Source organism: Lytechinus pictus, chromosome 2, assembly GCF_037042905.1.
Source record: "Lytechinus pictus isolate F3 Inbred chromosome 2, Lp3.0, whole genome shotgun sequence".
Taxonomy (NCBI): Eukaryota; Metazoa; Echinodermata; class Echinoidea; order Temnopleuroida; family Toxopneustidae; genus Lytechinus; species Lytechinus pictus.
Window position 1 is genome coordinate 47,251,115 of NC_087246.1, and position 72,089 is coordinate 47,323,203.

The following is a 72,089-nucleotide window of genomic DNA, read 5'->3' on the forward strand; positions in this document are numbered from 1 at the left end:
ACTATCTGAGAAGTAGCTCAGGGCCCCGTCTCACAAAGAGTTACAATAAAATATCAATGGTAACTCTATGGAAATCCATCCATACCATAATTCTCTACAGGAAATTTGCACGATCTCCTTAGTAAATTACAAAGAGATTCATATTGAATCTTTAAGAGAATGATAAATGTATGAATAAACATCATAATCTAGAAAATATTTTGAAAAAAATTAAATTTTAGATATTGACGTTGCTGGCCGTCCATAGTTGTGATTGATCAGATCAATTGCAACTCTTTTTTGTAAGACGGGGCCCAGCTGTTTTAAGACCCAGTGAATATAAGAAGCAATTCTTCAAAAGTACTACCCCGTCGTAAATGTATATTTTGATCATGATACATAAGAATTTAACGATTCATTCAAAGATACGACAATCAACTATTTTACACTGTGCGCGCTGACGTCACAATGGATGACTAGGTGATTAATCAGCTGTAGGTATGAGCTGATTTTCCTCAATATCTGCACTCTCACTGCAAATTCGATGGGTTATTGTTATAAAGCTAATAAACTAAAATTATTCCATGGACCATTTTCAAAAATACCAATACAATTCAAAACTACTTTACTCAGCAGTGCTGCAAAGATGACGAATTTGACCCCGAGTTTGAATAATTGGTATATTGGTTTCGAATTTTTCCTCATATAGATGTAAAGCATTTGGCGCGATTGTGGTGTTTTACAAAGCACATTTGCTCTAATAAAAGTGCAGATAGTTTAAAAACAAGCACATGAACCCCTATTTTTTATATTTGCAACTCTTAGGTATACCTTCTTCTACAACTTTGCAAAGTTTGGGTTTTGAATAAAGTGCAGCATTTATTGTACTTTTCAAGTTTGTTATTGAAATTTCACATTTTTTAGATTGGGTTTTTGTTATTTTTTACACCATTTGTAAAAAACTTACAGTGCTTGACTTTATTTTATTTCATTTATTTCTGCATTCACATCAGTATCAGAATGACAAAATACATATATACAATATGCAAAGGTAATACATATAACAAAATGATAATAGTCGTATAGTGTAAATAAATATCAACAAGATGTAATTTACATTTTCAAAACAAGATTATTTAAAGGAATGCAGGAGACCGCCATCGTGAGCGATTAGGCTTGATGATGATGGAGGCCTCGTAAAAGGTACATATGTAGTTCTTCATTGATCAAGTTGGTGCGGTGCAGGTGTAGGTGCAGGTGCGGTAGAGAGCAGTTGAGATATTAACTTGAAGAGGGGGCTGCATAAGATGTAATAATGTTACGTTTAATATTAGCTTTCAGGGTAAATTGTTGAACATGATTTAATTTTATCTGGAAGATTGTTCCAAATATCGAGACAATAATGTCGAATTGATTTGTGGGTTATTACTAATATGGGGTTAATGAGGTGGAGGTTTCCAGATATGCGGGTTGGGTAGGAATGGACAGACCTGTTGAACCTAGACATATTATTAAAAGACTGAGGAAGTTGATTATTAAAATACTTAAACATAAGTATTGCAACTTGAATCATATTTATATCAAAGATTTTCAATGTTTTGAGTTTGTGAAACAATGGGTCAGTATGAGCCAAGTAATGTGAGCCTGTACACATACGGATAGCTCTTTTTTGTAGTTTAAATATAGAGTTTAGTTTAAAAAAGCCACAGTTTGCCCAAACGACATTGCAGTATGATATATATGGAAGAAATAACGAATTGTATAATAAGAATAAAGTTTTATGAGGAAAAAGGAATTTTAACTTTGAAATGATTCCAATACTTTTTTAAACGCACATTGTAACATGATGTACGTGTTCGTTCCAAGACAAAAATTCATCCATAATTACACCCAAAAATTTAGAATTGTTTTTCTGTTCTAAAGGCGTACCGTCAATATTAATGTAAATCGGTGTGTTGATATTATGGGATTGATGTCTGAAATACATAAAATGTGTCTTTTTTGTATTTAAGGAAAGTCTGTTGGCCTTAAACCAGTTAGATACCTTGTAAATTTCACGATTTAGTACGTTGTTTAAAGAATTAAGGTCTTTATGAGAATAAAATATATTTGTATCGTCAGCAAATAAGACAAATGACAAAATAGAGGAGGTTTTTATAATATCATTAATATAGAGTAAAAATAAAAGAGGACCTAAAATCGAACCCTTGGGAACACCACATCGAACTAAAAGAGAATCAGAGTCATAATTATTAAAAGTGACATATTGCCTTCGATTATTCAAGTAATCTTTAAACCATAAGAGAGATTGGCCTCGTATTCCATAATGATTGAGTTTGGAGAGTAAAATATCGTGGTTAAGAGTAACAAATGCCTTTACTTAGATCACAAAAAATACCAATTACGTGTTCTTTATTTGCTATGGTATTTGTTATTTTGTCATAAATTTGAAGTAAAGCTGAGTCTGTTGAATATTTTTTTCTAAAACCTTATTGATTAGAATTTAGAATATTGTGTTTGTTGATAAATTTGTAAAGTCTTGTGTATACTATTTTTTCTAGAATTTTTGATATTGTTAGAAGTAAAGAGATAGGACGGTAATTACTTATTTCATGGGGATTGTCTTTCTTAAAAATTGGATTGACTTTTGCTATCTTAAATAAATCCGGGAAAACGCCTTAAATATGTGGGCCAAGGGGCTAGCAAGAGGGTGAATTATTTGCTTAAGTAAAAACATACTGATGCCATCAGAACCAGAAGATCTAGAATTGTGAAGGGTACGGGCAATATCAATAATTTCAGAAGGGTTTGTTGGTGTTAAAAAAAGAGATTCCTGATTTAGATCTGAGAGATAATCTGTGAAATTTGAATCGGGTGTATTTATTTTATTTGCTAATTCGGGTCCGATATTCGTAAAAAAAGAATTGAATGAGTTTGCATAAAGACTGGGATAAAGTATTTTAGATCCATTATGAGTTATATTATCATTAAGTGGGGGTGGATTTTTGTACCCAAGATTTCTTTAATAATTTTCCAAGTTATATTTGTATTTCCACTGGCATTATTTATTTTGTTAGTATAGTGCAATTTTCGGGATATTCGAATCAATTTTGTTAGTTATTACGATATATCTTATATGTTTTTAAGGAATTATCAGTTGGATTGCGCAAATGGGACTTATAGACCCGATTACGTGTATGTATTGACTTCAGTAAACCTTTTGTTATCCAAGGATTTTGGGGTTTATTACGTTGGGTTTTAACTTTACCCAAAGGGATATTTTTTCATAATAATATTTTAATTTATTATTAAAGTGATTGTATGCAATATTGGGATTTACTTCATCAGAAACGTCTTCCCAATCTTTAAAAATAAATCTTGCTTTAATAGTTCTATATTTTGTTTAGATTCTTCACGATAGGAATATTCTTTTTTGGATTTAGGGTAAGAGAGTTTACCTTCACAAGTTAAAAATATAGGTAAATGCACGGTCCGGAACTTCAGAACAGAGGATCCCTCCGATGACTTTGCTATTATGGACGTTCGAAAAAATGTTATCAATCTGAGTTGATGAATTTGAATTAATTCTGGTGGGTTTATTAATAATAGAAAGAAAGCCAAATGAGTACATCAATTTCATGAAATTAGTTGCATTATTATTATCGGTTGAGGGCAAGACGTTAATATTAAAATCACCGAGTAGAAAAATATGTTTGTTTTCATCCCCTATTTTATAAAGAAACTGCTCAAGTTCATCATGAAAGAGATCTGTATTTGAATTAGGGGGTCTATAAACTAATCCTATGATAATGTTTTTGGAACTAGAGTTTTCGACCTCTATGAACAAAGACTCTGCATGAGATAATTTTGCATCAGAACGAACTGTGAATTTAAGATTTTGTGAAATATAAAAGGAAACACCACCACCTCTTCTTTCTTTACGGTCTGACCTTATCAAATTATAATTAGGTAGATTTAAATTATCTGGAGAATTTTCGTGTAGCCATGTTTCGGTAAAGCCGATTACGGAAAACGGAAAGTTGTTTAATGAATGTAAGAGGTTAACTAAATATTCAAAGTTCTTATACATACTTCGTATGTTTGCAAGAAAAAGGGAAATATTATCTGGAGTATTATCAAATATGTTAATAAATTCTTGGGGAGTGTAATATTTGCTATCTTGTGAATTCTCAATGATATAATGTCCGGGGTAAAAGTATGCGACTCAGACAGGGGGGCGTGAAAATGTAAACTACCGGAGGTTTGGAGAGAGGTCAACTGCAGGTGTGCAAGTGGTGCAGGTGAGTGTATGTGTGCGTGAAGGTGTGTTCATGTTTGAAAGTGGTGCTCGTGTATCAGAAATTGGAACATAATATACAAGTACAAAATGAATAAGATGCATTTTATTCATAACAAAATGAATAAAATGCTGTTAGACTTAAAAGAGAAAACAAATAGGAATATAAATAGATTTTCTATATTAAGGACACAATTATAAACTATATATATATTGAGAAATTTTATGAAATTTCCATGGATTTTGACTGAGTAATAGAGGTTTAAACTCATTGTAGTGATCTCGTGACGTCTAAAAATGCCAAATTCTTTTGAATGCGCAATTCTTTAGAACATCCATTTGGGTGAACTTTGAAGCTCTATAGCAAAAAAATCAAGCACATGGACCCATGTGAATTTTTGCATATTTGGAATATTCAGATGCTAAAGTATCTATGTGCAAAGTTTTGTAAAAATGATACGGATTTCACTTTCAAGGGGAATCCAGCCCTGGTCATAATATGTTGTGTTTGAAAGGGGAAAAAATGAATAAAACAAAATGGTGAAAGTTTGAAAGAAATCGGACAAGCAATAAGAAAGTTATGGCTATTCTAAAATTGAGATCTCTAAGACTATGTAAATTTCAAATTGGCTACTGGGTAAGTAAATTATGACAAAGGCAAGGACAACTTTCCCATAGGCCATGTACTTTATTATCAGTGATTTGTGGTTTTCTCCCAAGTACCCATTCCATTGGGGCTGAAATCTAAATATAGCCTAGGCAGTATGTTGTTATATGTCCTCATTAAAGAAAAATATAATTTGAAGTAAAACATTTAAAAAAAAATTAAATTTTAGTCATTTTATGTATTGGAGTACATGGAAGAGTAGTCCTTGCCTTGCATCACTTTGATATCACATTTGTTGCCAATTTGAAATCTCCATTGGTATAGTGATTACCAATATTCACAACTTTTAAGAATTCATAACTTTCTTATTGTTTGTCCAATATTGTTCAAACTTTCACCTATCAACTTGTCTGATTTTCCTTTTTCCTCTAAAAGCAAGTTTTTATTTGGGTTGGAATCTCCTTAAACTACTTACTACCGGACACAGTATACAGCAAAGTCCTTTCCGATGGGGTAATAAACTAGACACCCACAGTTTCCACTTTAGCAATATCTCAACTTATACAATGCCCAACCCTCTTTTTCGAATTCATGTCAAGAGCGTCATTCATCAAGAACATTAAAGGGTATAGACCTTCTTCTATGAACCTAACATGTACATATTTACATTCTTCATGACAAATTATTGATTTTTGTATGAATTTATGTTTACGAAAAAAAGTAGAAATTTGTGAAATAGAAGAAACCTCTGTCATAAAGAACTGATATATACGAACACAGTACGAACGATTTTAGACCATTTCGTAAGATCTTCTCAAGAAGGCCGTAAGATGCCAGCGTTCGCAGCCATCAAACATCGTAAGAAATATGCAGTATTTTGTAGGGTCTAAAAACAATTGTAGAAGCCTTCAATTCTTTCGATGAACGTGAGAACGCCTCAAGATGTTCATAGAGTGTTCTTACGGCGGTAGGCCTAATATACGAGCGGACGTTCGTACGGTTCTCTCACGAACGGCTGTATAAGCTGTTATTTTTGCGGATTGCCGATCGGCCACGAATTTAACAACACGCGAAAATATTCACACATTTATTAGTCAGTGCCACTATCCCCGACAGCAAAGCTTTGCTATTGAAAACATCAAGTGTAGACGAGTGAAACAAAAAGAGATATGCACTTTAAGTACAAAAAATAAAGCGTAGAATGTACAGTTAGTGATTCAAAAGTTAGCTAGAATTTCACTTTTTTATTTCTCAAACAAAATCAGAGCCTAAACTATTTCCTTACCTAATTTATCAATATTTATTCACCCACTGTAATATTACAATGTATTTTCCATTAAATAATTTGATTTTATTGTCATCTGATTGACTATATACACGTTGGCAGCTATTTGCATACTCATTAAAGGACAAGTCCACCCCAACAAAAAGTTGATCTGAATAAAAAGAGAAAAATCCAACAAGCATAACACTGAAAATTTCATCAAAATCGGATGTAAAATAAGAAAGTTATGACATTTTAAAGTTTCGCTTAATTTCACAAAACAGTTATATGCACATCCTGACTGATATGCAAATGAGGAGACTATGACGTCATCCACTCACTATTTCTTTTGTATTTTATTATATGAAATATGAAATCTTCTAATTTTCTCCTCATTGTCAAGTGATACAACAATTAATTCCTCCCTGAACATGTGGAATTAGTATTGTTTAATACTATATGGTTCAGGCAAGTTGGTCCTTAATTGTCAAATCTATAAAAAATGAAATATTGTATAATTCAAACAATAAAATACAAAAGAAATAGTGAGTGATGGACATCATTAACTGACTCACCTAGTTGTGCATATCACTGTTTTGTGAAAAATAAGCGAAACTTTAAAATGTCATAACTTTCTTATTTTACATCCGATTTTGATGAAATTTTCAGCACTATGCAAGTTTGATTTTTCTCTATTTATTCAAGTCAGCATTTTCCTGGGGTGTACTTGACCTTTTTAATATTCATAAGTCACATGACCAGAGCTTTTACAAGTGTAAGATTCTGTTCACAAAATTCAAAATTGTTGCACTTTTACCAACTTTTTGAAAAATGAATCTAACAAAACACAAATTCCAAAGATTGCTTAATTCTATGGAATACAATTTAAACTGTGACATGATGAATTTTCAGATCTATAAAGGTTTAAAAAAAGTGAATTTCAAGCCACTTTTTCCCCACACTTTGTAACTGTTTTTACAGGGACATTTATGTACGAAAGACACATCAGCATGGAGATTTTGTGGAGCATACTGTTTTGCACATGATTTGCACTAGTTTTGCTTCCTCCTCTTTTAATGCTGTGGAAGCGAAGTGTTACGTACATCATCCGATCGCGAATTTAACAACCCGCGAAAATGTCGGGACCCCGTGATTCGCGAAAAATTCTGTAAGCGAAAATAACAGCTAGTCTACTCCGCACTATATACTACTATCCTGAAAGTATCAAACTTTCAACAGTTACAGAATGTTCGACAGGACACGGCAGTTCTTTTTAAATCCGAAAAATATACACATGCGGGTTCGTAAGATCTTCGCACGAATGACATGGGAGTGCCGTGAGTTGCACGTGCGACCATCTTTCAGCAGAAATCGTGAGGTGTTTATGAGTCTACCATTTACCATCTACTCTTTAATGGAAAGAGGCAAATCGATAGTGCTGTTGTTATTGATTTAGGCCGCTGTTTCTGACCTGTCATTTTTTAAACCCATTCCATGATATTTGTATTTCAGATGGTAATAACCCACCGGTGAAACCGACTCGAGACCAACTAACCGATCGGCTAACCGGGTTTCGTTGGTGTGATTGTAGTATTGCATGGACATTGTACCTGTTTGTTTGGGTTAGTCGGTCAGTGTCACTATCTTCCTATTGTGTTTTTTAACACGCCTAGCCTACATCCTGTGCCACCTTTTTCACACGATAGGGCCGTTTTCGCAAATGCTCTACGCAAACGCTTTCTATAACGCAGAGAATCTTCTGTCAAAAGCCCTTTCATGACAAAACTAGCCTTTGTCGAAAGTCGGTGAATCAGTTCAGGGATTACTGAACAGCAGTGGCGTCCAGGACTCTCGACAAACCACATACTTATTTACAATTTTTCGTTCGGTCCGAATCTTCGGACTATCTGTTGTCCCGCGTGGTCCACCAACTTTCGACAAAAACCTCTCGGCTGTCCACGGTGATTTGACTTGCACTTTCAAAGGGATTGCTGCGTTGTAGAAAGCGTCTGCGGAGTAATTGCGATTTTTTTGTTTACTTCATTGTTCCAGTCACACCAACGCAAACAACGTGATAACTTCGGTCGGTCAGGGTGTTTGTTTACTTTGTCAGATCTGTCACATCTTTATCACTTTCTAATGATAAATCTCCTTTCTTGCGAAGTGTAGGCCTACAGTGGCCAGGTTGATTGTAAAGACTCTTCCGGAGCGTCATTAAAAAATCACAGGCATTGTCTTCCTTTGATTGTCGATTGTTTCGAAAGTGTTTACGACAAAAACGACACTCAATTCGATAACAGCCGTGTGATATATGTAACGATTATATAATTTTATTTGTCTCCCACGAATGGTGCTATATAGTGCAGTCATGTCAACGAAACTGACTAAAAAATACTGATGGTTTGTCATTGGTAACTTTGCAGGAGGAACGTAGTCTGCACGTACAGACTCATATTTGACACTTTAACCAATTATACCATGTCTAGGGGGAAGACTAGACTCCAAACCCTCTGTCTGCTAGCAGTCTGATAGAGTGGTATGTGCAGAGCCAGCCACAGAACAAAGTGAATCTAGTCTCACTACTTCAGACTCTGCATTGATGAGCACTATGCAAAGAGCGAAAACCAAGGGTCTGTGCATGCAGACTAGGAGGGACGGGTAGTAGAATTATGGCTTCTCATATAAAATAATGATTATTATCAGCAGGGGTGGATCAGTGGCGTAACAGGCGGGGGGGGGGCTGGGGGGGCAAGCTGCCCCCCCCCCCCCTGGCGGAGCTCACCGGGAAAATAAAAAAAAAGGAAAAATAAAAAAAAAGGGGGGAAGAAAGGGAAAGGGAAAGGAAAGAAAAAAGGGAAAGGGGAAAGGGAAAGGAAAAGGGAAAAGAAAACTAAGAAGAAACATAAAAAAGGGAAAACGGAAAGATAACGGGAAAAGGATGGAAAAAAGAACAAGTGAGAAAGAACAGTTCGCCCCGATATACAAATACATTAGCATGATTAGTAATACAGGGAAATAAATTAAAGATGACAAAAAGGCAAACAAAAGCGGGAAATAAAGGCAGAATGGAATTAGCCAAAATCTAAATTGGAAAATAAAGAATAGGGACAAGATAACGTACACTACCGGGCTGCCGAGAATTGAGATAACGAGCGGGAAGAAAAATGGATGGTATATAGCATAATGTCGTATGAAAGTCTATCATAAACTTGCTAAATCTCCAAAGGCTCTGTCCAAGAGTCAAGACCCCGTGCAGTGGGGGCTCTTCATCTGTAACCTTTAATGGGTTCTATAACGGGCCCCTATATGGACCCTGCCTGCATTAAGCTTTACGTTGAAGCACTGGCGTACCGGGGGTGGTTCCACAGCCAAATGAGGGGAAATAAAAAAGAAAATAAAGGAGGAAGCGAAATAAGATGAAGGAAAAAATATATATGACATGATATTTGCTATAATGATGTAAAAATCTATCACATAATTAGAATATCATTTTAACAGGCCATTTTTTTCTGGCTCGCTTCGCTCGCTGGCGACTTTTTACAAAGTGCCCCCTCGAGCATACAGAGCTTCGCCCTGATGCTCACAATCATAACAAAAATCCTGTTCACCGTGGCGTACAAAAAAAGAGAGAAAAAAGGAAAGAGAGGAGGGTGAAATATGATATAATCTTTTTAACATTATGTCAAAATCTATCACAGAATTGGATTTTTGCAATAACAATGTCAAAAATGTTTGCTCGCTCGCTTCGCTCGCTCGCTTATATATATATACGCCATATCGCCCCCTCAAAATTTTTGCCTTATGACGCCATTGCCTGTTCCATGATATGACCGGGAAATGTTTGGCTCTTGCCCCCCCTGGCCACCGACCCCTGTTACGCCGCTGGGGTGGATCCAGCTATCGTCAATGGGGGGGGGGGGAGGAGTGGAAAAATATTTAAACCCACTTTTTCCCCTATCGGCTACTAAAAGCTAAAAGCTGAAATATTTGATTGTAATGTATTCAGACCCCCAAAATGAACTTTCTAAGTAGATTTTGTTATCAAGTTCAAGATGCGTATCTAACTTCACGGTCAATGCGAGCGCGATGTGCGAGCTGAAATTGTTGATATTCCGACCTGAAATCTTGGCATTCTAAACATAAATTGATGCCATGAACAGGCTCAATATCTAACTAAACAATAATGATGTGAGCGCGAAGCCTTGGCTGATTTTTTAAATCCAAGCTGAACACTGGACAGTTTAAGCTCTCTTTGAATAAAGAATGAAGAAAACTAGCGCGAAGCACGAGCCAAAACTATTTAGGCGATTTAAATCTAAAATAGGGTCATTCTAAGCACATTTTGCAATCCTGAACATAGCTGTTCTTGCAATATGAACGATTTTTTGTTACCAGGGAGTGCTGGCTGAATTTATATCGAATGATTTTTTAATGATAAACCGACCTGAAAAAATAAATAGTTTAAGCGTGTTTTAAATTAAAGAAAATATGTATCTCAATAACAATCATTGCGAAAGGGAAGCGCTCTTTTATGATAAATAATTTTGTATGGATTATATTGAAAAATAATATTCTGTAAAAATGGAAGAAAATAAATGTTTATTTTTAGCTGACTTTTTAAAAGATTTATAACCGAAAGCGGACATTCTATTAACTTTTTGTAATCCTGAAAAGAATGAGTATTCCTTTATTAACGAATGATGAGAGCGCGAAGCGCGAGCTGAAAATCTTTCATATTCCGATTTTAAACTGGACAGTTTTAGCATATTTTAAGATACACAACAAGGATCTTATGTTACTATATAAAAATTATGTTACCAAAAAAAAATCAACGATTTGTTTAAAATACAAACAAACGGAAATGCATATGGCGAGTGAGGATATTTGTGTGTGGGGGTGGATATAATTATGTTTGCGCAAGTGATGGGGTATGCGTGTGAGGGTGTGTAATGCGGGTAATATGAAATATTAACCGGCAAGCAGTGCAAGATTGAGCACATATTGGACCAAATATTATCAATAGCAGCAAATAGTTTTATGCCTTTTTAGCCGAAAACAGTGAATTTCTGCTTTTATATTTTACCGTATATAAAGCAAAAATCACTGGGCTCCCGATCATGAATTCAATCTTTCTCCTATTTTTTTTACTAGGATTGACAATAAATTTAGACAGAGAAATAATTTATTATTCCAATAATCTGAACGAAGTCAGCAATTTTGAAAATAGGAGAGATGACCTTTCAACACACCACAGGGATAAAGTGATCACCCCCTCTACGACAATCGCGCGTGGATTGAAATTTTGTTGATCTGTTATTGGTTGTGTTTTCGTGCTCCTTTCAATTGTAAATCAGTTTATTTCATGTATTTCATTTGTCTTCTTCGTTTCAATTTTCTCCAGGTCTTTTACTAAGAGAACTACTACTACTACTACTACTACTACTACTACTACTACTACTACTACTACTACTACTACTACTACTACTACTACTACTACATCTACTACTACTATTACTCCTACTACTACTCATACTACTACTACTACTACTACTACTACCACTACTACTACTACTATACTACAACAACTAATACAACAGCAACTACTACCACCACCACCACCACCACTAACACTACTACCCTAGTCAGTTTTTTTTTTTGCTATAAAGCCGTGTCATTCTTTTGACGAGATTGTAGTTATTTATGACAAAAATCTAATAATTTTTCAGGGGCGGATCCACTTCCGCTAATAGGGTGGGGAGGGGGGTGCCATAATTGTTTGTTCACCCATATTTTCCCTGATCTACCGCTAAAAGTTGATTTTTGTTTGTTTCTTTGAAGGGGTAGTCCTAACAGTAACTCCTTAGCTTTATTCCTATAAAACAACATAAATATGTATATATAATAAGCTTTTAAATAGTGCGTGCGCGAAGCTCAAGCTAAAATTTTTTGAGATTCAGACCTAAAAAATTGACATTCTAAGCACTTTTTGTAATCATGAACAGGATAATTATGTAACTAAATAATGTGAGTGCGAAGCGCGAGCGAAAACAAGAGAGATTTAGACCTAAAAACGGGACACTGTATTAATGTTTTGTAAATCATAAAGATGGGTAATTGTTAATTATGTTAATAATGCGAGCTGATAGACCTAAGTCTCGACAATCACATCTGAAAAGGGATAAAAGACAATAAGAACTTGGCAAATCAAATAATGCGACCGCGCAGCGTGAGCTGAAAATGTTGATATTTAGCCCATACATTTTACAGAGCACTTTAAAAAATCAATTTGTAAATACAAAAAATAATGAAAGCTCGATGTCCGAGTTGAAATATGTTTTGTATATTGAATTAAAAACTTGATACTTTAAGCTCCATATCAGCCTATTGAGCAAATTATGAATCTCATTGAACAGGCAATGCGAGTGCGAAGCGCGAGCGAAAATTTTTTGTAATGACATGAAAGGTTTTTCTTTGCAAGTCTTCCCCTCAACTTATTTTATTCACTCGTCTTCCTCCTCTTATTTTCCTCTTTTTTCTTCCATTTTCCCCCTTTTTCTTTTTTCATTCTTTCATAAAAATTGCAGCTATTGAAAAAAAAAAATCGCTGTTATTCTTGATTATAATCGGTTGATTAGCCCTAGTTACCATGGTAGTTGCCATGACAATGTTACCATACTTGTAACTCTTTATGAAACGGGCCCCAGTTTATCATGTTCAATATGAGGTTTTCTGTCCCCTCATTCTCCATCATTATTTTTTTTACTCTGTTCTTCCATGTATTCAATTTCCTACTCAAGTTCTTTTGTGCCACCTTTCTTCAATATATCTTTTCCCTCTTGTTTTTCCCACTTGTTATCTGTCTCCCGCTTTCCATAAATCTCGTCCGATTTCTCTTTCACCCCTTTGTTCCTACATGCCTCCATTCTAGCTCTCTCACCCCCTTCCCTTTCTTAAATATCTCTTCGTATTTGTCCCTCTGTTTCTTTCTCATCCATTTTCAATCCCCTTCTCACCCCCCCCCCCTCTCCATCTCATTCTGAATTTTGCTAATACCAGGGGGGCATCAACAGCCATTCAATACTCTTACCAAATCCCTTTCATTTTAGCTCTGTTTCTGTTTGTTTGTTTCTGTTTGTGGTAACTCCCGTAGGAACTCGGCAGAACAGCATTTTTGCTGGTAAACGCCAAGCTGGTATATAACCAATTACCTTGGAAACATTTTACGTCTAGGTTAATCAGTCATAGTGGCTGACGTAATAGACGACAGATATCACTCTTGGGCCTTTTTATCAAAGTGGAGACAATGGCAGAGTTGGGATTCGAACTCACAACCTTGCGATTATGAGTCCAATGCTCTAACCACTGGACCACACTCTAACCACTGGACCACACGACGACACTGGACGACACTGGACCACACGACCACACGACCTCTGTCGGTACAGTATCATTTTCAATACAAATAAAAGCAAGACATGGAAGCATTCTCTGGTAAGTGGTGAATGTTATTTTGTCAGAAAAATATCACAATATCAGAAAAGTTTGCTTTACTTTTTTTCTTAAGTGTTTGTAAATACTTTAAAGCGGAAGAAAATACATTTTGTATGATTAAAGCATCTCTTTTCTAGACCGTTTTTAATGAAAATTAGTTAAATAAATTTCATTCGACATTCTAATGTAAAGTTTAATCAACAAGAAATTTCATACGTCAGGAATTTGGGGGTTGCGATAATAATTTTGTTTGAAAAAATTGAAAGACCCTTTTCCATTTTCATCTCAAACTAAAGTTAGACTCTTCAATCTTAAATTGTTGGAGTTCTTGAATGAAAACGTCTGGTACACCAGTTCTGCAGATTGAAAAAAAAATATAGAAAGAAAATCAAAGAAGTTTAATCCAAATCGTCATGGCTTACATAAATGTTCTAAGAAAATTAGACCATACATAGGCCTACATATATATAAATATTTCTGCAACACATAACATGAGAAATCTTACAACGGTACTAATAATAATAAACTTGTACCTCTATACAACATAATCAATTAAACCTGTTCTATGCAGTTTACATACCGCTCTCCAATATAACTACATTTATCCTATAACAAAAATGTCTTGTGATTTCTCGTAAATATGAATATATGAATTATTAGAATTATTGAATATATGAATTACATGTGATAGACAGAATTAAAGTTAATTTGTTTTCATTTGCAAAATATTTTGAAATGCAAAAACGAAAAAAAAATGATACTTATAATTCAAATAAAAACACAATTGAAATGGGTTTTTCAAAGGCATGTCTATTGTTACCACAAAATATCCATCATTGTCATCGCCTTCACAGAAAAATGTAAAACTGCATCATCCTATATAGGAAAAATACAACTTCATTACAACAACAAAAAATCAGAAATCTACAAATACGAAACAACGCTAAGAGAATGAATAAATTAATTTTATAAAATGATATGAAAGCATGAAAAATAAACATTGCTTTGTATACAAATATGAATTTGGGAAGGTACTAGATAATTGATAACACGAAGACCATTTAAATAGATCAAGGACATGACCTTACTTTATCAATTTGCCTAAGGTATACATAATTTTTGGCATTGGTTCTATTTTAGACTCTAGTCTCTAGAGCCTGGATATATTAAAAGTGTATATCCTTTCTCTTGGTGGTTCAGGTTCTTTTTATTTAACGTAAAAATTCATACAATCATCTGTAATTTTTATGAATTTTATACTAGAATCTGCACACTATGATCATACACATGTTGATATCATCATCGGTAGGCCTACTGTTTTTCTTGTTCTTTAAACCCATTGCAACTTGTTTGTGAAAGAAAATAAAGAACAAATTATTATAAGAAGTGATCTCTTTCATGGCCGTACGGAGGGAGAGGGGGAAGGGCAGGAGCTGAAATGTGAAAACCTACATTTTTTCCTAACTTTCAGAACCAGGCCAATAACACCTTGACTACAATGGGGCTAATTATGTATTCATGAGGTCATATGTACTTGCGTGTATATCGCATACGGGGATGTGCCGCCCCAGTGGGTCGTTTCTTTTTACAAAAGTTGCTTTTGCAACCTTTTTAATGACTAAAAATTGAACTTCAGTTTGGATCTAGTTTTTGGTTCTTTTTCTTGTGATAGTGATCAGTGACTTTGTTTAAAATTCAAGAAAATGGGCCAAAATTTCGAAGTGATATTCTACAAAGACCTGTGTGGATATTCTATAGATGTTGTTGTAAATCATATTAAACCCCCTCAACTATGGTTTAATGGCGTACAGATGGGGGAAGGGCTTGGGGGTTCTTCCCCCCCCCCCAAATAATTTTCACGACCAAGAAAAAAGAGACAGTAAAGGGGAGAAAAGGAAAGAGAAAAGGGTGAAATATATTATTGTCTGAATATTACCATCAATGTCAAAATCTATCACAAACTAAAAACATTGAACTATTTGCTCGAAAGCTTCGCTTCCTAGCAACTATATTTATAGATTTTACGCGATACGCAAAAATTATCTAACCCCCTCAAAATCTTTGGCTCATTACACTACTGCTGTGGTTATTCCTCTAATCTTTGGTGCAGGATAATTGGAGCAATTGGTACGGTAATATTTCTTATTTCAAAATATTTTACTTTTTTTAATTGTTTTTATATCACAGATTGCCCAAGACTTCACATTTCTATTTTAAAACTCTGCACATGCCCTCAGAGTCTGTGACAAATTGCCAAATACGTCAGTGAGAGTGCCTATATAGAAGAAAAGCAGGTGGCAGTGGAAAATCTTCAATGTTCAAGAACCACACTGAGGTATAATTATTTGTTTTTACCTTCAATATGGCGTTTCACTGACTTATATAACAATTCATCCTCAATGATCCAGTTACACCAGGAACGGCGCCCTTTGAGAGAAATGACAGCATATAATATTGAAATAATGAAATAAGACATCTTTTTGTAGTAAATATATATGTATATCTATATATGAATGAGGAAGATGATAAAGTTGCCACTACCCCCTTTTTTTTTAACAAACCTTTTCAAATACGTACAAATTAGCATATGATTGTGATGTTTTGCATGGCTAGTCGCCCCCCACACCACTTTCAAATCCGTTCCGCAGCTCCTGATATATATAATTTGATTTGATCCCAATAATGGGATATCAAATCATATACATTATATATAAGAAAGAGGTTCATTACTATGTGTGTGTTTGATTGTAAATATATTTTGTTTGTAGAAGATGAAAGTAAAATTAACTAAAAGAGAAAATTGTCCATTGTGTGATGGCTTTCCAAGCCTCATAGGGAATTGGGTGTAGAATTTGCCACTAGTCACGTCAGGCCTAAAAAGACTGGGCTATTTTGAAGCCTAATAACACGTTGGGTGCTGAAGCACCCCCGCCTCCATCCCGTCTTATTATGGTTAACAGAAATGGCGGGACAGATGAAGACCGAATAAGTGAGGTCAGATTGTATGCAGATTTAGGTGATTCAACTGGTCCCTCTTTAGTAAATGAAATTGGCATATACATGTTGACCATGACATGGTCTTCGAAAGTTTTTAAGAGTGAGTTCTATGATCAGAGGCGTCAATCCGGGGGGGGGGGGGGGCAAGGGGGCGATCGCCCCACCAATGAAAATATTGGGGTGGCAAGCATATCGTTTTGCCCCCCCCCCAATAATTCCGTAAGTGCACAAATAAAATAAAATTGTAATGTTACACAGAAATCAGCAAATTAACCAAACACAATATATAATACAGTTTTTACATCTGTAGTACAGTACAAAATCATGATTTCTCAGCGCGCTATCATTGCCCTACATTTACGCAGGAATCTCATCACATAGGCATAGAATTCTTTTCTGCCAATGAATAAACAAGAAAATGGCAAACCCCCTCTTCCATAGGCGGATCCAGGTGAGTTATGTATATCTCTAAATAAATTCTAACAAACTACCTAATAAAAAAAACCGTTCCGTGACAGTTGATCAAAAATTTCGGCTCGAGATTTGCGCTCGCATCGATTGTTAAAAATATGTTAACCCATGCATCCTATTCATAGTTATAAAAGTACTTAAAATGTCTAGTTGTGAGGCCTTAATTAAATTTCGCGCTCTCATCAGGCTTATTAGATTAATAAATAGGATGATAATATATCCACAAATTCCTAATAATCAAATTGTCCCTTTTTTCAGATTGGAATCTCGACAAAGTTCATCTCGAGCTTAGGAAGAGGAATAGGAAGATGGTCATCATTTATATATATATATATATTTTTTTTTTTGCAGGAGTTTCTGCATTTTATTCATAAATCAATGATAAATTAACATGTTAACATAATTGAATGATTACAATTTAAATGTGACAATTAAAGAGATACATTGTAAATAATACAGAAAAGACTGATAATTAAATCATACCTAAGCATGTGATATAGTTCGGTAAAATACAGGGGCCAGCTATTATAAGCACAGAGGTGCTTGAAGCAATAGCAGCCAGGAGAGGGGGCTACATGAAAACCATCATAAATCATATTTGATAAATTGATCGTCACGAAGATACCCAATTATATGATGATACTAGTAATATATCTGCTCGCACCATTTATTCATTGCGATCCATATCCATATCAGAATATCATTTGTTTTCATAATAAAAGAAATGTATTTAAAATGCATTATTAATGTAGGAAGATACCCAATTACCCATCCTTTTAATGATTTCCAAAAAATTAATAGTGTCCCATTTTCAGGTCTAACTGTCATTTTTCCCGCTCACGCTTCGTGCTCGCATCAATTGTTTTATTAAATACCTATCTTGTTCGTGATTACAAAAAAGTACCTAGATTTTTCCATGACAGATCAACTGTCACGGAAAGGTTTTTTTTCCAGTGACAAAGATTTTCTGCTCGCAGTAATTATTTAGTTACATACGCATCTTGTTCAGGATCACAAACATTGCTCAGAATGATCAGTGCTTACACACACACACACACCCTCACATATGTACATATACACATATACAAATATATACATATAAATATATATGTAACTTAATGTCTAGTAATTTTACCTGGGTCTTTGGGGTTTTACGGGCTGACTCGGAGGTGTGCAGTGTCGTGTGTTCGGTTTCTGGGGTGATATTGAATTTGCGTGACTTAAGTTCATTCAAGTGAAACGGAAAAGGTATATGGTCGAAGTGGATTATACACCAGAAACCGAACACACGACACTGCACACCTCCGAGTCAGCCTGAAAGACCCCAAAGACCCAGGTAAAATTACTCCACATTAAGTTACATATATATTTATAGGTGCCGGGTAAAAATGGCAGAGGTATAAATGGCAGAGGTAAAAATGGCAGAGGTATAAATGGCAGAGGTAAAAATGGCAGAGGTAAAAATGGCAGAGGTAAAAATGGCAGAGGTAAAAATTGCAGAGGTAAAAATGGCAGAGGTATAAATGGTAGAGGTAAAAATGGCAGAGGTAAAAATGGCAGAGATAAAAATGGCAGAGGTAAAAATGGCAGAGGTAAAAATGGCAGAGGTAAAAATGGCAGAGGTAAAAATGGCAGAGGTAAAAATGGCAAAGGTAAAAATGGCAAAGGTAAAAATGGCAAAAGTAAAAATGGCAAGGGTAAGAAAGGCAGAGGCAAAATGACAGAGGTAAAGATCATTACATGATATATCAATAATATCAGTCATAATTATTGACCTTGAATGGACTCCTATCGATGAAATGAGTATTATGAACTGATTAGATATTATTTAGATATTTATTTCATCATTTTAGGTCTATACTTTATCGTTGATATGATTAAACTCAAACATGTTCATGCCAAAATGATTTCCATTAGTGAGTGATCTTGATGAAAGGATTTTTCTTGGCCAGTTAGTATAGTAGACCAGCACTTCATTACATACATACCAAACGAATTCAATGTAAAAACCAATATGCGCTACCATTAACACATTGAAATAGACAAGTTCGGGATTTCTTTGAACTACTTGCATAACTTGGATAACAGAAAAATAACAAAACGTTCTGTAATAAAAGTAAATTTTCATATTCAACATCATAATGGATCCGAATAGATATTGATATGATACGTATATAGTTTAATGTAAATGATATAATAATAGCAACTAGTGTTCAGTTTTTCAGAGCAATACCTCATTACAGCTAGTCCAAGTTGATGTCAGGTTCCTAAACTAGTTTTTATGGTAACGGTTACCGCGTGAATTTTTAAATGTGTAGCGAATCAGGGATTTAAAGTTATAGGTGTTTCTTAGATACCATTCTATCGACCTGTTTTGAAGGAGAAATTCACCCTGACAAATGGTTTACTGTAAAATTAGCAAAAAACTATATTAGTGGTTTGCGGAAAACCCATCGAAGAATAAGAGAGTTATTAGAAGTTTAAGTTTTTGATCTGTGACGTCATATGCTAGCAGCTGCCCCGTATTTTATGCACCAAAATGTATACTTTCAATTTTTAATCAGTGGTTCATGATTGCTAAAAAAATCTTCCAGGAGCGGATGTGAAATGATTCGTAAGTTGATATACATAAGGTACAATAAAAACCATTTTCATTTTTTTTTTTAGAAAATGACATTTCATTGATATTTTTTATTACACCATATATGGGGAAAACTGCTCGCAAATGACGTCACCATTAAAATATAAAATTCTAATAGCTTTATAAGTCTTTGATGGACTCCCTAAAACCCTCACCAATATCATTTTAATTATTTTCTGTTATTTCTATAATAAACTTTATGTCAGTGTGAATTTCCCCTGTAATGAATTAATTACAATACTTGGGATCCAAAGTGTGGTTCCAATTTGAATATTAGAAGAGCGATTTGACATGAGAATGCTGTGCATGTAAGTTTGGGGAAAAAAAGAAATACCAACTCAAGTGTTATCAATTTGGTACAGAAGATCTACAGTATCATTTAAAAATGTTACCGTTTCCATCAGGCCAACATTATAATTCAAATTTTCTTCTGAGAACCTTTCTTATTTAATATACTGTACATGATGGAGGGGCTTTTGATTTTTTGGCATGGGGCTTAAGACTGGCCATTTATACCTCTTTCATTTTTACCTCAGCCATTTTAACCTCTGCCATTATTACCTCTGTCATTATTACCGCTGCCATTTTTACCTCAGCCATTTTAACCTCTGCCATGATTACCTCTGCCATTATTACCGCTGCCATTTATACCTCTGCCATTTTTACCTTTGCCATATATATATATATATATAAATGTATACAGGCATCTACTCCTTAACATGACTACTGTGTCTTGTACCAAATACTTAAGCGAAAAAATGAGAAGACGATTTGACGTTGCTGATAGACCACAATTTAATCCGAGCTTTCGGCCTTAGGCCTTCTTCATGTGTTCTATGTTAACAAAAACGAACGAAACATATCAATAGTATAGAGGGAGCAACATATGGACATATGGGCATATACATGTATAGATATAATAACTGATATAATAACATATGTAACAACAACGTCGTATATAATATATGCACATACATCTACATACATATACAAATACATACATACATACATATGTACATATGCACATACATACACATATACAAATATATACATATAAATAGGATCGGTGTAAAAATGGCAGAGGTAAAAATGGCAGAAGTAAAAATGGCAGAGGTAAAAATGGCAGAGGTAAAAATGGCAGAGGTAAAAATGGCAGAGGTAAAAAGGACAGACTCTGTTTTGTGCGATCGGGCGCCTTTGTAATGTTGATTTATGACTCGTGATTTTGCCCCCCATCTGAAAAATGGATCGACGCCCCTGGTTATGATATACATGTGTATCCATATTTGTAAGGTGGTTTTAAATCAATTGTCATGTGGTATTGAACTGATGCAAATTGTGCTACTTGATTACAACTTTGGTTTTCCTTTTATATACCTGTATAGGTTGGAACTTCAAACAATGCTCTTATTGGTGGAATTAGTAAGGCTGATCTGGGTTGACTGCAGAGAGTACAGAATGCTTGATCTAAATTTGTGCTCCATGTTCGTCTACGCTGTCATGCCATGAACTATTATTATTATTATTAGTGTTATTATTATTATTATTGTTACTATTATTATTATTATTATCATAATTATTATTATTATTATTATTATTAACATCCCTGAAATCCTTGACAACCGACACGCTTTATCCTTGGGAGAGAATCGCCAGTGAGGATGCCCTAAAAATAGTAATTTTAATTTTGTATTAGCGAAACGTGAAGGTCATATAGGGAACACTTTTAATTTCAATGGCATCCAATTTTGGAATGTTCTTCCTAATCAAGTTAAAGCTGTTAAAAAAATTCCTCACTTTACGAGTGCATTAAAGAGGCACCTAAAACTGGAATCTACTCGAGAACAGTATTACCAGTAAAAAGCACACATTTTGTACAGTTGGTTTCTAGAATATTAATATATTAAAATATATTCTTGTTTCATGTAAGGTATAGATTATTGCTTGTTTCAGGTTTTTTGAAAATTATTTGATAAATGGATATGTCTTTTTACTATGTTCCAGTACTTCCAATACATTTTGTTGTTACAATATTGTTTTATACTATCAATAGTACCACATTGGAAATATGCCTTTCGGCTTTCATGGGCTATCCTGTCAATGTATTTTTAGATTCATTGTATTTCATATCGCCTGTGATGTTCTTGACAAATAAAATCAATCAATCAATCAATCTTGCCATTGTGCAAAGGAATTGTATTATATTTAAGGTAATGGAAGTGACGGGTACTTATTTAAGAATTTAGAGAGAAACAAATTTTCGGAACGAATTTATGTGAATTTCTGGTCCCAGGCAAGAGTGACACAATTTCCGTTTAATTTAACAATTTTTCAATTTTCAGTTGTTGTACAATATGTATTTTTTTATTTCAATGTTCATCAAGTTCTTGCAACTGTACGAATATAACTTTTCAGTAATTGAATAAATCTTTTCAAGGTGAATTTTTTCTATTTCCCTGTCTGCTGTCTGTTTCTCTTGATGTAATAATGAAGGTGGCACGTGCAGGTAGCTTGTGACCTGATTTTGCTGCTTGAAAAAGGGAGCACACAGTTGTCAGGCGACATAAATATACACGGTCATATTGCGAATTTGTGATAGAACTTATTAAAAGTTTTAGTAAGATCCTGTTAATACACTTTTTTAAATCTCTATTTGGAATTAATTACGATGATGTGCAATAAAATGTTGTAATAAAAATTACATTTTGACTAGAATGACCATGTCAAAAAAAAAACTAGTGCTATTGTCAGATCACATTCTACTAGCGAACTTGACCAGTTTCTTGTGAAAATTGGCTAAATATTTCTAGCCATTTTTTTACAAGTCTCTCTAGTCAATGTAGTGAAATGACAAGATTTTAGTAAGAGCCTATTTTTACCCCAATATGTAGTCAAATTTGACGAGTGTCTAGTTAAAAGTGACTAGAGTTTTTTAAGAGTGTACTGTACTTCATATTCTCCTTATCATTCTCCTTTCGCCTTTTCTCCTCTTCCTCCTCTTCATATAACGCATACAACGTGCATAATCATGACAATTCTTGAATTCTCTCATCTCTTGATTTTATATAGCTTCCTCTAATTCCTTAACTAATTCATTTTGACGCCATACCACTCAGCTTCATTTAATTTTTTTCCATCGTCCCTACGAGTCTCATGCCGGTCTCATGTACATGTTGCACCTTGATAATGTATATACGCACTAAGTCTACAAACTCATATTAAACCACCGCGAACATGGTGTATGAATAATGTCGGACCTCTTGATCAGTGCTTTAACCTTTAGTATTTTGTTTTTATAGACCGACTAATGAGCTGAGTAGTCATTCTCGCTGATAACACTAGACACCAAGCATGGCCAGTAAATCTGATCGTATTCTTGTAAATAATTTGATTAGACATGTTAGATCACTGTGAAGACGAGAAGGAGATGTAATGATTAGATGGTCACAAGGGCTGCTTGTGATTAGTCAGATGACAGCAATAGGAGGTATATTGTCTTAATTAGAAAGTAATTCTGATAGTGCATTGTGATCTCGACGGACATTACGGGTAAATTGGAGCAGGGATACTGCATTCATCGAACTCTCAGAGGATTAAATCAGCTGCTCTCTCACAGAATCCGGTATTGTTCAATGTAAGCATGATAGAGAGCGGGAGATTTTTTTTTTGCTGTTTTTCTGCGAAGATGCTCACTTCAGATTGTTATTTACCTGATGGCAATCGTCAGACGCTTCGCGGAACAGCAGACTGAGCAGGTCGACGGGGATGCATAACCTAGGCAGTACTATGTTTAACACTTAAAAGTAGATGCCACCTGGATTTTTATTTTTTTGGTCATGTTGTCTATATTCAATTCGATACTATGTACATGTTATGGGTGTCGGTTGCATTGGTGTTTGGTTCACGGTTACCCATCGTCTTTCCATTGGAGAACATCGTGTCGTCCGAGGTGGATCCGGTCACCAAGGCGCTAGAGTATGTTGAAGAGATAGCGAGGCAGAAAGATAACTGCTCGTTCGGACCGTCTCTCGATCTCCAGTACAACCAAGACCGTTGGACTATGCAAGCCAATGTGGCAGTCAATACTGCAAATCTCTTGACGACCTTCTCAAGGACAGGCGACCACATCCGGGGTATCCATCCCGAAGACGAGGATCTTCTTTACTCACTGGTCCTTGCAAACGTCCAGAACCATGAAGATGTCTTCGGATCAGCTATCGCGTTCAAAACGAGTTTTTATCGCGACTTTGCCCTTTTCTGCCCATATGCATTCCGGGCTCCCGATCCATGTGATGCAATTACTGCAAAGGATCTCTCAATCGGATATAACTACACCATGGAAGAAACCGATTGGTTCCACATCCCTTTTACGTCCTTCAGAAATTACACCTTTAGCCTGTCGTCTGCAGTAACAACTAGCTCAACTTTTCAGGATAATGATTATGTTTTTAGCTCGCCCGAGTCAGACATTCTATGCGAACGGTGCACCGAGAGCCCCTCTTTAGACATGTTAGAGAATACGTTGGGATCCCTTGTTAATCACACTCCCACTCCTGGGGTAGCCATGACTTCTGAAAAGTTCTCCACACCCTACGCTCTTGCAACACATTCGTATTATCTTAGTTCCACAGAATTGTCAACTCTGGGAAGTCAGGTAGCCACACAGATAGGACTACACAATGGCACCACAGATCCACTAAAATATATCACCAAGGATGCTTTGGCCACAGACACACCTACTTCCCGAGTCAAGAACGTAACCGCTGATATTGAATCCAATGTGAGCGAGGATCTTCCCCTACCATCACAATCACAGGTTCCCGTTTTGGACAGTATGCACTTTGTTGATATCACCGATGGCTACTGGACCAAGCCTTACTTTGATTGCGGTGGAGGAGACGTCTGGATGGTCACATTTTCTGTTCCCTTTTTTTGGTCTAGCCCTTCACCGGGTTCAGAGTTGTTCACTTTTGCGTAAGTACAGATTTTAATCCCTATAATTTGTATATGTTAAGCAATTTGCCGGGTTTATCTCAATGTAAGCAGCGCTTTGTATCCTATGGAAAAGGCGCTATATAAATCCAGTTATTGCTATTATTAATTTAATGAGCATAAAACTCGAAGATATTCAGGATATGGTTTCTGGATCCTTTTTCACTTTGGATGACACTGTACAAAATAGAACTGCCATCTGACCATTGCATGATTATTCTATCCCATCGTTTTCCTCATTTCAGTGTCAAATCTTGGTCAGTGACATTCGTCTCTACTTAAAATAAAATATATTGGCCAAAATAAGAAAATAAGCAATTGTTTGGTTTAACGGGTCATTCTGGCCGGGAAGCAAGTTTCCTTCAATCAAGATGATAGGTTGAACTTTTGGCAATGCTTTGAAATTTGCATTGCTTCACCTCAACAGCAAAAAATCAATTGAATAAAAACAGAAAAAATCTGAAAATTTCAACAAAATCGGATGTAAAATAAGGAATTTATGACCATTTAAAGTTTCGCTTAATTTCACAAAACAGTAAATATGCACATTCTGGTCGGTATGCAAATGAGGGGACTGATGACATCACTCACTCACTATTTCTTTTGTATTTCATTACTTGAAATACGAAATGTTTAAATTTTCTCCTCATTGTCATATGAAACAAAGTTTTATTCCTCCCCGAACATGTGAATCTACCATTGTTTGATTGATTTTATTCGTCAGGAAAATCACATGTATTATGAGATAAAATAAGAGAAAATAATATCTTGACAGAATAACCCATGAAAGCCGAAAGGCTTATTTTCAACGGGGTCTTATTGACAGCATAAATCATAAATATATTGTAACAACAAAATGTATAAACTACGACAAGTATACTACAACATGGTAAAAAAGACATATCCATCAATCAAATAAATTTCAAAAACCTGAAGCAAACAATAATCTACCTTATATGAAACAAGATTTATATTTTAACATACCCTACATTATCTACAATACTAAAAACCAACTGTACAAAATGTGTGATTTTTACTTGTAATACTGTTCTCGAGTAGATTCCATTTCTAGGTGCTTCTTTAATGCACTCTTAAAGTGAGGAAAATTTGTAATAGCTTTTAATTGATTAGGAAGAGCATTCCACAATTGGATGCCATTAAAATAAAAAGTGTTACCTATTATGACCTTCACGTTTACTTTTGGTAAAACAAAAGTAAAATTACTATTTGTAGTATCGTACCTATGGATATCTGATACACGGGTGAAATTGTTTTCTATGTAATGATCGAATGTATCCGAATGGAATATCTTATGCACGTGGTGCAATACTATTGTTTAGATCTTTGATTTAAAAATATGGTGTTTCAGTCAAGTGATTTTTTTTGTCAAATCTGTAGAAACTGAAATATTGTATAATTCAAACAGTAAAAAACAAAAGAAATAGTGAGTGAGGGACATCATCTAATCTCTCATTTGCATACCACTGAGTTCAGCATAACTGTTTTGTGAAAAATAAGCGAAACTTTAAAATGCCGTAACTTTCTTATTTCACATCCGATTTCGATGAAATTTTCAGCGTTATGCTTGACTTGACCTTTAATAGAATTAGTGGATGAGGTGGTGTGAATATTTGTACAGTATTGCTTTCAGAATTGCCACCTTTCGCAATCATCACGGACGCTAATATTAGGGTTCCCTAACACAAAAGTTGACGCTTAATCAAACACTTGATTTTTAAGATTGATTGTACATTATAGTCAATAGAATCAAACGTAGAAAACTGCTCTACAATCAATGCTAAGATTTGTGTTACAGGGGGGTTACAGGCCCTACAGATCTGCTTTTCGTGTGCAAAATTATTTCCCGCGACACCCGCGCGCCATACATGCATGTATTACGACTGATGGTTGGAGATATTCGAAATGCAGGACCTAAAATAGAATATGACATGGATAAGAAAGTGGTTTTTCAAACAAATCGAGTACATATTGAGTGAGGAAAAACTTACTAAATTAAGGCTTAGATATAGATCATTACAGTCCATCGAATCGAATGTGGATTATTGGTGGATCTCTGGCAATTGATTCCATGGGTCAGATCACCTCTCTAGCCGAACCCATTTCGCATATGTACACAGCGTATGCAATACGTTTGCATGCGGGTTTCTTTTGTTTCTTTTGTTCACTCCTTCTACACAAACGATACGCCTCTAGCACACGATGTAAAGGGTATTATGTTTTACTTTCCCCAGAAATGGGGGTTAGATTCAAATTCCGGGGGGACCACTTCCATTGATGAGTGGATACCAGGCACGACCATGGGGTTTCGAAAAGTACCCTAAACAAGGGAAGCAAGTCTTTTCCAGATTATGAAAATGCATCTTTTAACAATTATTTGGCTTGTGAAACCCTACAAGTATTGGAAATATATCCCTTTTTTCAGTATTTTAATCATCGTTTTTGACACCTTTATAACGTTACATAGGCCTATACGTAACGTACTTACCCACTCTTTCCCTTTTTACGCGTTGTTGCGCCTGGTATCCACTCTTCAATGAAAGTGGGCCCCCCGGGCGGCCTCTCGAGCTCTGGGAGGAACCAAATGTGGATTTGGAAAGTCGTCCTAAATCGGATATATCGCTGTTACCATAGTAGCAACCAGAATTTTGCACACGAAACGCAATTTGAATGTTTCCGTTCCAGATGCGAAACGAAAAAAATCTCATGTCACACAATTTGATTTGCAGGACAGAGTTTTAAGACCATGACGACGGGCCCAAAAGTCTCTTCTAAAATCAACTAACGTCGTAAATAAGCGTTCGCGTTCTTCCAACGAAAGGTCGGGAATGTATGGGATGAGATCGTGTTCGTTTGTAATAGCGAAAGTAACGAAAAGAGAAAATAAATAACGAAAATAATGAAAGCATGCAACAACAAAAATACAATCTAAACAAGCCGCACGCAACAAAAACATAACCAAAAGAATCGACAGCTTTGTAACACAAACGTAAATGAACGGAATGGTTATTTCAGCTAAACCTAAAAAAAAATCTATAACGGAAGGTGAAAATAATATTTGAAAAGGCATGAGGAGGGTTCGGATTTGGGTATTTGGCTTCAGACATAGGGTGTCTCGAGCGATGTAGTGAATAAAAATACTACGAGTGCTTTATCTGTTTATAGGTTTAGGAGGAGGTGGTGAAGCCAATGAACTCAATCGTGTCTACATGTATAGGTGGGCAGTAGGGTGTGGAGCCTACATGAAATATCTACTGACTCTTCCCAGTATCTCACAAACAACCCCCATCCCCTCTCCTCAGCAGCATCTCCACATGCATGCAAGAAGGCAAAGGTACTTAAAAAGCATGACGTAAAGTAAAGGTGAAGAAGGGGTTGGAATCGTTCTCGAGGGTCCAGAGGGACGAACCTCTTTCATCATGTCAAATGATCTATTTTGAGGACCACTACGTGCTCAATGCTCTGTCCATGGATATCGGCCTTTGTAAGAATTTATGAACGGAGCCAAATGCATAAAGCAAAATTGAATCAGACCATATTTCCACATGAGTATAAAAACCGTTTGATATTTGCAACAACAAAAATTAGTATATTCACAGAGTAAGGTTTGAACATAATATAAAGAAAAGGTCATACCGAGGTTACCGAGGTTATACCGAGGTTGTTTTACCTGACTGCTAAGAAAGCACGAATGCCTGTGAGCAAGCAACCAGGGGACCAACGGCTTAAGGTCCTCTCCGAGGGACCTGGTAATGAGGATAAATGCCTTACCAAAGGGCACTAGCGCACCACTTGGGAATCGAACCCGGGTCACCGGGATCCGAAACCCCCGCTCTACCGACTGAGCTATCGCGCCTCCTACTGAGCTATCGCGCCTCCCTTATCATGGGAGTGACAAAAGATAATAATAGTCCCAACATAATTGGGACACAAAATCGCAAAACATTTATATCGTTGTCTTTTCAATTGAAATAATTAACGTTAATTTCTTATAAGACTTAGATAAATAATGGGAGCGCAAAGCGCGAGCTCATATTTTTGTATATTTCATGCATTCAGACCTGAAAATTGAGCATTTTGAGCATTTTTCTTTCATTATCATCGATATGTATAACTAAACAATAAATGCAAGCGCTAACCGAAAGCTGAAAAAAAAACCGCGAAGGAAATCTGTTATTTATAATGACCTGAAAGTTATTCTGTTTGGCAATTATTCCCTTCGCTTCCCCTTCTTTTTTTTTCTTTTATTTTGCCTTTTAAGGACGTTCCACAGTTATGTTTTTGCGCATTATGATCTGCGCATAGTTTACACTCTGCGCGCTGACGTCACAATGGATGAACAGGTGATTAATTAGCTGCGGGTATGAGCTGATTTTTCTCATCTTCTGCACTTTAACTGCAGATCCGATGCGTTATTTCATGAAGCTAAAAAATTGAATTATTCCATGGATCATTCAAAAAAGAAATTCTCTACAATTTCAAAATACTTCACTCTGCAGTGCTGCCAAGAATCACGAATATTACCCCCAGTTTGAATAAATGGTAGAGTGGTTTTGATTTTTTCTTCACATAGATACAAAGCATTCGGCTCATTTTTGGTGTTTTAAAAAGCACATTTGCTCTAATAAAAATGCTGATAGTTTAAAAACAAGCACATGAACCCCTATTTTGTAATGTTTGTACCTCTTAGGTATACCGTCGTCTACAACTCTGCAAATTTTTGTGAAAATGACATGGATTTTGAATAAAGTGCAGCATTTATTGTACTTTTGTAGTTTGTTACTGAAATTTCACATTTTTTTAGATTGGAAGTTTGTTATCTTTTACGCAATTTTTAAGAACTGACAGTGCTGTTAAACTTAAAATTGCAAACAAATAGCACTATAAATAGATTCTCCATTCTAACGACACAATTATTAACTCTCTTGCGAAATTTGATGCCTTTTTCGTGTATTTTGACTGAGTAATAGAGGTTTAAACTCATTGTAGTTACCTTGGGCGGTCTAAAAATGCCAAATTCTTTTGAATGCGCAATTCTTAAGAACATCAATTTGGGTGAACTTTGAAGCTCTATAGCAAAAAATCAAGCACATGGACCTATGCTGATTTTTGCATATTTCGAATATCAAGGTTCTAAAGTATCTATGTGCAAAGTTTGGTGAAAATGACATGGATTTCACTTTAACTGTGGAACGTCCTTAAAGGGCGGGTGGGAGGTAACCCCATACAAGTTCTTAGTTCGGCCACTGTCTCAAAACCGTATATGGAATGACTTCAATACCGTTCAAGCGTGAAAACGGCAAACCCTTTTACAACCACATTTTATAATTAAGATAATGACTTATAAATGATGGTCTACTGAACATGCTGAAAGCGGAGTATTAGATGGAAATGATTAAATTGATGCGATTGAATTACATCCCCCTCTCTCTGAAACCATGGCAACTTAACTTCAAGTAGGCCTAATATACTAAATGATATAATACTTGGAAAGGGCGCTTTATTTCACAATGTCGGTCATTATCGATAGAGAGCTGGGCACAAGACCGCTTCAAAAGTTAATGTCTCCTTGGTCCTCCTGCGAAGTATGAATAACAAGGACAGAGGCACTGAATACTATGATTAAAGTCACATTCGACCACTAGTCTTCATCATATCAACTGATTTGTGAAGTAAATCTTATTGCGGATTGGGGCTATAAACGACGACGTCACACCGCATTCTCACCATGGGTAAAAACTTTGCACCCCTTCCCCCCCAAAAAAAAAAATCAAGCAAAGTTTATTTTAAACGATCATACTTGATGCGGATGCTGCTGCTGATGATGGTGATGATGATGACTATCATGCTGATGATGACTAGCATGCTGATGATGAACAGCATGCGTACTATAAAGCGTCATTTAAGACCCTGTCTGCAAGAAATATTCAAAGGCACACAATATAACACCGTGGATTAGTAGAGAATTAAAAAAAAAAAACGTCTGGAACAACCGAAGAGAAACGTTGCCATATATACGCCATGTACGCAGAGTATGTCATTGGGGCGCTTTTTCATTTTCCATAGAGAAATTGAAAGATTTGGTGCACACTTTTGGTGAATTTTGTGAAAATGTTCAGTTAAAAAAGTTACCCCGCTCCATATACGGTCATGAAGAGAAAGGTCTATAACCGTCTATCCCGGAAGTTTTTATATGATTTGGGGGTAGTTGTTGCGTTTCCTGGTACAATTGTTTATTCATTAAAATTCTAAAAGCTAACTAGACTGGTATAGTTAGCCTTCTTTTTTATTGCAAATTGATGAAAACAAAGGATAAATTTGATCATCTAATCAGCATGACCAATTCCAATCTGAATGAATATATATACTAGGGTGAAACCCCAACAAAATAAATATTTCTATAATAATTTTGCATGAATCATTGTCTTTTGATTGTCTTCAGCCAATCAATGACGCTGTAAATGCACTTTTGATTGTACTTTATCGCTGGTGATTCAAAGGTCATAAGCGACATCCCAGTTTTCTATACGTCAAAATTATCCAGCGATAAATTATGCCCGACGCCTAAATTAAAATTTTGCTCGAAATCCATTACACTCCTTCAACGTGGTTAATAATTCCTCAACGCAATCAATTTTCAAGGTAAAACGAGGTATTCATCATGATAATTAAATCAATGAATTGTGGAGAAATGGATGAAAGGTTTACTTTGCCTCTCTCCTTAACATGCTTAAAGGAGAATGAAACCCTTGAAACCAGCTGAATCCATATCAAAGAGAAAAATCAAAGAAACATATTGTTGAAAGTTTAAGGAAGATTGAATGAATAATAAGAAAGTTATGAGCATTTGAATATTGAGATCACTAATGCCATGTATATCCTCCCATTGGCAATGCGACCAAGATCTGTGATGTCACACACGTACAACTCCCTCATTACTTTAGCACTTATTTCACTTATATTCTCACTTTTATAGAGTCTATCACAAGGTGAAGTGTTTTCTTTATGAGAGGACAAGTACAGAGGTTTCACAACATTATATCATTGATGAATCGTTTGTCATATTATTAGAATGAGCAAAAAGAGATGTTTTGGGGTATATTTTCAGTGTCCAAAAGGGGAGAGTTGTTCATCTGTGACATCATAGATCTTGGTCGCATTGCCAATGGGAGGATCTCCATAGCATTAGTGATCTCGACATTCAAATGCTCATAACTCTTATATTGCTAGTCCTATTTTACTCAAACTTTTGTTGATCTTATTCTTTGATTTTTCTGCTTTCACAAAAGCTAACTTGCTCCAAGAGTTTCATTCTCCTTTAACCGAAAAATATAATCCTTGAATCTTAAACTGATCATCTCATGGCCCTAGGAAGCAGGGGTGCTGGGATTGTCGTTTTTTTTTCTTCAAAACCAGCCCCCCTCCCTCCCTCCCTCCTTTGAAAATCGTTCCCATGCCCCTGCATCAGGTCAAGTCAACCCCAGGAAAATGCTCACTTGAATGAATAGAGAAAAATCAAACTAGCATAGTGCTGAAAATTTCATCAAAATCGGATGTAAAATAAGAAAGTTATGACATTTTAAAGTTTCGCTTATTTTTCACAAAACAGTGATATGCACAACTATATAGGTGAGTCAGGCGATGATGTTCATCACTCACTATTTCTTTTGTTTCTTATTGTTTGAATTATACAACATTTCATTTTTTATGGATTTGACAATAAGTTTGACTGAACCATATAGTATTAAAAAATGATAATTTCACATGTTCAGGGAGGAATTAATCGTTTTCTCCCTTGACAATGAGGAGAAAATTAGAATATTTCATATTTCATGTAATAAAGATACAAAAGAAATAGTGAGTGGATGACGTCACAGTCTCCTCATTTGCATACCAGCCAGGATGTGCATATAAATGTTTAGTGAAATTAAGCAAAACTTTAGAATGTTATAAATTTCTCATTTTACATCCGATTTTGATGAAATTTTCAGTGCTATGTTTGTTGGATCTTTTGGTATGCGAGGGAGCGTAGCGACCGAGTCCAAGCGAGCGAGGGGGGAGGGTGTGGGAGGGGGGTGTCCCCCCTCCCACAGTAGGGAAAATTTTTGAAAATCTGTGTGTGAAAATGGCGTTTTCTTGCATCTAAAAAAGATAAGATTTTGATGAAATTTTCAGTGTTATGCTTGTTGGATTTTTCTCTTTTTATTCAAATCAACTTTTTGTTGGGGTGGACTTGTCCTTTAATCTTAAGAACAGCAGTTGATGTCATCGGAAGACGATATGATATAATCATTTAAAACGATGATTTTTATTCATCATTTCCTTTCCTGTCACAAACCAGCCTTATTCGTCTTTCGTCCAGCAGATTGAGTAGAAATTTTCATTAGGCCTTTGTGTAGTAGCAGTGGCGTACCGTGAGTCACGACATTGGGGGGGGGGGGCACCAGCAAAATATTTGAGTCACTTAGTGAGCGCGCGAAGCGCACTCAGTTGCCAGGTATACTGACCTAATAGGGACATTTTAAAGACAGTGCCATTAAACGGATATGTATGTCACTGCTCAAATAATGCGAGCGCGAAGCGCGAGCTGAAAATTTTTGATATGCAGACCAAAAAAGGACATTATAAGTAAATTTTTGTAATCATGATACATACCTGTCCCGTTAAACAAACAATGCGAGCGCGAAGCGCGAGCTGAAATTTTTGTAAATATTGACTCCAAACAAGGACATGTTAAGGCGAATATTTTAGGAATCCATTAAGAGTATACATATCTCACCAAAGTCATCTAATGCGAGTGCAAAGCGCTTGCTGATTTTGCTACATCTAAACACATGAAGCACTTTTTGTAGTCATTGTAATCATGATATTACGCATCTCACTCATCAAATATTGCGAGCGCGAAGCGCGAGCTGAAAATTTAGGATATTCAGACCTGAAGAGAGGCATTCCGAAGGCCTGTTTGTAAGAATTCACTAAGACCATACGATACGTATTTCACCAACCAAATGATGCGAGCGCGAAGCGCGAGCTGAAAAATTTTGATATTCAGATCAGAAAAAGAGACATTTTAAGGACTGATTTTTAGGAATTCATGAAGAGCAGACATATCTCACCAATCTACTAGTGCGAACGTAAGCACGGACAGGAAATGTTTTATATTAAAATCTTAAAATGGGGCAATCACTTTAAGTAGTCATGAAAAAGAACCATATGTCAATACATAAAACAATAATAAGTCGAAGTGCGAGGAAATATATTTGGTGTATATTGACTTAAAAACGTTAAACAGACAATGCGAGTACCGGGAACAATGAAGACATCTAGGCCTGAGCAAAATAAACTTATGAAATAATGTTTCTTATATATTATAACATAACATAATTATAATGTAACATTATAATGAACAATAATTTCTTCATTCCCACTACGTTTCTCTTCCTTTCTCCCTCTTTTTCTCCTCTTCCCCGTTTTTTTTTGTGTGTGGCCAGCCGATTGGGGGGGGGGGCACGTGCCCCCCCCCCCCGTAGTTACGCCACTGTGTAGTAGGCTTATAGCAATCCATTAAAATTGACTAGTTTTCAACATCTTTTATTAATAGAATATTAAATGCCTTACTTCATACTCATATGTTGAGGACGTGGCGAGCTGCCAAGAGGTAATTTCTTTGTATAAAGTTAGTATTTCCTCTTAAAATGTACCGGTACGTTTGATTTTCATATTTTAAAAAGCAAAACAACCACCAAAAAAATCATATGCACGGAAATTTCGTAACAAAATAACAATTTAAAAACATGCTTCAAATCAACGTAAAAATCATAACAATATTGATCAATTAAAACCTTCAAATATGATTTCTTTGTAGTTTCGTGTTGGGTGTCAACATGTGAGAGTCGCTACTCAGATTGTCGTACTTAATCGGTATAAATACATTTGATACAATTGTTTTATTGGGCTTGTAACATTTAGCTAGTAGTTTGAAAATATGCCTATGTGTGATTCAAAATATCCTATATGTGATTCAAGCCTATAAGTGATCCTCTACTATGAATGATAGCGTAGAAGAATAACCTTTGATAAAATCTATTGATAACATTTACCTGCAGTATTTGCCTAGTGTAACATTATTTTATCAATCATTTTACATAAATTTTTTTCATTATGTTTTTTTTGTCGACAGTGGTGTGACAACCATTGATATTTCGCTGGACCAACTCGACATACACCAGTGTGCATTGAATGATACAGGGAACAGCAGTAGCAGCGAAGGACAAATATTTGATCCGTTTGTTGGTACACACAGATGCAAAAATACGACACAGGTAAAACTAAGATGTGATAAGAACGATCACCTTTGAGAATTTATTTATTATGTTTTATTTGATTTATACTGCAGGGTGGGCCTGTTCAGTAAAACATTTTTTTTACAAAGGCGCCCTTCAAATTAATTGTTATAATAATTATGATGATGGTGATAATAATAATAGTAATAATAGTAATAATAATAATGATAATAATAAAAATGAAAATAATAGTGATAATAATAATAATAATAATAATAATGATATCGTGTATGTGTATAGTGCACGTGACTGTCTTGAATAGGTGCTAAAGGCGATCCTATGGCGGCTAAGCTCGGCTACCGATTCCGGTGCTCACAGATGTTTCAGCAACTACTTCCTGTCGGTTTACCTAACCTGGGTTGAGTGCAGCACATTGTGTATATATTTCTTGCTGAAGGAAGCTACATCATGACTGAGATTCGAACCCACGACCATCTGTTTCAAAGTCCAGAGAACTAATCCACTTGGCCACAACGCTCTGTATTATAATGATAAGGAGGGAGTACATGATGATCATGATTTTTTTTTGTATTAATGATTTTTTTTGTATTAAGAAGTTTTTATTTGTCAACAACTTCAATTCATACATGTCATATACAAAATAAAATACATACATCAAATGCAATATATCTTTATAAATTAATATATGAATACATTGAAACTCATATAATTAACACTTTACAATTTCTCTTTTTTTCTTTTAGTGTTACAATAAAACCTAATAAAACTCAACGTATATCTAGCCTTTCTTGCGTCTGTCTGCAATGGTCGTTCACCAGCAGCTGCCTAAGAGAGTCAGTCTCTTCATTCTCATTCCTCGGCTCAGCGGTCCCTGTTGCCTCGCTCACGGGGCTAGAGGGCGGTTTCTTTCGCTTGTCTCGGTTCATTGCAGGTGCTTGCGGGTTCAAAGCTCAGTCCACACAAAGTCAATACAAATGTTAGGAGAGGGTCCGCACACGTGCTCACTCGTTGAAGGTCATGAGTCGAATCTAATTCATTCATCACTGGCGGGACTCGAACCCGATGATCGATTGTCGTATTTGTGCGTGATGAACATTTTTTTTTCTAAGAATTTTCTTAATTTTATTGTTATTGAATGAAACCATTCTTTCAGAAATTGTTAGAAAGAGACGGATGATGGAGAAAAAGACAATTGAAAATTCCAGGAAGAAATGAATAGGATATTCATGTGTATGTATTTATTATACATGACATTATCTTTTTAAACTTTACCCCTTTCCTCAACCAAGCGCATGGGGTGTGCCTCGTTTAATTTACCATCCTTTTGAATGGTCAGTTTATTTTCGACTTATGTTCTTTCGTTTTTAGGATTTTTGTTTCCGTTCTTTCTCTTTCAATGAATTCTTCCTTTCATTTTCCAACACCCTCTCTCTGTTTCTTTATTCATGTTATTCCTCATTTTTAATATATTTTTTCTTAATTATTATTATTATCATTTGAAAAAAAAAGGTGATATGGTATTTACCGTACTATCCGTAGTAGCTCGATCTGACGGGCCGTAATGGTATCACATGTCAGGGCTCAGTTTTCTTTTTACCTGAGAATGAATCGACATATACTTTAGTATTGAAAATTCGACATATTAAAGGAGAATGAAACTCTTGGAGCAAGTTAGCTTTTGTGAAAGCAGAAAAATCAAAGAATAAGATCAACAAAAGTTTGAGTAAAATAGGACTAGCAATAGAAGAGTTATGAGCATTTGAATGTCGAGATCACTAATGCTATGGAGATCCTCCCATTGGCAATGCGACCAAGATCTATGATGTCACAGATGAACAACTCTCCCCTTTTGGACACTGAAAATATACCCCAAAACATCTCTTTTTGCTCATTCTAATCATATGACAAACGATTCATCAATGATATAATGTTGTGAAACCTCTGTAGTTGTCCTCTCATAAAGAGAACACCTCACCTTGTGATAGACTCTATAAACGTGAAAATATAAGTGAAATAAGCACTAAAGTAATGAGGGAGTTGTACGTGTGTGACATCACAGATCTTGGTCGCATTGCCAATGGGAGGATCTACATGGCATTAGTGATCTCAATATTCAAATGCTCATAACTTTCTTATTATTCATTCAATCTTCCTCAAACTTTCAACAATATGTTTCTTTGATTTTTCTCTTTGATATTGATTCAGCTGGTTTGAAGGGTTTCATTCTCCTTGAAGGTTAGATTAAAATGACAGACATCCTTCTCTAATGTGAGGCAAGGACAAAGCATTCCCTCTGAAAGGAGTGTAAAAAAAACGTCGTGGTTTTTGTACTATACATTAGTAAAATTGTGAGAAACTAAAACATTGCACTTGATTAGAATTCAACAAAAGATAAAGTAAACAAAACGAACAAAATAATTAGAAAGGGGTTCTAGTTTCAACTCGCCCAGGGCGCTGCATAGACCTATATTCCTCTTTGATGAAACCGTCTTCGCGATGGTATATGCAGAGAGTATATGAGACAAGCTCTGAAAGGTCAAGTCCACCCCACAAGAAGTCAATTGTCAAATCAAACAAGCATAACGCTGAAAATCTCGTCAAAATCGGATGTACAATAAGAAAGTTATGACATTTGAAAGCTTCGCTTATTTTTCCACAAAATTATGCACAACTCAATGATATGCAAATGAGAGAGTCGATGATGATACTCACTATTTCTTTCGTTTTTTATTGTTTGTTAAACAATATTTCAGTTTTTACAGATTCTACAATATCAACCCCCTTGATTAAACCACACAATATTAAAACAATTATTATCCATATGTTCAGGGAGGAATATAACCTTTTTTCACGTGGAAATGTGGAGAAAATTAAAATATTTCATATTTCATATAATAAAAAACAAAAGAAATAGTGATTGGGTGACATCATCGACTCTCTCAGTTGTGCATGCAACTGGTTTGTGAAAAATAAGCGAAACTTTGAAATGTCACAACTTAATTATTTTACATCCGATACTGAAATCGACTTTTTCATGGGGTGGAATTTCCTTTTTTTTGCTTACAAAAAAAATGCCCTTCAAAATATCACCGTGTGCTAAAAAGGAAAATAAAAAGAGACATATCGTGTGATCCGACAATTCTTTGGATCGTGTTTTTTTGTCAATTGCGGCATTCATGTCCAATAGTATAAATTACATTATTTGAATGAACCATCTTTGGCGGTTTCTATTGTGTTGCAGAAAATACATTCATGGCTAGATCAACGGCCTATCAAACTAAGTGCATCATGTAGTGTATGGATACATAGTTATTTGAATATGTTTGTTACCTCATTGATGTCAATATTTGATGACTTCGTCGTATTATAATGATAGAGGTCCATTAGGACGAACCATTATCAACAGACAGATATAATCCGCACAATTGGGAGATGTCAAAAGCATCTTTTAGCCTTGAAAATGCTTTCAGATTTGCCTTTATTGTATTGAGGGAATGGGCTCATCAGTAAATCATGTCTCCTTGTTTAATGTGATTTTAACTTCCCCTCCCCCTTCGTTAGGCTTGTCGAACAGGCTTGAACATACAATATTAAATGCGATTAGTGCATCAATTACCTCACGATCAACTGCAAAGCTTTTTGTTATGCTTTATATCCCCGGACTTACAACGAGGCAACCTGAATTGGGTCTGAACCAGGGGCGGCGGAGCGAATTTGAAAGTTTTTTTTTTTTGGGGGGGGGGAGGGAAAAAATGGTACTTTTTGGAAAGGGGCACTATCTTAAAATAAAGGAGACAAATGACTTATTTACAGTGGCGCAATGAACTAAAATTTGAGGAAGCTAGATCTGTCATATCACGTAAATATTAATAAGAAGTTGCGAACAAGCAAAAATTTCTACACTTTTATGACGAAAATCCAATTTTGTGATAGATTTTGACATTCTAAAAATACTATTATATTTCCCCCATCTCTCTTTCTTTTTCTTTCCTTTCTCTTTTTTTCTTGGTCGTGAAAAATTGGGGGAGGGAGGGGGGGCAAGATCCCCAAGCCCCCCTATCTGTACGCCACTGCTTATCTAACCCATTCACATGACTCATTAACTTAACGCAAGTATGATTGTTACAATGTTTTTCCCTTCATAAGAAGTAACATAAAAAAATTATATAGAATTTTGTTTTTCTTGCTCGAAAGGGGAACTCGTAGTACACGTTCGTGAGGGGGGGGCATTGTTCTTGGGTAAGAGGGCACTTTTCAAAACTGTGCCCCCCCCACCGGATCGCCGCCCCTGGTCTGAACATTGACCATGGTCTGAATAAAGACAGCACAATATCGTAGGGATATACAGAAAGAACAGAATAAAAAGAGAAAAGAAGATTAGTAGCCAGATGATCCCCAATCAAATAAAGAAATTAAATCAATGAATAAACAAATGATTAAATAGATAAATAATTAAAATAAAACAAAAATGAAACAAATCCATACGTTGTATTATATATTTTTTAATAGATTATTATGAAATACAAAAAAAAATTAATTGCACTATCATTATATGTCTTATCTATACAGTTTAACTCTGACAAATGCCAGGAGAAGCTAATATTCACAAACCATTAACAACATCCACCTTGATAACATTGTCATTATTATTATTTCATCCATGTCAACATCCCATTTCATTGCACCATGTTGTAAATTGCTCTTTTTTGCACTTTTAGGGCAATGTTGATATTGAATACCTCACACGCCGAACCAGTCTCCGTGGTCTGCGTTCAAATTATGTTTATTAAAATGAAATTAACCGTACTTGCATTTTCACTATCGGAGTCTTTTTTGTTATTGATAAATTGGCGAAACACAGTCAATATCTGTGAATAATCTACAATGCTCGACAATTGGAACACTAAATAGAGAATAGACAGGGAGAGAGGGTGGGCCAGAAAAAGGGAGAGAGAGGATTTTGTACATGGATGGTGTGTGTGGGTATGTGGATCTGGGGGTGTTTTGTAAGTTGTGTTCATCATATAGAAATGGCAAGAAAAAATATCAAATATTGGGAGGGCGGGAGCGTAGGTTATCACCATAGGTATATTATCTTGGGGTGCATGGCTTAGGGCCACTGACCCCCCCCCCCCTTCCCCCTCTCACAAAGAAAAAAAAATCCATGACCTATATGAAAAAAAAAAGAAAAAGAGAAAAAGAAAGTGAAATATACGCCCTGTAATGTGGTGCTTCCTTATTTTATTTTATTTTTCATCATTACGTCATTGGTAATCATGCATTAGTGTTAACACTGCATTTTACTGTGTCATGTATTGAAAATGAAATGAGGATTGTAAACTTGCAATTGGTAGTGCAATTATTTACTTTGATCTTTGATGAATCTATTTTGAATGAAATCGCAAATAAAAGTATCAGGAAAAAAATGACTGATGTGTCTATGGGTGCGTGTGTGCGCGAGAGGGTGAGTGAGAGGGGGTGTGCGTGTGTGTGAGTGAGAGGGTGGGGTTGGTATAAAAAAGTCTTTATTGTCATTGATACGAATCGACAATTGAAACTTATACCTGATTATATATAGGATGTCGTTATTAGCCCGATGCTCGTATAGTCTCAATGCTAGTATATGAAAATGAGTGTATTATACATGTACCTTAACACCGTCCTTGACGCGTGGGAATATGTCAACCATTGATAATTAGCTCCCTATTATATCATTGATAAATCATGAGAATTTGATTAGATAATTAGACACGATACTGTCCCCGCATTGTGTTTCGTCCCAAGCAAATCACAAAAGAACTCTTACTGCGCTGCCACGTGCACTGCTGTAATTAGCCCAAATTGCATTCGTACTATTGTGTTTTATTTCGGTCTTAACGTGGTAATCATTACTTTGTGATTATTCAGGCCATACTGTCAAAGCGTGTAGATCTATGCGTATTCCTGATTAATCAGTGTTAATATCGTTCCGATTAATTCACGGGATTGCAATAACAATATCGATCGTCATTTTGTTATCATCTGCCAGAATTAAATAAAGATATTCACAAAGGCTTTTTGTTATACTTATTATGCCTTGTAGGGAATATCGGACTGTCCTCAAGTAGGGTATGAGCAGAAATCAAGAGAAATATATAAAATATTAAATTTTTGAAGAAATCCATCAACAATGTATATTTTATGTACATGCATATCTCAAAGCCCTAGAGCTATCCTCCCTTTCTGGAAAATATGGTACGGCCGAAAATTCGTCTCTACGTATATTAATTTTTTTTCACATTCACATATTATATATATCAAAATTCGAAACCTTGGTGTTATATTTGATTCCCGCATGTCAATATCGTACCACATCTCTCATATCTATAGCACATGTCACTTTTTATTAAAGGAACATTTCTCGAATCAGAAGGTTCATCGACGAATCTGCCTGTCACAATGCTGTTCGTTCATTAGTTCTGTCTCGTATCGATTATTGCAATGGAATTCTTTCTACATTCCTCTCTAATCAATTAATTTGCATTTAACTGGCTTCACTGGCTTCCTTTGAAACAGAAGATTATGTTCAAATTACTCTCGATTGTTTACAAAACATTGAATAAACAGGCTCCAGATTATTTGAAAAACTGTTTGACGCTGTAACTAAAGCAGTTAATGTAGGTCGGCTGGTGACCCTTTTCGTCTCATATATTCATTAACTTGTACATTAGCCGGTGATAGAACTTTTACCGTGTCAGCTTCAAAATACTAGAATGATTTGCCTCTAATAATAAGACAGTCTCCATATATAGAAATGTTCAATAAGGCACTAAAGACTCATCTCTTTCGTAGTTTGTAGTTTCATAGTTTTAGCATAATATTATTTATTTTAAGTAATTTCCATTGAAAGCGCCATGTGCCTTATGGTAAAAGCGCCCTAAAAATAATAATGTATTCGAGTATTACTCCATTATATATAATTTAGTAAGAATTCCATTGTTTATTATGATCCATGATGATGAATTATTTATAAAATGTTCATTCATTCTGTGTATGAAATAAACATTGGTCTGATTCAATGCGGATGTAAATTCACCAAGACAACACGGCTTTGACTACATATTTGGTCGTTAAAAAGGCGACAATTTCTTTCTCGAAGGAGTGATGTAAATAGGTATACTCCAGTTTAAATATTTCAACGATCCAAATTTTCTTACATCGTTCAATACTGACCAATATTGATTCATCAAATGCAGCACTTTGTTTCATCTGCATGTTATCACAGCATATACTTACTTTATTCCACTATTAATGACACTATATATCTCTTTGTGTTATCTTCATTCCACTTACTTTTGACAATATTTCAAAATAATTACACTCCCTTTCTCGATGCTGTTGCAGTAATTAGTCTCATCCCGCCACTCTTCATTATTCGTTAATTCCCTAGAGCTGTTTGATTGGTTCCAAGACACTTACTCTGGCGACAATTGCTCCGCTGTAAATTCCACACACTATCGGAATGGCCAAATTCAACCCTGGATTTAATATTATACCCTATCCTAAACCTAACCCTAAGACTGACATAGCACCTTATTGCAAACATAATCCTATATCTTAGACGAAATAAAGCCCGGCGCAGGAGAATAATGTCATGTCACCGTTTACGGTAAGTGTAGGCTATAAAAGGGGCTATAATTATTACGTAAGATTTTATCACATCCACTTTGTATTGTGCTGTTGTTAGTTTTGTTAGAAATGATGTGTATCGATTCATATTCTGAGCTAGTCTGCTGTGCAAACCTTTCACTCGAGTTAAGGGTCTGAATTGCAGCCTACTCATGCCTTGTGGACTGAAGGCCCTCTCCTGAATTGAAACAGCAAGTTTCGTATATGTGCTAGTCTTTGCGTGGGGACACACTTGATGATCAAAGTTTCAATCAGGGTCTGTGCCTGCATACTGATTCTGAGCTGCCATGTGGTCTTTCGATAATAATTATGTAGGCCTATTGGGACTATTTTAAATCACATCATTTATTGATATCCTTTTGTATCTTCGTGTTATAGGATGCGAATTCATCCGATTTTTTTTTAAAGTTTTGTTTTTGTTTTGCCCACCTTTCAAAACACAGTGCCTTCACGTATCGGGGAAGGGGTTTCAGAGAGGAACATATCTTTGTCAGTGTAAACGTGGTTACTACTTCCCACCTGATGCGGTGTCCTATGAGGACAACACTCGATCTCCCGCCTTTTTAGGAAGCGCCATTGAGGAAGAATACAACAAGAAAGCGTATGGATTGGAGAATGATTACGACAGGTAAAATTCTTTAAGCGGGAATCTCAGCCCGGAATCAGATTTAAGAAAAAAAAAACATGCTAACGAAGGTATAGCGAAGTTAAGGATTTGAGAGTTTTGTGGCGTCGCATCCGAGAAGCTACCCCGAGTACCCCCCATATGGCTTGTAATATAAATACCGTACACACAATTTAAGACACTGCAAGTTTCTCAGAATTCTTTGATTGAGTTTTATACCTGTGCATTCAGACGTAATCAGATGATTAGACCGATGACTGTCACTTATTCGTAATTCTGTTTCCTATATGATGATCAGGCAACCGCGTAGCCAGGATTTCATTTTGGAGGGGGCGGTAAATGCACGCGAAGCGTGCCAACACTTACAGAGCGCGCGAAGCGCGCTCCCTAGGGGGTGGGTGCAGGGAGGGGGAGTTTCCCCCTCCCGCGCGAAGCGCGAAGCTTTTGGTGTTTTATAAATTAAAATGAAAAGGAGCCGTCTCTAGCACCTATATCAGCTCCAATTCAGTTGACAACATTGTGATTTTGAACCTTTTTTTCATGAACCTTGTTTTCAAAGTGATTGTGAGCGAACGCATAAGAAAGGAATACAATGGAGGAAATTAAAATGATAATAACTCCGCGCGAAGCGCGGAAGCTAAAGCGTTTCTTAAATTTTTTTGCCATGAAAAGGGTCCCGATAAAAGGGTATTCTCAAAGATATATTGAATACTTCCCTTGGAAAGATCAGATTTGATTACAAACAATTTAGCGACAGTGCATAACTCGCAAAACAGATCGAGGAGAAGAAGTGCATATGCCGGGAGGAAGATATTCCTCCCCGCGCAGAGCAATGAAACTCTGAAATTTCGAAGGGCGGACGTATCATCAAATGCAGATATCTCTAATACCCCATCGGCTCTAATTCAATTGATTTTCTAAGATTTTTGAACTTCATTACAAGGAAAATAGTGCGCAAAAAGTTGAAACTTCTGTGATTTATTGAAATAATATAAAAAACGATGCCTAATTTCTTTGACTTATCCTGAAGCGCTTCATTTTGAATTATAAAGAAACTTAAGTGTCATTCAAAATCTGAGTTTGCAATACAGGACGGGAGATGAATGTGCAGGGAAATGACATGAAGTTTAATAGAATTTGATAATAAATATTGTACTTTTTATTTAATACGACACGAATTTTATACCTTCCTCTTTTTAAATTAGGAACCTGTTTGCCCCAAAATTGTGGTTATTTAGTAATGAGCTGAAAAGCGGGAGAAGTTGACTTTATGGATTTGACGGCAGAAATTGATATAAAGATTTTACCCGCCCGGAGCCGACCCGTCCAGAAGTCGCGCGATCAATTAAAAAAAAAGATAACTTCATATACTTCGGCCTAACCTTACTCTAATTCCATGCCCTAATGTTTAGATTTGAACTTTAACTGGCAAGAACACATATAGCTGAGGTGGAAAAACAGGGTTAGAGAAAGGGTGGGGGAAACAATGGAGAACTTCAATATTATCATTTAACCGCGCGCAGCGCGGAAGCAAAATTCATATATAAATTTAGAGCAAGAGTGAAGGAGTTTCTCTTTTGAGAAAAAAAAAATAATAAAAAGAAAAAAAACACAAAGCTACCTTTCTTCCCTTTCCTCCCTTCCCTTTTCCTTTTCTCCTCTCTTTTTCCCCCTTCTTTTTTTTCTTTTTGGGGACGTTTTGGGGGGGGGGGGGCGACCGCCCCCACCGCCCCCCCCTGGCTACGCGCCTGTGATCAGGAATTGCATATCAGAGTGTTTTTTTTCTCGTGAAAAGGCGACTGGAGATAGAGTAATCAACTTAGTGTTATTATTTTATGATCTATTACAACATAAAGATATCCATGAATAATAGAAAAATACAAATTGGTAGAATTTGTGTGACGTGACAAAAAGTAATCTTTTATAAAGATTGTCTTTTTTTCAAATGAGAAGCAACAAGTGGAATATCACTGGCAGTCTCGCTTGTTTAACGCGATTCAATATAGCAGCAGTGCTGACTTTGGAAACAATTAAGATGAATAATTTTTCACAAAGGAAGATACAACCAATTCATTTGATAATAAAATACAAAGTTCACTGACGATAAATGACATTTGACCTTGATTGAGAAACAAGTTATTCATTTCATATTTATTGTGATATGAAATACAATATCATATAAGTTTCGCTTAATTTCATTAAACATCTTTATTCAAAATATTGAACAAAATCTATAAAGAATTGTATGAAAATCATGTGATCTAAAGAGGCCTGTGGGCTTCAACCAGTGACCTCAGCTTATACTTAAGTACATGATGAACCCTGATAAACATTCAACCCATAATATAGAAGAAAGACTTCTTATTCAAAAGAATGAAGAAAATTCAGGGTCTTAGTCTTTACTTTTTTTACCCCCACCGTGGCCTCTGACCTTTGCTTTGTTACATGAAATTGCATTCGTCCGTTTGCCGATACTTGAAAACCATAATGTAAGTATCATGAAATAAGGACTTATACTTTTGAAATTATCTTAACAATTCAAAATCTTAACCCTGGTTATTTTTTTATATGGATACCACAACATGAAAAAAAAACATTGACCCTATAAAGACCTTTGACCTTGATGGTAATGACTCAAAGTATAAATCGTGCCCGATGATTTTGTCCAAGTTTCCAGAAATGGTTTTATATACTTTTATGATAACAGTTCAAAAACTTAACCTTGGTTAAGAGTTGATGTCGACGACGCCGCGGCCACTTCCAATGGACAGCGCAAGTCTCGCTCCTGCTACGCACGCGAGAAAAAAAAATGGCAAAACGATATTGCAAGTTCAGACATTCAAAGGTCGATACTAGAAAGAAGGTCACCGGCGTGAAATGCAAGAGGATCTCGTGCATGTAACCCTTTATATTCAGGGCAGGTAATTTTGCCAATACATGTATATTTAATCAGTTGTAAATCAATATTCATTTGGCTGGCATCACTTGTGACGAGATCAGAATTTTGTCTTGTACAGCTGCATATGGGCAAACAAATCTAAATCCTCTCAATTAGCCTACTTACCCATTTTGTTTCCCTATTACTATAATTATCGCCATGATTATTATTTGTTTTATTATCGTTATCATCATTATTATATATTTATGTTAATTTGCAGGGTACAGCATTGTAAGTAAAAAAAACTTTCCTCCACAAGGGCTCTGTCGGCATAACATACGTCTTAAATTATAAAAAAGAATATATTTACTCCATAAAATCAATTAGGACGAGTTTCCTGTTATCAATTGCTTTATTGTTGTTGATGAGTTTTATCCATTATCAGATTATAGTTTCTCAACACGCTCTTATTATAGCTTGACCGGAAAACAATGATTGATAGTGGTTTGTAGAATGAACAGAAACGTGAAATATATTTTCAATTGGTAAAACTGATTTTATCATAGGTAACTGTGCTCCAGGCACGGATGAACTGTAATTGCATTTTGATTATTCATGACGTTTTTATGTTGGCTAAAATGGCAAATTAATCCCATATCATCTGCAATGACGTTGCTGTTCTGTGTTTAAAGTTTATTTGGTAGATTTCCTGTCCAACTCAGTTCACTATTAACCTTCAAAATCCTCGAGATAGGATCATTTTGTTACAAGTTTATTTCGGTTACTGTGTATTTCCATAAATCATTGCTTTCAATCAGATAATGCAGACAACGTAAATTGCCTCAATAGAGAGATTTCTTTCTAAATAAATGTAAATTATCTTTTGGGGAAAATCAACTGGAACACTATACTTATCATGGTTATTTAGCTTGACCATGTTTTGGTATCAATATCAAAACTTCCCAAATTCCAGGATAATTTTGAACGTATTCCATAAAACTTTCATATGGTTTTTATCAAATGTATACAAATGTAAATATAAGTCAGACGAAGATCAAAGGTTTATTTTTTTATATTTTTTGGGGGGGAGGGGGGTCAATGAACTAATCAACTTTAAAAATTTTAAACAAGTGTTAGGATTTTTAATTCACAAGATAACTTTGAAATTTTCAGTCAATATTACGATGAACATGGATCTAGTGGTTAATAGATATCAGGAATTAGATGAGTATAATTTCAAGTTAGAGTCAAGGTCAAAGGTCATTTCAGATCAATTAACTTGGCTAAAAAATTTATCAGACTTATATGACATTAATGACATGGTTATTGGATAGTGCAAAATAATGATATGAAATGTAAAAAGGAGTTTTTTAGGGAAGGTCAAAGGTCATTTGAGGTCAACGAACTTCAGATTTTATTATCAAACGAATGTTGTTCGACTTGTTTTAATTCAATTAGCTTTCTTTTTCCTTTTCCTAAATAAGAACATATGACGCACAGTAGATCCTATATGAAATGGTTCGATGGCGTGGAAGTTGTTAAAATAGAATTACTTTCAGTATACAATAGAGAATATAGAGTAATCTAAACGAGTACATGATTTGTTTCAGCCTACAATAGAGTACTCTAACCGTAAGTAAACGAGTACATGAAATCATTATTCGATTAATTTGTGTTGTACATCATCTGTTATAGGCCACGTTTTCACTGTTATAGGGGAAGTTCACCCTGAACAAAAGTTTGATGTAAAAATAGCAGAAAAAATACTAAAAAATATTGGTGAACGTTTGAGGAAAATCCATGATTAGGGAAGTTTTTGGAATTTTACAGTTTGGGAGTTGTGACGTCATAAACGAACAGATGTCCTATATGTTATGTGATATAAAATGCATGAAATTCCTATTTTGTAATGGCTCGTGATGACTTAATGTTTTTTTTTTTAAGGAATGGGTGTTAAATGTTTTTTTCTATTGATATACTGAATGAACAGTAAAAACCATTTTCAATTTTCTGAGAAAATTACATTTCATTGATAATTTACCATTTATTTCGATATGTAGGAAAGTTGCTCGCATATGACGTCACAAATAAAATAATTATAATTCTAATAATTTTTTTATATTCTTTGATTGATTTTTCTCAAACCCTCGGCAATATTTTAAAACATTTTTTTGCTATTTTTACACCAAACTTTTGTTCAGGGTGAACTTCCCCTATAATAATTTACAATAAACTTTTTTCAGGGTAAACTTCCCCTTTAAAGTGAGAGCAGTGGCGTGCAGATGGGGGGCTTTGGGGTGGCGCTTGCCCCCCCCCCCCCCCCTCCAATTTAAAATGACCAAGAAAAAAAAGAGAAAAGGAAAGAAAAAGAAAGAGAGGAGGGTGAAATATGATATTATTTTCAGAATATTATGTCAAAACCTATCACAAAATTGGATCTTTGTCACAAAAATTTTGAAATTTTTGCTCGCTCGCTCGCAACTTTTAATAAATTTTGCCGGATACGTCATATTTCGCCTTCTCAAAATTTTCGGCTCATAACGCCTCTGAGTGAGAGGATTATAGTCTCCGTGGTCGCTAGGTTTGAATAATTCTATTTGACTGGGTCATGAATTAATACTTTAAGTGATCTTGTTAATGTTTCCTTTTCTCTCTACAAACTCCTCATGAATATCAGATTTTGTAATATCTTTGAACAAACAGTGCCTTTGATTGCCTGCCTTGCCAGCCCGGTTGTGATGAATGTGACGATGACAGCCCGTGTTTGGTTCGTCCCAATACCACGTTAAGATGGTGCTTCCTTGGGGCCAACCTCATCTGTATAATTCTTCTCGTTGTATTAGGGATATATACCTACCGCCATCGTGAGATCAGGGTAAGGGAGCAATCCAGCTTGTTTTTGCTTCAAGACGCATGACGGACTCAAGAACATAGAAAATGTATTGTCAAATGCCCTTCATGACAAGGAACAACCAGGACGTCTTTGTCGAAAATCACAACAGTATCAGGGTTTGTCCCGGAATATTTGCTTTTTTTTCGTCAGCTCCGAAACTTAGGAAGAAATTGCTGTTCCAATTCACTAATTTTCGACAAAGACCTCCCAGCTGTTCTTTGTCATTTTACGATTTTTTTTTCCCCAATACATTTACCGTGTTCTTGAATCAGTCGTGCGACGCGGGGCAAAAACTCACTAATAGTACTGTAGAGCATTAGCGTACCCGAGGGAGAGATTTTTTTTTTTCACTGCAAAGGGCTTCCTAAAATGATGGTGACCATTTGTTTATTTCTTTTAATCGGTGCTGCTCCTTTAAGCTGAGATATGGTTTTCCTGATACGTCATATATTGCTGGACAGTGGTATAGCAACATTGTGGATAGTTTAAATGCCCCTTCCGATACGTTCATTGGGCAATATAAAGTGAAGTTAGGGGGGGGGGGGCATTGGGATCTATTAATAGTGAAGTAGGAATCGTAAAGTTCTGAAGATGATGGTATTGTCCCTAAATTATGTCTAGTTAATACATTCCCTACGTTGTTTATCTGTTTTGTTTTTGTTTTTACAAAATATAAATATATTTTGTTTTAATTTAACCAATCGTGTTGGAAATTTTCCTTTCAATATACAGATTTTTAAAGCAGCCAGTCCTGGGCTTTTGTATGTTATTCTTATCGGAACGGGGTTAAGCTACTGTGAGGTAAGATGTTAAGACGTCGATGGGTGTTTGGGTTAGTGAGGGTACACTGTTAAAAATCTGATTTTACAGAAAAAAAAAACAAGATTTTGCAGAAAGCAATCATTCTGTAATTAATAAAACAGGAATTTTTCTAAAATTTAACAGAACAGGTCTGTTTAAAAAGGGGAAAATGGTGTTTTATTTAAGAAAATTTGTAAGGTTCCATACACCAAATACCAATTTCCTGTGATTTTACATGATATAATGTAAGATTACGCAATCTGGTAAGATTACAGGTGTTCTCGAGACTCTGATGCAGGAACTTCTTTAATTTAAAGGGGAATCCAGCCTTGGCCATAAAATGTTGTGTTGGGAAGGAGAAAAATAAATTAAACAGAATGGTGAAAGTTTGAAAGAAATAGGACGAGCAATAAAAAAGTTATAGCTGCTTTAAAATTGAGATCACTAATACTATGTAGATTTCAAATTGGCAACTGGGTAAGTTAATTATGACAAGGGGCAAGGACAACTTTCCCATAGGCCATGTACTTTATTATCAGGGATTTGTGGTTTTCTCTTAAGTACCCATTCCCCTGGGGAAGTAATCTAAACATAACCCAGGTAGTATATTGTTTTATGTCCTCATGAAAGAAAAATATAATTTGAAATAAAACTTTGGGGGAAAATGAATTTTTAGCCAAAATATGTATTGGAGTACATGGAAGAGTAGTCCTTGCCTTACATCACTAGGACATCCCATATGCAGCCAATTTGAAGTCTCCATGGGTATAGTGATTACAATATTTACAACTTTTAAAAATTCATAACTTTCTTGTTGTTTGTCCAATATTGTTCAAACTTTCACCTATCAACTTGTCTGATTTTTCTTTTCCTTATAAAAACAAGTTTTTATTTGGGTTGGATTCCCCTTTAAGGATAAATTTTCTAACAGTGTAGGAGGGTGTTGTGTGTTGGAGGTGGATGGTATTTCTTAAAATAAAGTAGGAAAGGTACTAATTTTGAGTAGTAAGTAAATGCTGTCATTTAGCAGCTTTTCTAAAATATATTTCCCACTCCTCAATCAATACCATTACTTATTTTCTATCTCGGTTTCTGTTATTCACTTACTATAAGATTTGCGATTCTTGCTTCACCTTCCGGTACACGCGAATCGTTCTTGTCTGCCCTTGTCCAAAATATACTGCCCTTCCTTAAAAATCCCGGTGGCACCACTGGCCATGCTGGCTTATACCTTATTTTATGCAAGAGTGTATATCGTCAGCTCCATGGCAGTACCCAGTGGTAGTAAGAGGAAAGCGCAGTTACCCCTTCCCCCTCTTCAAAAGAAATCGGGCAGGATTTTTTTCGCTGAAAATATGATACGTCTACCCCCCCCCCTCCTGGAATATCTCTGGAAAATTATATGTTGGCCACGATGTGCCGCTAAAACTCTGAAATGAGCCACTTACCCCTTGATCTCTCCATCCAGAATTAGTTTTTTTGTTTTTCTACCTCCTTTTTCGTCATTCCAGTTCACTTTCTTAAATTCATTCATTCCTATGATTGCTCTTTTGATTATTTTCTCCTTCTAATCTTAGTTTTTTTCTGTCGGTATTCCCCCATTTTTTCAGGATTAGAACCTTTCTCGTTTTTTAAAAGTTATTACACAATATCGACTGACAAATTATTCATAAGTAGTATGTTCAACATTTGTCTTTATTCGTTTCACCAATCATCATTTCATTCAGCTATTTTACCTTTTGTTCTTTCATTAACTGGTCTATCTGTCATTCATTCATTAATTCATTCAGAGCATTATACAGTATAACTTTCTATTTCTACCTTCGTTTTAGACAATCATATCGATAGCGGCTCCGATAGGCCTAGTCTCGTGTCAAGGCCTACTTTGGTTTAGATACCTTGGTTTCTGGCTTGCCTATGGAGCACTTCTGTTCAAAACGTGGAGGTGAGACTGACTATTAACTATATTTTCACCCCTTTATCTATTTCCACTCTATTACTTTTACATTAATTTTTTGCCCTTACAAAAATTGCCTGATAATAAATGAACATTACGCTATTTTCTTAAATTGCTATCACTCGTTGTAACAGCTGAACTCATCCGCCCAGCGACCCCCCCTCGTTCAGTGGGGGGGGGGGGGGTCGCTTGATAAAGATTAGCTGAAATAGCAATATCAAGTCTCATTCTGTTGTTGTTATTTTTATTATCATTATTATTATTGTTGTTGTTTTTAATATTATTATTATCATTATCATTATTATTATTATTTCTGATTAAACTCTCCATTTGTTTTAATGAAGGAAATGAGATGTAAACTCTATTTCATCTTTTTTTGCTAACTGTTATCTTTACGCACTTATTTTGATGCACCTTAAACAAAAAATAAAATATTCTCTATAGTATAATCTGTCTCAATGAAAAATTATTGCCCCCTCCCCCCCCCCCCCCCTCTCCCTCTCCCCCTCTCTCTCTTGTAGGATCACTAAAGTTTTCACGGTTCGAAGCGCCAAACCCGTGCGCATTACTGACAGGAGCCTGTTCCTCCGGATTGGTATCCTGTTGGCGATTTTCGTGGTCTTTCTCACAGCCTGGACTTTTCTAGGCCCTTCAGAAGGTCAGCAGGTCCACAACCAAGCGGGACTTAAATACTTCCGGTGCTCGCAAAACTCATGGAATTATGCAAGCAAAGCCGGTAAATATCGCAGTAACATGTTTTAATCTTCTAGGCCTTTAATAGTATTCTGTAAACATTTCCTACGCATACTCTTTACGAAATTTCGATTTTGAATAAAAGACTTCATGGGTATTAACAATCTACGTTAAATAAGACCTTTCTAATGTCAGCCTTTGCCTTTAATATGGAAAAGTTTTATTTGAAAAATATATAAATCTCATTTTGTCCCCATGGTGCCCTGACGCCTGTAATCAGATTAGTGATCATTTATACTTAATGTTTTATACCGAGGCTAATAATGGTAATAACCGCTTATAACGAGCCATTTGTGAATCTCATTCTTATTAATATTTAACCAACCTGCATTTTGATTGCGTATTTAGTCGTTTGGTGATACTGCAATCCACCACTATCTGAGAATATATCAATTTAGATACTTTTGATAAAAAACACTATGCTTTGTAAATTGGACATTAAAATTAGAAACAGGTTTATCAAGTAATTAAACGGCCTCTATCAGTTTCATCATCATCATCACCATCATCATCATCAACAACATCATCATCATCATCATCTTTACCATCATCTTCTTCAACATTATCAATTTAGTCACCAAATATAAGTCTGACACACAATCAAACACTTTCAAGCACTGACGTACAGATCGGTGGGGGGGGGAGGGGCATGACCCCCCCCCCCCCCGAAAAAAGACGAAGAAAATCGATAAAGGAAAATGAAATGGGAAATGGTTCAAATATGATCATGTTTTCTGAATGTTGTCAAAATTTATTACGAAATTAGATTTTTGTATTTTTTCGTGACGCTACTGCTCTTTATAGCTACGACCCTGTTCGGAAATTCATATTTGTACAGTAAAGGAAAATAATGACAAAAGCGTTTCAATGGCATACATGTATGAGCATAAACGAACTGCCAAAAAAAATACATTATTTTGTTTTATCGACAAACCTAACCTGTTCATTAGGTGATGTTTCTCTGACCATATAGTGATTGATGGTTTTTTTTCTTGTACGATGCTTCTGAACATTTCTTTTGATTTTTGTCATTAATTAGGAGAACTGATCCTTCTCATTTGGGGGATGTACCTTTGTTTCAAAGTGAGAAAAGCTCCCTCTGCGTTCAACGAATCAAGATACATCAGCGTTTCCATATACAATGAAGCTCTCATCAGTATATTTGGAGCAGTCGTTTCCTTTGTGTAAGTGATAGGAAGTTTTCGTAACGGTATACGTAGACGCTTTCTGGAACGTGGAGAATCTATTGTCAAGTGCCCTTCATGACCATGAAGTCCTTTTCGAGGGTCGGTGCAGCAGTTTCGTCCATGACTCTGGACAAACGTCATTATTTTGTTTGCAATTTTTAGTCAGCTCTGAAACGGCGGACGGAATTGCTGTTCCGGTTCAGCGACCCTCGACAAAGACTTAATTGTGATTTGATATGCATTTTCAGAGCATTTGCGCCATTGCAGGATTTATTCCGCGTCGCTGAGTGAAATTTCGCTATCGTCTGACTCAAAACCAAGTTGGAAGATTCTATATTTCGTGTATACTGCAGCTCCATGTAACACCAGGTGGGTGTTTCATAAAGCTGTTCGTAAGTTAAGAGCGACTTTACGAACGACTGGTGATCCTTTCTTGTGGTACATGGTACATTGAATTGGCGATGGTTTAGCGCGTAAGATGGGTTTACCATTCGTTCTTAAAGTCACTCTCAACTTACGAACAGCTTTATGAAACGGCCCCCTGATATTGTATTCCTTTTGTTTTTACTACTTAAAAATATATTTTCACTCTTGTGGATATTTCTTTCCACATCCCGATTCCAAAATATATATAGGCATGATACTTCCATGAAAATGAAACCCTTGAAACTAGTTGAATTCATAAAAAAGAGAAAACTAAAAGAAACGGATCAATGGAAGTTTGAGAGATTGAGGAAGATTGAATGAATACGAAAAATATGAGCATTTGAATATTGAGATCGATAATGCTATTCACAACGCGACCAAGATCTGTGATGTCACACAAGTGCAACTTGCCCATTACTCAGAACATATTTCACATAACTATGTCATCTTTTATCTAGTCTATCACAAGGTTATGTGTTCTTTTCTAGGGAGGACAGGGAACACATGCTTAACAGGATGAATAGGAAGTCCTATTATCATTAGATTCAGTAAAAAAGTGTTCAAAAGGGAGAGTTGTACATTCTGTAACAAAATTTTTTTCGCATTGCTATTGTGGTGGGGGGGGGGGGGGGGGTCTCTACTGAGAATTATTAGTGTTCTCGATATTCAAATGCTCACAATTTTCTTTTTGTCTTGTTTGTCCATTTTCACTCAAGCAGGTCAAGATTTTGATGATTTTATTCTTTTCGGGTGCTTTCACAAGCTAGCTTTTCATTTGCTTTACAATTTTATATGTAACTTACTTGGACTACTTCTATCTTTTAAAATCCCCTTGTTCTTTGATTTCCTTTAATTTTGCTTTTTATCTAGGATTCCGGCAGAATTTGCAGGCCCTGATACTTTTCTCATAATCAATTTTTGTCGGCTTCATGCAACGTTTACTGTCATGGTGGCTCTTCTTTTCGTGTCAAAGGTTAGATATATTCCTCAAACTCGCTTGATTTCTTTGCCCGTTTTTTTTTTATGTCATAAAGTTTGTAAAGACATAATGTGAAATCTTTAAGAATGAGCCTAATGCATTCTTATTTTCAAATGTATCCCATTCACTCCCCAAAATAATGACTGCGCCACATAATTTTGTCTAGTGAAATATACATCCTAGCATTCGACAAAGTATATGAAATCATTGGACGCAACGTCAGATTTAGAACTGCGTTGCTTTGACGATGATTTATTTTTTATTTGTTATGTTTTTCATTCTATGGATTTAAAAGGATCTTAGTGAGGCCTTTGTTTATTCTCGACTGTTTTCATTCTTTTCCTTTTATTTCCTTTATTATAAGCCATTTTATAGCAACAACTCCTTCCCTTTAGAATTCCTTTGATTACTATCGTCCTGCTTTATTTTCAGATCTGCATGTTCTACCGGACCAATACTGACAAGAAAAAGGCAGAAAGCAAGAAGAGCCAGGTTGTTTTTACTATCGATAACTCTAGTGTGATTATTGACTTTTCTCATGAAAATCCAGAAGTGTCGGTAAGTTGTGAAAAACACAATATGAAATTATTACCAATATCAATGAGTCTATTCCATTTTTCAGATCGCTGGCGACACCCAGGCGCGGGTCGCAAGGGGCACAAACGGTCGATATGTACTGAATGCCTCGACCTGTGGATAATCATTACTCTTCATCATCTATTTTGAGGAAGCAACGCAATTTTAAAATTTAAAGAGTAAAAGGTGCTTGCTAAATAGTTTCCCAAGAATTTGTCCCCCCCCCCCTTTATACAGAGCCCGCCTCGGTCACCTAAACCCACATGATCATTTCATTTATATTGCTTTGTTCAATCATGTTTTACTCCTACGCAATTAGAGTATGACCTATACGATATAAATAAACATAACAAATATCTCAAATGCTTGGCCAGACTGATCCTTCACTTATCGACAAGCTTCTGCCATGTCTGTGTAAAGATAAAACGGATCCGTAGAATCATGCATCGTTGAGCAAATTCACATTAAAGACAATTATCTCGTTTCAAATATCACCAAAGCCATTTCCGAAATGTATTTGGTCAAATTACGTTTGTTGTTGTTGTTGTTGTTGTTATGGATTATCATTCAAGACTTAGTCTCCTCTTTCATGACTCTTGTCGTGCTTTGCATGGGTCGATGAACAAAATATTTGGAGGAAAGTTCGAATGTCCAGCCCTTCTAAATTCGGATTGCTAAATCCATTATGGGATAGAAAGAAATATATTGTTGCCCAAGTGTGTTCACAATTACATCATTTCGAGAAAAAGTATAATCATCGTTGTGTGAGCACACATTGAAAGAAAAGCGAAAGTCACTCTCGGTGTGGTATATGTTAAATTGAAAAGTGACTATTATTTCTAATATATAATCACTCACACATTACTTTTTGCATAGACGATAGTCAATAGGTGAAGTAACATTTCTCCTAACGTATTTTGCTCATAAAACCTTTTTTTTATCAAGAAGTTATTCCATTCGTACTTTTTAGTTCGATGTATTTGAATTAACAATTTTATAGGTTATTTTGTTTATATACCACAAAACTAATGAATTTTGAGCTTAAGTAGATTTGGCTTAAAAATCAGCGGAAAGTGGCAAATTGTAGATTGGTGCTTTTCTAAAAGATTCGAATATATATAACTGGCTGAATATATGTATAATGTATTTGATTTGTACATATTTAAAGGTATACTGCGGTATAGTTTTGATTTTCTTCATTCTTCGCTCACCCCCCCCCCCTCTATTTCACATTTGTCCACTTTCCCTCTCATTCTTTACCCCGCGATTTTACGCTAATCTTTGGCTTTTCCTTTGTAGTCTGATTTTTTTTAGTGTCCGATCTCCTTGATTACTAACTTCATATTACTTTAAGGAACCTGCAGACATTACAAGCTCTGCTTTTTATGCAGGTTCCTTCATATTTCACTTTATTTACTGCCATTCTATTTTGTATTTTGTATGTAATCAAATGTATTTCTTGTAATATGTTATTATTTTGCTATCTCTAAATTCAATTCAATTCAATATCTGACAGGACCCTCGATCTGGTGAGTGTCAAAATTACTCTACCACTCTGTGCATGCCGAGATTACCATTAGATTATTCTCCATTTTCTGGTCTCTTTCATAACAGGATGAATTGGGTCGACTTCAACAAGAAATAGTCGATATAAAAGAATTGATCAGTCTTGGTCTGGTCAACCAGTCCATCACCAACATCAGCAAGAAACGGGACATCAACGTTACATCGTCATTGCCTGATATCCCGACTTATCGCTCGCTCAGGGACGCCATCGCGAAGGACAACAACGTCCAGGAAACCGGCAGTGGAACGAGCACACCAACCTTCCTGAAGAAAGGTTCTAAAACCAGAGGACATGGGACGTCGAAAATCTTACAGGGGTTTTCGGCTAGTAGCTCGAGTCCATCGAGGTTGTTAAATGTGTCGTATGGGAGTCCGGAGGTAAAGGAGGGTGTGGTCAATCCCGGTATTGGTGAGAAGTTTGCTCAAATAGATTCAGGGGTGATTACTGATGACATAGACGGGAATTCTGACGAGGTATTAGCTGAAGTGAAACAAGATTCATCAAGGCACTCTATAGAAAGATTACCTGAGGAAGGGGTTGGGAGAAATAGTTCCTCGGGCAGAAGGAGCTTTGCCATTAAAGATTTCAGAGAAGCAGCAGGTCTTACTGGGGAAAGCCAAGATGACACAGAAGCTTCATTAGCATTGACACAACGGATTGACCCATCAAGTTTAAAACAATTTTCACATCTAGGGGATGATTTTGAGCAGGAGAGCTTTTCACCTCTCAACATATATGCCTCCGTGCTTGCTGACAGCATACTGAAAGACAGTATCAACATCGCAGAACAACATACAAACAACCCTTCAATTTCTTCAAAAGATATCAGTGGTTTGCAATCTCAGCATTTATAGACTCAGTACTTGATATATTTACTGGAGGTAATTTCACTGTTTTCATGCCTTACAAGAAAAAAATGTATGGAACGATTTGGCGGCAGCGTATAAATAATCAACCAAATATCGATAACTACAATATCAAAACTCTTGAGAATGTGATTTGTATTCTTTTTATCTTTCTATCGTTTTTGGTTTAGAAAATCACAATCATGTCAGTTCTTAAAGTGTCTTAAATGTTTACCCGTTTATTCCATCCAATGTATTGTAACAAACATAAAATCATTCCATTTACGCCTTATTACGAAGTAAATGTTTACAGCTTATTCACACAGTGGACACTGTAAGAGTAAGGCCGGGTGCGTAAACTTTTGAGCATTTGAACAGTCACAGGCGTACACATTGGGCAACTCGGGGTGCCCCCCCCCCCAAAAAAAAAGTTTCTAGTCAAAAAGAAAAAAAGGGAAAGGGTGAAATACCGTATGACAGTGTTTTCTGAATTGTATTTGTCAAAATTTATCACGAATTAGATTAGTTTTTTTATTGCTGCATACGCCATGTCTGGCATCTCGTTTTTTTTTACTTAGTACGCCACTGGTAACAGTGTAAAGATATTGTGACACTGTAAGTTTGCACAGTGTGGTCACACTGTGGATTCTGAAAATATAAGATTCATGAAGCTTTTATACACTGTATAAAATTCTTCAATTATTATTTAGAGGGGTCCACATAATACAAGCACTGCTTTTTAGTGGATCCCTCCATTTTCTCAGAATTTTATTTTATTATGTTTATGATATTTTGCTTATATATGATACCTGTTCTGTTTTTACTTATAGAAAAATATCATATATTGTACATGCCTCAATTTATATTGTCTGTATAAGTTCATTGTTCTGTTGAAAATGAACTAAATTGAAATTGAAAAAAAAATGAAAAATAGACTCTGTCAACATGGTCAATGAGATTCAACAATTTATATTAAATTTAAACATTTTAACAGCTATGTAAAAATAATTTTACATTGCGATCCACACTGTAAACACTTTCACACACCGCGACACTGTTCTCTCCAGCAGGGGTACAATATCCTCCAGAAGTTCAAATAAACCATAAACCATAAACCATGAAATTTGGGCATCTCTCTGTTAGAATTTGCAAACTCCCTTGCCTGAAAGTTTAATGACATGGTGCAATAAAAAACGAAGATATACATTTTAGGCCAAATTGATATACGAATAGCTATATTTAGGTTACATGTTCTTATCTCCTTAAAAAATAACCTTTTAGTTTTAGATTTACCTTGCAGAAGCTATGATAAAAATTACATGTTCTATGAGTTTTGTCATATGAGTTACACGAGTTACATGTTCTGTGGGATACATTGTATAAGGTCTGTCTAGATGGTGGGGGGGGGGGGTATCTGATCTTTCACCGCAATGTAATACATCATTTTACATTTTCATATTGTTTTATATTAAATTGTAATTTTTATATGTAGCAATCGTTATATTGATTTGGTTACTTATTTTCCAGGGACCCCGGGGAAGAACAGATTGGCTATTCATATAGCCGATCTGAAAAGGGCTATCCCTACGATATGAGTTCTATGTTTAGTTATTGTTACATATTGTTTATATCCAGTGGCGTAACTAAGGGGGGCACGGGGGCACGTGCCTCCCCCCCCCCCCATCGGCTGGTAGAAATAAACGTGGGAAAGGGGGAAAAGGAGGGAGAAAGAAAGAGAAACGTAGTGGAGAAGAAGAAATCAATATACGTTATATTTTTTATGTTATATGTTTATATATAATATATTATATTTCATAAGATATATTTTTTGCATAACTTCATTAAACATTATTTGCTTATCATTTATTCATCATTCTTGGTGCTCGCATTGTCTGTTTAATGAGATATATAATCCTTTTGTCCAAAACATCTCGTTTTCAAGTCAATATACACCAAATATATTTCTTCGTATTTAATGGATTGGTGGATTGGTGGGATATTTCTACTCTTCATGAATTCCTAAAAACAGTCCTTAAAATTTTATTTTTTCTGGTGTGGATATAAAAAACAGGTCGCGCTTCGCGCTCACATAATTTGGTTATTGAAATGGCAGTACGGTCTCAGTATGGTCTTAGTGAATTCCTACACGCAAGCCTTAGAATGCCCCTCTTCAGATCTGAATTTCAAAAAATACGCTACTGTTTATATCTTATGTAATTTTAATCGGAAAAACCAAAACAAAACAAACCAACTGATCAGACCTGCTAGTTTGGCCATTCAGTTTGCCCTTTTAGCGCTCTTCAGATCGTACCTTAAATTTTAGTTGTGGTACGTTACTAACTCGTCATTGAATATTGACGATAGACTTTCATTTCGATTCATTTATTGTAAAAGTAATTCTTTTCCGATATGTATCTTTCTTTCATAGCAAATTACGGTGAGAAATGTTTCGTTATGTTTTATTACGATGAACGATGCAATTATGAAATATTTTGTGCAGTTTTTGATGTTTTTTTTTAATATAATAATTCATTTCTACAGTTAGGGTAGAATTATTTAAATTATTTTGATAGGGCATAGAGAATCAAAATGGCATTTTACCTGCAATTCACAAAACAAAGGGAATTACAGAAAAAAAAATCCAGGTAATTTGTGTCTTTAAGACCGATTATAGAACTAACATACATACTAAGAAATCCCGGTGCAAATGGGGTGTACGATTACGGTTACACTTCGTAATTCCGAAGGTTCTTTATTCCGAAGGTTCGTAATTCCGAAACACGTAAATTGCATATACCTCGATGTTCGTTAATCCGAACATCTGTGGCGTTATTTCCGAAGGTTCGATAATCCGAAAACGAAACAAGGTTCCTTGTTCCGAAGGTTCGTTAATCCGAAAACGAAATAAGGTTCGTTGTTCCGATGGTTTGATAGTCCGAACACGAAATAAGGTTCGTTGTTCCGAAGGTTCGTTAATCCGAAAAAAAAAAGAAAACCAGGAAAGCAGAGGAAGGGCAAGTGTGGTGGGGGGGGGGGGGGGAGAAACACCGTTGCTGTTCAATTGTTATGAGGATGGGAAGGCATGCAAGGGCGGCCGAACGAATTTTCGTTTGGGGGGCAAAGCCAAAAACGACACTCATACGTCAAAATGGGCACTTTAGAAATATATTCACCATGAGATTATCATATACGTGAAGTCATTGTGTGTTTTATAGTAATTAAGTAGAGAAAAGCATTTTTGAAGTGACTTCTAATTATGAAAAGATGTATATTTAGGCTTTATTTTTCGCGAGAGAGTATAATGAGCGAGCGGTTTGGAAAAAAATTCAAAGCTGAAGTTGTAAAATTCGTTTTGGGGGTCAATTACTGTTGAAATGGCACCATTGCGAGGTGTTGCGAGCTTGCATCACAGGCTCAAATTTAGGGCATTTCAATAAGAAATGAAAATGAAAAATTCCGAGCAGGTTTCTGCTATCATTAAAAAGATATGCATCTAACCATGGACCCTAGGGCAGTCAGACCGCAGGTCCCTATGCTAATGAGCAAAAAGGCCAGATTCATCCAAATCATCTCGTGGCTGAATCCTCCTCCTTGCAAAATCTCGTGATTCGTGAGATTTTTTTTCTCTAAGAATTTACCTGTTTTAACCTCAAGTTAAATGAAATATTATTGCACTATCAGATAGAGTAAAAGTAACTTTTTCATATTGGTCATTTATTTTGTATACAATATTTTGTTAAATAAGTAAATTTCTGGCCCGAAAATGTGCCTCAAAACTGAATTTTCTTCCCCTGTTTTCTTTTGCAAATTGTGCAAAACTTTTTATTTTGAGCCTCAATAATATCTCTATCACCATAAAGCTGAATTTCTGTACTTTCTCACAATGCCACTCTTGATATGCGGCACCTTTTAATCGGGTCAAGATCACACTTTTCCCACCAAGGTACAAGACGAGATTTCTGAAATTTTGTACTTCCATGAAATCCAGAGTTCTGATTGGCTGGATAAGGTTCACAGAACTACAGGCGCGGGGTATTTGAGGAGATTAACACATGGGAAGTGCGACCTTCCCACGAACCCAGGCACTGGGACCGTTGGAATTTGCCATTGTGTGGTCTCTTTGACCAATCAGAGTGCAGTATTCTTGTTTTCAAACTGCTTTATGTACTTGGCAAATGAAAAGTGTGATCTTGACCCGATTAAACCAATTCTTATTTTGAAACCTATATCATTTCAAAGCATACATATTCAGCTTTATCATGATATAAAAATCATTTGGGCTCAAACAAAAATAAAGTGTGAAAATAGCAGCTTTTGTCAGGTGAAAATATTTATTTTGTAGCATATTTTAGATCAAAATTTTAACCTATATTACAAAATCTTTGAATAAATCCAAACACATGACCTGAAAGAATGATTCTTTCTCTCTACAATGGTACCAAATTCATGAAATTCGATGCACAATTAGAGCAGCAATGACCGAATGAAAAGAGGTGTTTTGGTCCGCATCAAGCTCATTAAATATGCAAAACATCTCAAGTCATGAATATCATTTGGATGAAAGAAGCCACTTTCTTCGGACCTGCAGTCTGACTGTAGGGCCCATGATCTAACTCAGTGGCGGATCCAGGGGGGTGGCGCAGGGGGCGCGCGCCCCCTCTAATATTTGAAGGCGCCGCTCAAAAAAAAATAAAAGAATAGTAAAAGAAAGAAAAGGCGCTGCTTGAAAAAATAAAAATAAAGGAAAGAAAAGGTGCCGCTTAAAAAAAATATACACTGATATAATATTAGCAACAGTAAGGAAAGACCATCCCCCAGCAAAGCACAATCATATCATCTTCCTTATCTTTTCTTTTAACTACCCTTTTCCCAACAACTTCGCCGGTTAAAAATAATCAGCAGTGCGCTGCCTGCATATAACTGGCGCCAATCAAGAATAATCAGCGCCACCTTAATCTAAATCGGCGCCGGACAAGAATAATCAGCGCCATTTTGGTTATAAATCGGCGCCAGTCGAGAAAAATCGGCACTGCCACAGTCTTAACCGGCGCCGATCAAGGATAATCTGCGCCACCTAAATCTAAATCGGCACCCGGATAAAAATAACCGGCGCCATCTGGTTATAAATCGGCGCCGGTACAGAAAAATCGACGCTGCCTGAGTTCTTAACCGGCGCCGATCAAGGATAATCAGCGCCACCTAAATCTAAATCGGGGCCGGACAAGAATAATCAGCGCCATCTGGTTATAAATCGGCGCTGCCAGAGTCTTAACCGGCGCCGATCAAGAATAATCAGCTCCACCTAAATCTAAATCGGCGCCGGGCAAGAATAAACGGCGCCATCTGGTTATAAATCGGCGCCGGTAAAGAAAAATCGGCGCTGCCTGAGTTCGTAACCGGCGCCGATCAAGGATAATCAGCGCCACCTATATCTAAATCGGGGCTGGTCAAGAATAATCAGCGCCATCTGGTTATAAATCGGCGCTGCCTGAGTCTTAACCGGCGCCGATCAAGAATAATCAGCTCCACCTAAATCTAAATCGGCGCCGGACAAGAATAATCAGCACCACCTGGTTAAAAATCGGCGCCAGTCAAGAATAATCGGCGCCTCCTGGTTCTAAATCGGCGCCAGTCAATTATGAATTGCCGCTGCCTGAATCTTACGTGACGTCGGTAAATATAATCAGCACTACTTGTTCTAAATCGGCGCCGGTCAAGAATAATCAGCGTCCCCTGGTTCCAATAAATAGGCGCCGGTAGAATAATAAAGAAGGGCCTATTGCCAACCAAGTCTGCGCCGGTCAAGAATGATCAGCAGCACCTGGTTATACATTTTATTGTAGAATGGTCATAACAAAGCTTATCGCATGCCCTTACAGAGTGGACTGGGGCGGGGCAGTTGCCCACAGAATGACAGATGTCATGAAATCTTTAATTTATTTAGAAAATCCCAGAATCATACAAAAGCGTAGAGCAAATCCTTTGATTTTGATCTTATTTTCCAATGCTTTAATAAAAAAGGTTAGTCACTTTTCTTCTGTACACATTCCACATTGTGCCACCTCTATTGCCTTTAGTTTAAGACAGCTACTATAGTGTTTTATGAAGATGATTCGATATTTTAGCCCAAAACTTTGCTTAAACCCGTTGCTAGTACCGGCAGTGTATAATTACGCAACCAGTCGTATATTGAGATTGAGCTACACAACTCGTTCTTTATTTAAAATCGTGCTTAAATTATCCGCTTCTCAGATTGGAATATAAAAATTTAGCAAATCCCCATACTTTTCATGATTAAATAGGTGAATAGAATGTCCCTTTTTCAGGACTAAACGTCAAAAGAACTCCCGCTTCGATTTACAATAATCTTTTGCTGGATATAATCTTGTTCTTATTACAAACGTCCATTAAACTGTCATTTTTTTCAGATCGAAATATCAAAATTTTAAGCTCGCGCTTCGAGCTCGCATCTATTGTTTTTTTAGATACCCATCTTAATCATTGGTACCAAAAATGCATAGAATATCAAGCTTTCTGGTCAGAATATAAAGAAATTTCAGCTCGCCCTCGGCACTCGCATTATCTGTGTATAGTGAGATATGTATCCTCCTCATGAGTTACTACAAACAGTCCTAAACAGGCACCTTTTTCCTGTTTTCAGGTCAGTATACTAAAAAATTTCAGCTCGCGCTTCGCGCTCGCATTAATTTGTTGGTGAGATATGTGTTTCTAACTCATGATTCATATAAATATATATATATATATGCATATATGTGTGTGTGTTTGTGTGAGTTTTTTTTGTTTTGTGTGATATCGAGCGCCTTTGGAAAGTTGATTCATGATTTTGCCCCCCAAATCTTAAAAAAAGGATCGAGGCCCCTGTGTGTGTATATATATATACATATAGCAAAAAAAAAACTTGTATCTCTATTAATATACAAAAGTATTGGCCTCATCGTAATAAAAGGGTTAATACACGAGATTTTGAAATCGCACATAACATGCATAATTTGTGTTACTTTTTGCTTGTTTCTTTCTTTAATAAGTTTTTCAATCTCTCTCTATAATTATGTTTTAGAAAGATTATATGTTTAAATTGATGTATATTTCTGTTATAATGAGATATGTTTAAGTGGACTTCAAAAGAATGGTCGTAAGCAGCAAGGGGGAAGGAGGGGGGCACATTCGCGATCTGCTGTTGTGAAAAACTTTTTTTTCCTTAACATTTCATGAAAACTATGAAAAATGTGCAAATGTGATATGTGCACCAAATTTTCGATTCTTGCCCCCCCCCCCCGGAATTATTATCTGCGTGTGGTCATGCAAAATGGCATGACTGGAAATCCTACATTTTGAAAAGAGCATTTGACAGGGTCAGACTTTACCCCTTTTTCAACATTTTCTTTTATGGCGCCGGTGAAGTGCAAAAATATGTGCGCCGCTCGGCAGTGCACCCCCCTTTCGCCAAAAGCTGGATCCGCCTATGTAACTAAAAAAAATTAACACAAGCGAAAAGCAAGAGCTTAAATATACTGACCAGAAAAGGAACCTGTTAAGGTCTGCATTTAGTGACCTCTTTAGGATACATATTTCACCAATCGAAAAAGTGCGAAGGCGAAGCGCAAGCTGAAAATTAATCTAAAATGTATACTTTAAAAAGAGTACTTATTTTGAAAAAAAGAGAATTTCCCATTTTGGAAAAATAGCATTTCCCTTTTATTTCTTTTGGGGGTGCAAGTGCCCTCTGCCCCCCGGCGGATCCAACTTTCGTCAATAGGGGGAGGGCGAATTTTTTAAACCCATAATTTCCCCGATCGGCAGCTCAAAGTTGATTTTTGTTTGTTTGTTTCTTTGAAAGGGTAGTCCTAACAGTCAATAATAAGCTTTATTCTTATAAAATAAAGTAAATATGTAATAATATCATAAGCTCTTTTTACATAATGCGAGCGCGAGCTATCATTTTTTGGGGGAAATATGATTGGCAATATGTTTGTGATCTTCAAAACAAGATGCCTATGTAACTAGATAACAACTGCGAGCAAGAAGCGCGAGCAGAAAATTTAAATATAAGCTCTGACCTGATCTAAAAGGGACATGTTAAGGATTTTTTTGCAGTTAGCCATGAAGACGATATATGTTTCAACCAGGGGCGGCGGAACGAATTTTCCGGGGGGGGGGGGGGGCAAAGCCAAAAAATGTGCACTTATATGCCAAAACGGGCATTTTGGTGCAAACAGATATTTTCACCATGAGATTATCATCTGTGTAAAGAAGTTGTGTGTTTTGTAGTTATTAAGTTGAGCAATTTATTTATCGCGAGCAAGCGGTTTGGATTTTTTTTCAAATCTGAAGTTGTAAAACTCGCTTTTTGGTCAATTATGGACCTAATTACTGTTAAAAGGGCATCCTTGTGAGCCTGTTGCGAGCGAATCACGAGCTCAAACTTTTGGAAATTTCATGTAGGTCTAATGAGAAAATAATAATAATAATAATATTGGTATTATTTACCAAGGGAAGCCACTTCAGCTCTGAAAACTGTTCTCCCAGCGGGCCCTGATATTATCATTAACCCCGGCTTTAGCTGGGCTGCCTAGGCGCCCAAAGGAAGGCATTTAATTTCTTCCTACCGGGTACCCATTCACCTCACCTGGGTTGTGTGCAGCACAGTGTGGATAAATTTCTTGCTGAAGGAAATTACGCCATGGCTGGGATTCGAACCTACGACCCTCTGTTTCATAGTAAGAAGACTAATCCACTGGGCCACAACGCCCCACATAAAAAGTAAACATTCTGAGCATTTTTTGTAATCGTGAAAAAAGGATTAAAATTGTTACACTAGGCGTAACGATCAATAATTGTTTTATTAACATTTATATTCTTTATTACCATTTTTATTATGATCATCGTTTAGATTATTATGATCATCATTGGTATTATTTTCATTTTTATTACCAGCAGAAGCTCTTATTAAAATTGACATCCCCTCCAATACAAATCCTATTATCTGGAGGTTACTCGCACGCGACCAACACACTTAATCCCCTGCATCCTTAAACCATTTGCTTAGGCAGCTCAGATAAAATCGAAATTAAGCCTATGCTTGATCTGGGCGCCTATTCTAAATGCAATACATGTTTTGGCCACAACACACACATGTATCATCGTTCGTTATTACTATTGTTGCATGATATCCTGTTATCTTGTAAGGACAACACTATTCTTGTTACCGAAATGAATTAATTTAATTTTCAGAAATACGAACCTTATTTAATTTTCGGATTAACGAACCTTAATAGAGAAAAAAAATAGAGAAAAAAAAATCCAAAAAAAAATGTACTCTAAATATTGGAGGTCATTTTTTTCTCTCTATTTTACCAATCGCAAAAGAACTATCGATTATAGTAGCTATTAAAGGAAATTTAAAGAAGAAGAATGGGAAGAAAGAAGGCTGGCGTTTGGTAAAGGCAAGATGTCTCTACATTTAAGGAAATGGGAAAATCTAAATTAAAGGAATATAATAGGGAGAGTGAGGCAGAGGTGTATATACAGCGAGAGACAAGACCACAAAACAAAATGAAATGAACAAAAACACAGAAAAAACAAGAACAATACGGAGAATTGGAGTCCCTTCCATGTAGAGTAGGCATAAAGGGGAGGTGCTCCTTACCTGGGGACAGAGGGGAGGTAGAACATCACCTTTTATCATTTTTTTTTCTCTCTTGTCATTTAATACATTTTGTTAATATTTCATTTTGTAATTGCTGAAACGCATCAGTATTAATTTCCGGTATCTTTGAAGTTTTATGTATAATTTGTATAATTATATGGGTTATTGATTTATTGTATAACTTAAAATCATGTTTCAATAATTGGTACAACTTGCTTATGGAATGTAAATGTGTATTTTGATTTGAGAGAATACAATAAAACATCCTTTAAAAGAATGCGCTACTGGTCAAATATGTGCTGTCTAGATCGATAACAACCTCTTCCTGTAATAAGAGAGGTACAATAATTATTACAAATGAATATTCATGTCTTGCCTTATGATTCGCAATTTATCTACACAACTCAAATGGCCCAATTTTTATTTATTTATTTTTATTTTTTACCACTGACCTCTTTCCTTCATTCTTGACCCTATTAAAATGGTGCATATTGAAGGTTTATCAATCTCTGCTTGTTATGGTGCATAGGTATTTTAGGTTTGGTAGTGACTGAAATTTTCAAGTGCATCTCATTCGAAGCGAATTTAAATCATTTTAAAAATGTTACTATCGCTGTTGAAGTCGTTACAAGACTATAGATAATAGATAAACATATCATATTTCATCATGTATTTTTAGTTTTATTTGTTAAATGCAATGAAATGTGAGTGAAATTGGTCTTTATATCTAATCAGTATGAATGCATCTCAATTGAAATACATGGTAGTATTTCCTTAAATCTGACGTGAGACGGTTCCAATCTATTATACAAGTGACGATATCTGCAGTTATTGTTTAATTATGGCTATTATGTAAAAATATAGGTGTCCGCTATCACAAACATCAAATATTGAAGGTTTATTAATCTCTGCTTGTTATGGTGCATAAGTATTCTAGGTTTGGTAGTGACTGAAATTGTCAAGTGCATCTCATTCGAAGCGAATTTAAATCATTTTAAAAATGTTACTATCGCTGTTGAAGTCGTTACAAGACTATCGATAATAGATAAACATATCATATTTCATCATGTACTTTGAGATTTATTTGTTAAATGTAATGAATTGTGATTGAATTTGGTCTTAATATCTAATCAGTATGAATCCATCTCCATTGAACTAAATGGTATAGTATTTCACTAAATCTGACCTGAGACGGTTCCAATCTTTTATTTGACAAGTGACGATATCTGCAGTTATTGTTTATCATGGCTATTAATGTAAAAATATAGGTGTCCACTTTCACGAATATCAAATTCGATGTCAAATTTAATTACTTTGAAAGTGTGATAGTCTCTGCGGAAGTAGTTTAGATCATCAGTCAGAAATTATAAATTATATTCCATTAATATATATTTAGTGATTTATTTGCCGTATGTAACGAAATTTTATTGTATTATGTCGAAAACATCTCATCAGTGAAACTAATAAATCTGATTTGTAACCGATTACAACTGTTAGTTGTACAAGTCATTATGTAATAATTTGTCACCCTTTTCACGAACCGTTCCATTAACGAGGACCTGTACCAAATTGAAAACATATGGCTATTCATATTCTCGTTTTTCATGACTGATTTTTGTTCCTTTTGAATACTAATATAAGAGAACGATCGAGACAATTAAAGACTGAAGTTTCTTTTCTTGAGATAAAATATTTCGACATCTAGTTCTGAATATATAAAGATATATTCATATTAAAATGATTAATTTTTTTTATTTTCAAATTGATTTTGACCTCTTGGGACGGATCGTGATACGATGACCAATTAAATTAATGTAGAGACTTATGTGGTCTTTATTTTGATCGATATTTGGTATTTTGGCATTGTTACCTTGTGTTCAAAGGGTTCCCTTAGTTTAGTTACATAAAAATCATGGTTGAGATACTCAATATTTTGAGTGCTCTTTGAAATTCCGTTATGAAATTTCATAATTCATCTCCGATGAATCACCACCGGTACTATCAACATCATCATTGTCATCCTCATCATCATCACCATCATCACCATCATCATCATCATCATCATCAACATCATCACCATCACCACCATCAATATCACCTTCTATACCTACATCTACTCCATGTTAATCCTATAATAGTTTTTCAAAATTTCACTCTCTGTTCATCTCATCACATTTACCACCAACATCATGAACATCATACAAATTTGATACAGAAAATTTATATACAAATCAATTATATTTATAATCTTGAATTATTGGTAATATCACAATTTACTCTTTAATAGTGACATGGATATTTTTTATATTTTCAATACAAACAATACATCATCTGATAACAACTATTACTCAACTGAAGAATTTACGTCTAAATTCAAAGACATGGAACATAATTTCAGTTTACTTCACATAAATTCTCGAAGTTTGAACAAAAATTTTGAATCAATTGAATCATTACTTCTTACTCTAAATAATTTCAAATTTTCTATTATTGGTGTCACGGAAACCTGGCTTCACAATACTTCACCAAACATTTTCAATTTGCAAAACTATAATCTTGTTAGGCGAGATCGTGAAGAACAAAGAGGAGGAGGTTTAGCATTTTACATCAGTGACCATTTGCAGACCAAAATAAGAAAAGAAATATCATTAAAACAAAGTGAATCTTTATTCTTAGAAGTCATGAATCCTAAAGGTAAAAATGCAATTATTGGGTTAATTTACAGACCCCCTCATGGTAGAGTAAATTTATTTTGTGAAGACCTCGAAACATGTCTCCATACTATCACAGAAGAAGAGAAACAAATATTCTTAATGGGTGATTTCAATACTGACCTATTATCTCAAACTAATGAACATGATATATTCCTACACACCATGCATTCATTTTGATATTATCCCCATATAGATAAACCGACCAGAATTGACAGTCATTCCTCAACACTTATCGACAACATTTTTTCAAACATATTAAACAGAAATACTACCAGTGGATTAATAATATCTAACATATCTGATCATTTACCGGTCTTTCTATTATGCGAAAACGATATTGTAAAAGATAATACACCGAATTTGATAATGAACAGTGCGTCCCACAAAAAACGAAACCGAGATTTATCGATGGTTTATCATAACTTAATCACAAATACAATAGACAAATGACCTACCATTTTAAAGCTTAGAATCTCCTCTTTCATCTGAAATTACTAAGATTATTTCTCATTCACGCATGAGTGAGCAAAAACAATTTGAAGAGGGGGTACCAAAAAGTCACTTGGCGGGCTGTATCTGGGTTTCAAAAAAAAATTCAATATCTGCTTTTTAATTTGATACCTCAATTACAGAAAATGGTCAAGAAATAACGAAGTTCTGCTTATTTGAAATAAAGCTTGAATTTTAATAATTTCATAAAATGAAGAGGTTTTACAGGCTAGCGTTCCGAGTCACTCGACACTCCGTTTAAATGAAGCTCTCCCAAAATCTGAAATTGGGGTTTCAAATTCCCCACTTGAGCTCCCATTGAGCCATTGACACAACACGCAGGGCAATGGGGTTCCTGTGTTATAAGCTGGTGGGGTATTTTTTTATCACAGGAATCTCGTAATGCATCCGATTTTGATGAAATTTTCAGTGTTATGTTTGTTGGATTTTTCTATATTTGTTCAAATCAACTTTTTGTTGGGATGGACTTGTCCTTTAACATGAATAGAGTGTCCATTTTTTAGGTCTAAAATCTGAATGTTCTTTCGCTTGCGCTTCGCGCTCGCATAGTTACATACACCTATCCCTTTCATGATTACAAAAAAAGTGCTTAGAATGACCAATTTTTTAGGTCGGAATGTAAAAAAAAATTCAGCTCGCATCATTTGTTGAAATGTAACGTCTTCACAGGTCCCTTTCGATCAGGCCAGAACGTTTATTAAAAATTTCTGCTCGCGCTTGGCGTTCGCAGTAATTATCTAGTTACATACGCCTCTTGTTCAGGATCACAGACATAGAATGTTAAATCAACAGGACAAAATACATGAAAGTAAAAAAAATCATAGCTCTACGCCATGGTGCATTGAAGGGAAAACACAGGAAAGAAAGTTTTGGGAAGATACGCATGGACGTACGACAGAGAGGGGGGAAATATAGAGAAAGGACTTAAGATGGAAAGAGCTAAACACAACTTAAGAGAGATCGAAAGAGAGACAGGTGGAGA

At 35.7% G+C, this 72,089-nt stretch overlaps 1 protein-coding gene across 1 annotated transcript; it reads left to right on the forward strand.

Annotated features, from left to right (window-relative positions):
- Positions 1 to 23,069: 23,069 nt before the first annotated feature.
- Positions 23,070 to 59,130, forward strand: LOC129278698 (metabotropic glycine receptor-like). Its single transcript, XM_064094967.1, has 11 exons — positions 23,070 to 24,721; positions 34,938 to 35,079; positions 43,173 to 43,357; positions 48,936 to 49,107; positions 49,858 to 49,926; positions 51,759 to 51,871; positions 52,405 to 52,619; positions 53,676 to 53,820; positions 55,120 to 55,222; positions 55,661 to 55,786; positions 57,419 to 59,130. Exons 1-11 carry the CDS (start codon positions 23,610 to 23,612, stop codon positions 58,223 to 58,225), a joined length of 3,189 nt encoding a protein of 1,062 aa, XP_063951037.1. The 5' UTR covers positions 23,070 to 23,609; the 3' UTR covers positions 58,226 to 59,130.
- Positions 59,131 to 72,089: the final 12,959 nt, after the last annotated feature.

Bases quoted from the DNA above. Each gene is read 5' to 3' on its own strand.
- LOC129278698 (XM_064094967.1), top strand. From the start codon at position 23,610: ATGTACATGTTATGGGTGTCGGTTGCATTGGTGTTTGGTTCACGGTTA. The intron at 24,722-34,937 runs GTAAGTACAGAT...TTTTGTCGACAG, and splicing joins TCAGAGTTGTTCACTTTTGC to TGGTGTGACAACCATTGATA. The intron at 52,620-53,675 runs GTAAATATCGCA...GTCATTAATTAG, and splicing joins GAATTATGCAAGCAAAGCCG to GAGAACTGATCCTTCTCATT.